The 72,089-nt window shown below is 44.3% G+C and overlaps 1 protein-coding gene across 1 annotated transcript; it reads right to left on the reverse strand.

The window, feature by feature from the left end:
* Nucleotides 1-19,352: 19,352 nt before the first annotated feature.
* Nucleotides 19,353-53,423, reverse strand: IGF2 (insulin like growth factor 2). Its single transcript, XM_073347250.1, has 4 exons — nucleotides 53,104-53,423; nucleotides 39,584-39,746; nucleotides 27,255-27,421; nucleotides 19,353-25,303 (listed from the first exon to the last, which is right to left on the reverse strand). The coding sequence occupies exons 1-4, from the start codon at nucleotides 53,200-53,202 to the stop codon at nucleotides 25,064-25,066; spliced, it is 669 nt and encodes a 222-aa protein (XP_073203351.1). The 5' UTR covers nucleotides 53,203-53,423; the 3' UTR covers nucleotides 19,353-25,063.
* Between the last annotated feature and the right edge of the window lie 18,666 nt (nucleotides 53,424-72,089).

The raw sequence follows: 72,089 nt of genomic DNA on the forward strand, positions 1-72,089 counted from the left end.
ACTTGGGCAAACATCTAATCATTGGCCATCACCTTAACCTGGTGGATAAGAAGATATACAAGCTGATTGCTGATCATGAAACTATCAAATACCATTGGCCTTATTTTTATCCCTCTTAACTCAAATGTGGAAATCACAGAAAAGGGACAAAGTTGACGAAAAGGGCTAGGCTGCTTAAATAACATAACTTCAAGAAACCTTTTAAATGGCGATTTGGAACTTGCCTACATCATTTCCCTTTGAACTTCCCAAACCACCAAGTCTTAATGCTTGTGAGGTGGAGTTCGACGCTTATTGCTTCACACATTCAATGACATTAATGAGCAAAGCGCTGGGCTCCAGGTTCCCAGTCATTCCTGGAGCTCATGAGGTTGTTTTGGTTTTGTTTTGGTGTTAGCATCAGGGTCACCAAAATGTGTGGTGGTCAGAAGTGCTAGAAACAGAACCCCACTTTTCCTCACACATCTCCTTGGTTTTATGTGAAATGGACTGAAATAGTTGAGCTTTTAGTTTTAGGCATCTTTAGTTAATACTTCATCCCTTCATGTGTGGGAGGTAAGGAGAAAGTTGTGATGAAGAGTAGTTTTACTGTAAAAGCTTAGTTACATTGTACTAGAGGAGGCTTACTTTGTACCTTTTGCATGAGCTTAGCAGTAATAATAATAATTTTAAAAATAAACGTAGCTATTGTATTTAACCTTGGACTGTACAGTCAGTGGCATTGAGCGGCATTCCAGCTATCTATGGCTTCTTTTCACCCAAGCTTCCCTTCAGGAAACAGAATAAATTAATGATACAAACAAGAAGCAGCTGTCTTTCCCTAAATAATAATTAAGGTGGGCTCCCCTTGATGTGAGGAGAGGGAAAAGACCTGGAAACCTGTCAATAGCATTTTGATTAGTCTTTACAGAGCATGCTCAGACTGGTTACACTCAAGCATTGGAGCTAGGAAGAATTATTTGTAAAAGAAATGTTTCACATTCATATCAATGTGTGATGGGAGTTGATGATGCAGAGAGGTGCGAGAGAGAGACTGACTCTTGGGTATCATTTATGCGGAAAGAAGCACCAACCACTGTCCCATGGCACTCTAATTCCAGGACTTCTGAGGAAATCATCAGTAGCTGGTCTTGTTCTCCAGCTCCTTTCATTTGACAGCACCAGGATAAAATCCCAGCAGCAGTCCTGTGATTGTTTTGTACTTATTCCTTTCTCCATAACTCAGATTTTTAACATATAATCTTGAGAAGAACAAAGTGCGGGGAATGGGAGGGGGCTAAGAGGTGTATGAACCACACCATCTTCTTCCAATTAGTTGAGGAGAATCACTTGCGAATTATGAATAGCCCATATTACTGGGGTATGTTGGGGCCCCAGTCATTCATCAGGGACCCATTGTGCTAGGCGCTGTACACACACAGAACAGAAAGATTGTTTCCTGCCTCAAATAGCTTACAATCTAATTGTTGGGTGAGAGAACAGATGGATACCGGCACAGATGGGGAAGACCAAGAAAACAATGAGGTAAGCATGTTAAGCAGCAGTCACCAAATGACCTGGGAGTTTTATCGTTAATTATAATCAGGTGAGATAATAAAGCAAAAAAATGTTCAGCTTCATTATCAGAAGTGGTGACATTCTAATTTGATGATGAAGTAAACGTTTTTCAGGGCTTTTGCATTTGTTCTCTTGAGGGTAGACAGATGACCTCTATTTCTATCACAGCTGAGTTGACATATGCCATCAGATGCATCTTTAGGGGATGTCCTGCCTGGTTGCTTCATTCAGGGCCCATGTCAATACTTAAACAGTATTTCCTTATGGCAGTGGAAATTCAAGGTATGTCTCCAGTGTAGCTAGGATAGAGCTTCTCAGCCTAGGTAGGCAGCCCACTTGACTCCCTTGGCTTGAGAGCCTGAGCTGCAGCCCAAGCTGCAACGTCAACACTGCTATTTTTCAACAGGCTAACTCAAGTCTCACTAGTGCAAGTCTGGGCTGGGAAGCTCTCTCCCAGCTGCAGTGTAGACATACCTTGAACTCCCCCCTGCCATAGGAAAATATACTATTTTTAATGTGCTAGCTCGAGCCCTGGTAGCATAAGTCTGTCTACCAGGGCTCAGAGCCTCATTCCCAGGTTCAGTGTAGACCTACCCTCAGTGTCTCCTTTTGTGGTGGCATTGGCTTATTGAGTTGCCACTTGGAGGCCTTAAAATGGCTGACAACCCAGCGTTGAAAATCTAAGCCGTTTGGCCTCTTGATTAGCCAAGTGGCACAACATCAAATGAAATGGAGGCTGGAGAAATGTGCGTGGGGATAGATTTAAAGGTTTTGAATTTTAAATCAGAGGTCAAACTAGGTTTTTAATGTTCCCCCTTCCTCAAATATATCATTTAAATATGAAGAAGTCTTTGCTCAGATCTCATTGTTCTGGCAATCATAGAACAGAATATCAAGCTTGGAAGGGACCTCAGGAGGTCAATCTAGTCCAATGCCCTGCTCAAAGCAGGACCAATCCCCAATTTTTGCCCCAGATCCCTAAATGGCCCCCTCAAGGATTGAACTCACAACCCTGGGTTTAGCAGGTCAATGCTCAAACCACTGAGCTATCCCTCCAGGAGAGTCAGGGTTTGGAGAATAATAAAGGGAAAAAGAAGAAAGTTGGTGGTGACCCTTAAAACTCCATCTGGGATTTGAAAGACTTTCATCACATACCAGGATCTCTGAAGTGTGACAGTGAACCACTCTTGAGTCTGTAAACCAAATCTAGGTACCAGTTTTGTGTTAAAAAAATTGTAGAACTGGCTTTTTTTTAAAATAGAAAGACAATGTGGCATCTAGTCACAATAGGGTGATCAGATTTCCCAATTTTATAGGGACAGTCATGATATTTGGGGCTTTTTCTCATATAGGCACTTATTATCCCCCACCCGCTGTCCCAATTTTTCATACTTGCTATCTGGTCACCCTAAGTCACAATGGGCATGGTGGTGTGTTTCTCTTCTCTGTCCCCAGAATGTTCCTACAGCCCATTCTAAATGGGCATAGAAATGCAGGGTTCCCCCCGCCTTCTGAGGGTTTGTACTAAAACCCAGGTTAGTACCCCTACTCTTCTTTGTGAATTGACTCCTGAATGTATTTAATTTTAAGTGGGCACATATACCTCATGTGGTTCAGGTCTGTCACTCTGGTAACTGATGCATCGCTTCTTCACTTGCATGGGCTCTAAAACTAATTCATACATTAGGAGTTTAAAAAGACAGAACTATTGTGTTAACAGCAGCCCAGTGGTCTGTGTCTCTCCAAGAGTCCTTCTAAGGAAGACAAAACAAAATCTAATAGTGGCCTTTCTCCCTCTACTTTCCAATGAATATAAAGGCCAAGGGAGTCCTCCCCTGTCCTCCCCTAGTCCAACTTTGCTAATTAAAGTTTTTTTCACTTGCTCCCGATGAGCCTGCAGCCAAGCAGACTGCAACAACAGAAACAAGGTATGTGTGAAACTCCAGATAATCTATGGCTGGATTTTGGCCTTATCTGCTTGAGAAAAAGCTACTGATTTAAATAAATGGGTTGAGAAATGGATTTAAATAATCCAGTATAATTCGCTTTGTGTGGACATGCCTACAAAAGGCACTCATTAACTGAAATAAGAGTGTTCAAACCAAGGAACCCATTTAGCTAAATAAGTTTCTAAACCTTAGGTAACATGCCTTAGAACAATTTCCCTGATGCAGATGAATCCTTAGAAAACAGCAATGTCTCACTTATTCTCATCCCCATTCATGAAAGCACTTAAGCAAAACACCTTGCCTTCCTGAACTGAAGTCTAGATCAGTAACATTCATAGTGCAATCCTAATCTAATGTCAAAAAGGAAAAATGCGGGCAATATGTTAATGGCACCAATGTTCCATCATCCCCATGACCTAAGGTTAATGCTAGTGTTCCGGGTTGTTCTAGTTTTAGGTTATCTAAACTATCAGCACCAGACTCAGCTAAGTGAGAAAGTTCAGTCAGGACTGTCAAAGATACTAAGCGGATTTCAGTAGATCTTTAAACATGTCATACTTGGTGGGTCACTCCTTAATATACTAATGGTCTCCTTTTCCAGATGTTCAAACCTGATTCCACACAGTCTAGGTAGCTATGATGCTTGGCTTATATGGAGTCAAAAAAGTATGAAGCATCTCAGATGAAAAATAAATTTACTTTCATACGATGAGTGTTTGCTGCTTGGTTACATCTCCCCATTTTGGTGATCCCCCTATTTCCTCTACTTGGTATATAATTCTCTCTCTCTCTCTCTCTCTGTAACTAATCTTCTCTTATTGCCAACAGTCCCCACTGCTCCAACATCCATTTGTCACTTATTCAGTTTGCTTCTGTCCTGCTGTGAGCCAGCTGTGCCAAGTAGAGCCTGAAGGCGGGTGATTATAATTCAGAAAGTCAAAACGGCCTTCAAAAATCTTGCAAATTCTGGACAAGATACAACAATGAGGGTGTTCTGCACGTATATGAGCAGATGCTTATGCAGTGTTACAGAAACACTTTCCTGGACCACTCAGAAGAGCACAATTTGAGACTCACAAGTTACAAATTTAGGCCCTGGTTTTGCATACACTTATGGACCTATACTTAACTCTACCTCTGCATGTGAAATCAATGGGATTGCTCATGGTAGTGGAGTTGAAGCATGTTTTAAGATTTTGCTGGATCAGGGACTTCCAGGTGATGCAGTAATACTAGACAATTCCTCGATCCATTTATCAAAGCACTCAGAGGTAGAGGAAACAATAATAAATATAGCGCAAACAAAATTAGTCTGTATTCTGAGTATTTGAACAAACAAAGTAAAAAGCAAAACCCATCAAAGCAAACTTCTTGACTCCTGCCAATCCACATTCGCATGTTTAGTTTGAATTAAATTAATGTATGAAGGTTCAGGAAATATAACTTCACGTCTCTGATTTTTCTTGGGCAGGCACTGAAATACCAAAAAGGGCAGCTTAGTCTTTATCACAATGTACAATTGAAGGAAAGTGAGAGGGTATTATTCATGTGGGTGTGACATGTGAGTGCTGATTCACCCTTCCACCCCCAAGCACTTCCTTAAGCCCTCCAAAATGTAGAGCTGTTTTTGGAAGGGTCCTTATTTGGCTAACAGGACTGCATGTTTTTGGCCTGCACTTTTTCCTCCCTGCTACAAGTTATTGTTGTAGTAATAACACAATAAGATTTTTTTTCCCCAAAGATTAGACTCCTTATTGCTAAGAATAGCATCTGCAGTTACGCTAACAGTAACAAAAATGACAAAGACTGTCAACAAGCTGATTGTCGCATACGGCAAGAATCCATCTCCACCCATCGCCCCAGCAATACATTTCCAAAACTTTCTGGGTGCAGCATGGTTATTTTTTAACCACATTCTAAAGAATGCATGATCAGTGTGAGAAATGGGATCGCAAAGTAAGATGGTCAGTTCTGATCCAGCAAATTCTGTGTTGCCGTGAACCTTCTAATAATCATGCACAACTGAAAACAGAGCACGTGAATTCATGCCAATTGATTAGGCTTGTTTCAACACCGAGTAGTTTGTACGTAGCTCCCAGAAATATATAGGGAGCTGCTTGAAATTCATAACTGATTGGAAATAGTTATTTTCATGGATGTTAGTCTCTAAGGTGCCACAAGTACTCCTTTTCTTTTTGCGAATACAGACTAACACGGCTGTTACTCTGAAACTCTACCCTGTTGTGAACTGGAAACAGTGTAAATTAACTCCATATGTACATTTTTCATCTCAGTTTTGTTAACGTACTCTTCAGATATCCCTACTCTTCTGGAACCTGATGGCTCAATGCAATGTTTTCCTAAGTGTGAGGTATGAGCCCCTAGGAGGGGGAGGCTCAAAGGACTGCTAGGAAGGGTGTGTGAATGGAGCACTGACAGACCTCTCAGTTCTTCTGCAGAGTCTTAGCATTCATTTTTCTGAAAAGTAAGTCTCTAGCTCTTATGATTGCAAAGAAAACCTTCAAAACATGTCCCAAGTATAAATGATGAAGTAATGTCTGCTTGAGTTTGCAGAGAGTCTGAAACAATACATCCAAGGTGTGAACTGCTCCATTAGTTTCAGTGGGAGCTAATTTAGATGCTAAAGGTGATACTTTAACTGTATCATTATTAACTATTTCACTGCTCTTCAAAGCACTGTAAATATAATTCTGAGTTAAAACGCATCCAATCAGGGAACAAAACATCATGTGAACTGTTTGTCCAATCAAAACTAACTAAAACAGTTCCAACTGTGAACTAGTAAGTACTTGCAATGAACTATTTGGGAACAGTGTATAGGCCAGGAATTGTTTATATAAATTATATGGCAAATATTGTATACTATATTCAAAACCTTAAACTGCTCGGACAATTTCAATCAGAAAAAGAGGCTTAATTTTTTTTAATGAATTATTGGCTGAGATGCACTGATCACACTAACTGGAGGCGTGGTTGGGATGTTTTGAGAGGAAAACATATATGTAATCAGAAGAATGGGGTACAGCTATCCTATCCCTGGTTCCATTGGTCAACATGAATGTACTGTTTTTGTGAAGGAATTAATCTGCACTGCGGCTGCACTCTTTTATGAGTTCCAATAAGCTTCATGATTAGTCTCATATACTCTAAGGTCAGATGGAACCATCATGATCATCTAGTTTGATCCTCCTGCACATTGCAGGTCACAGAACCTCACCCATCCACTCCTGTAATAGACCCATAACCTCTGTCTGAGTTATTAAAAACCTCCAATCATGATTTTAAGACTTCAAGCTACAGAGAATCTGCCATTTCTACTACTTGAAACCTATACTTGACCTGTGCCCCATGCTGCAGAGGAAGGTGAAAACCCCTCAGGGTCTCTACCAATCTGACCTAAGGGAAAATTCCTTCCTGACCCCAAATATGGCGATCAGTTGGTCCCTGTGAATATGGGCAAGACCCACCAGCCAGACACCTGGGAAAGGACTGTCTGTAGTAAGTCAGAGCCCTCCCCAGCTGGTGTCCCATCACCAGCCACTGAAGATGTTTGCTGCCAGCAGTCACATCATACCATCCCCTCCTTAAACTTTTCAAGTTCAATCTTGAAGCCAGTTAGATTTTTTGCCCCCACTACTCCCTGTGGAAGACTGTTCCATAACTTCAGTCCTCTGATGGTTAAAAACCTTCTAATTTCAAGCCTAAACTTGTTGATGGCCAGTTTATATCCATTTGTTCTTGTGTCCACATTGGTGCTTAACTTAAATAACTCCTCGCCCTCCCTGGTAATTATCCCTCTGATTTATTTAGAGAAAGCAATCATATCTCCCCTCGGCCTTCTTTTGGTTAGGCTAAACAAGCCAAACTCTTTATCTCCTCTTATAAGGTAAGTTTTTCATTCCTCTGATCATCCTAGTAACTCTTCTTTGCACCCGTTCCAGTTTGAATTCATCTTTCTTAAACATGGGAGACCAGAATTGCACACAGTACCATTATACAAGGCACTGGTGAGACCTCATCTGGAATACTAACACTTCCCTGTCTGTACTGGAAATATCTTGCCTGATGCATCCTATGACTGAATTAGCCTTTTTCACGGATGCATCACTTTGGCAGCATCTAGTTAGCCTGTGATCAACCAGTACACCTAGGTCTTTCTCTTCCTCTGTCACTTCTAACTGATAAGTCCCCAGCTTATAGCAAAAATTCTTGTTGTTGATCCCGAAGTGCATGACCTTCCACTTTGCACTATTAAATTTCATCCCATTTCTATTACTCCAGTTTTCAAGGTCATCCAGATCTTCTTGTATGATATTCCAGTCCTTCTCCAGATAGGCAATACCTCCCAACTTTGTTTCACCTACAAATTTAATTAACACACACCCACTTTTTGTGCCAAGGTCAGTAATAAAAATGTTAAGTAAGATTGGCCCTAGGACCAGTCCCTGAGGAACTCCACTAGTAACCTCCTTCCAGCCTGATAGTTCACCTTTCAATATGACCCACAGTAGTATCCCCTTTAACCAGTTCCTTATCTACCTTTGAATTTTCATATTAATCCCCACCTTCTCCAATTTAGCTAATAATTTATCATGTGGAACTGTATCAAATTGTTATTCTAGTACTAGAGACACCTGTTTTCCTGTTAATGGTAAAAAGTCACCATGACAGAATTTTATCCAAATAAAAAAAAAAGTATAGGAACATAGGAATTGCCATACTAGTTCAGATCAATGGTCTATTTAGTCAAATATTATGTTGCCAACAGAGGCCAATACCTGATGCTTCAAAGGAGGGTGTAAAATCTCCAATGTGAGCAACTAACATGCCTATGGAGGAAGTTTCTTCTGAAGAGTAGGCAGCTAGTGGTTGGCTTTGCTCCTGAAGCATGATAGCTTCCATCCTTTATACATGTTTCTCCTACATAATGTAATGATTAATATTCTTGTTAATCATTATGGCAGTCTGTACTTGAAGCAGCACCCTGGAATCCCCATATTCACCACTGACATATCATTATGATATGTTTTGTACAAAGTATGCCTTGTGAGGTATCATTTTGAAAGTCCTGATATGTTGAACTTTAATGTCCTGTTGGATTGTATGTGCTAGCATTTTATGTGGAGTTATGAAGTTTTGCTATGTGTGTGTTACTGAGAGATGTTGTGAGGTTGAGAACTCTCACAAACAGCCTTTCAGGTACAACAATGAAGTAGCTAGATGCGCTGATGGCCTATTGGATGGAATCCAGTCTCCCAATTACCATCTCAGAGAGAGAGCACATAGACAACAGAGAATGCTTGACCAATGGGAGAAGACTCCCACATCGTTAGCATAGATCTTTCCAGCAAGCTGGAAGAAACTATAAAAGAGGGGAAGTGACATCATGACTTGGCCTCACTTCCCCTACAATTCAACACCTGGGAACACATAAGGAGGAGAAAGACTTTGCACTGGGGAGGGTGATCCCGAGCTGGAGGAGAGTTCCAGCCTGTGTATTGAAGATCTGTGACCTGTTTGTACCATCTATCAGGGTAAGATACTACTTGATTCAAAGCCTGTTTAGTTTATAGAACTCAGATTGTGAATTTACTTTTATTTCTTAGGTCATCAACTTTGATCTCTACACTTTCTGCTTATAATCATTTAAAATATATCTTTCTCTAGTTAACAAATCTGTTTTATATTTTACCTAAAACAGTATTTTTTGGTTTAGGTGCTTAGGAAATCTCAGCTCCATTTACAAAGGCTAGCGTGTGTCCTCTCCACATCAAGGGAGGTGCGGGCTGGATGATGAATTTACACTGGTCAGGCTTCTGTCTTGGGCAAGATGATACAGTTCTGGGGTGCAAGACTGGGGAGCTGGGGGGAATTGTCGAGCCATAGGTGCTGACTTCCCCTCTTTCCTGTGGGTGTTCGACTCCCCCTCCCCCGCCGCCTCTGGCCCTGCCCCCACTCCACCCCTTCCATGAGGCCCCACCTCTTCCCACCCCTTCCCTGCTCCCATTCCAACCCCTTCCCCAAAGTTCCCACCCCAACTCCACCCCCTCCCCGCCAATATTCCAACTCCTTCCCCAAATCCCCACCCCGGCCCCACCTCTTCCCCACCTCCTCCCCTGAGCGTGCCATGTTCCTGCTCCTCCCTCCTTCCCAGAGCATGCTAATGCTGCCAAACAGGGGAATTTGGCTGTCGGTGGGTGCAGAGCACCCACTAATTTTTCCCCGTGGGTGCTCCAGCCCCGGAGCACCCATGGAGTCAGCGCCTATATCTAGAGCCTCTCTATTGTTGGTTCATGAGTGGATGGGAGAAGCATTCATATAACTCATTTGGGTGTGTCCCTGCCTGTAGATGTCTGTGTAAGTGCAGTACCTGCCAGAGGTTTGTAGCTTGCCAACAGCATCACAATGTGAGAGAGAGCCCACAGTAGTGGGACAGAAGGCTCAGTGGTCACACAGTACATGTTGCACCCTGGGACCCCATATACATGTCTAATCCTTTTCTGGATTTCCTTGCTTCACTAATACCTTGTGGCCTTGAGCAGTTTCCTCATCAGTGAATTAACCTGTTTGAAATTGAGGAGATCAGGTACTTTGTTTATTATTACCATTACTTTCTGTGCTTCATTCTTGTCTGAAACCAGGGACCCAGTTCTGCTTCATGTAGCCCTGCCTCCTGTAGAATGCTTTTCAGGTATAGCTCCACCCTCCCTGAACACTCCTGCTTGCATCAGTTTAGTGAAGGAGAAATCCTAAGGTTGATGGTTGTTCCCCTTCGTGTTGGCATGAAATTCTACTGGTTTAGATTGCAGACCACCAAAGGTAATCTGTTATACAGTGGCCAAGGTACATTTGTGAAATGGACAGTGCTAAAGTTCATGCCATACATGAGACATGACACTCAGAAACAGGGTGTAGTCCTCATTTTCAAGAATCTGCTTCTATCTTTAACTTTCATCCAGCTCCTTCATTTGTTTTCAGGAAATCACCTTTCCCCTCCAAATGAATGCATTTCCAAGGTGGCGTGATATTTCCAGACTTTGGATATTTTTTCCCCGAGAAGTTCCAGCAAATCCTAAATCTGTCAGCATGCCAGGAAATGCAGGAAGTGAAACATCTAAACTTCCCATCATATTTTCATGGAGGGGTCAAAACTGTCCTTGCCCTGGGGCATGAGCATCAATTTACCACCTCTCTTTTGCTTCTAGCACAGGAAACGTTCCAATACAAGATCCAGAACCAAAACCACTCCATATCCTTTAATGGTAATTCCATTATTAGTATGTGCCTTTAGGGGCTGGCTAACTTTGTTCTAACTAATACTAATACCAAGTATGAGGAGCTGGCATTCTGCCATTGTGCCTTCATTTTCCTCTGCTGCTGGCTCTTCCTCCCAAGATGGTTGATAAAATAGGCTCAGTCTCACATGCCATGAACGCCACATTCCAGGATTATGGCACAGTGGCACAAAGCCTGTATTGTGCAACTTTGCAGCCCTGAGACGTGATCTAATTGTCTTCCACCAAGCAACAATTTGTTGGCAGGGAGGCTTGTATAATTACATAACTATAGATGGCCTGACTCGTAAACAGATCTCTGGAACGTGTCTGTCTTCCCTTATTTTGGGTAAACAGCAAGATGGGTCTGGCCGTCACCTTGATGCTGTTTATAAGAGCAAGAAACACATTCAGGGGCACAAACAAAGTCTTGGCAACAAATGATAATTTATGGCATCACCTTTTCTTTGTGATAGAAAGGCAGAAATCAGGACTGGAATTCCTGGAAATGTGCTTTTGTAAATAACTTTAAGGTATGCAGTGCTGGATTCCTTAGTTATGCCTCAGACATAATCAGAAGGCTTTCCTCTGGGATGGCAGAGGAACTCAGTTTCTATGATCATTGAGCAGTGAATCACCCTCTTCACTTTTCCAACAATAGAAGCTCTACCTTGACTGGAAAGGCCTAGAGTGCTGCAGTGAGAGGAGGAATTTGGCTCCCATGTTCATATTAGCCTGCTTTTCTCCTCCCCTCATCCCACTGCAAGTGTTAGACCTCAACACTAACCTGAAGTAATCAGCCTCTTTGGGGAAAAAAACAAAGGGAATTGGCCTTTATTTTAATTTATTCCTGGGATTCCCAGTACTATTCCAGGATCTGAAGGGACTGCCTGTTTCTGGGTGAGAAGATTTTATATATTTATCATATTCATTCAATCTGACCCTTCAAAAATGAGTTCTGAAAGACAGGCCTTTTGTTTCATGTAGGGACCGTGGTAATGAAAATTGGGACTCTCGTCCAATACCTCACCTGAGCAAGAGGAGTTCCAGGAAGAAGAAACTTATGTCCATATTCAGTCTTGTGCAAGGAGCTGAAATGACGATCCATTCTTAATTTAATACCACGCTTCCCCATGTTCAAGCATTAGTGGGTATCCTAACCCAGGGAGGACATGTCTCCTACAGATAAGAGAGGATATTAGTCTAATTAGTTGGTTTTAACCTTTTGAGCTTCCACACACTGTGACATCGATGGTCCAAATCTCTGGCCTGGAGGAATCTCTCCAGTGAGATTAAAAGGAGAAGTCAGTCTCCAGCTTAACTAACTTCTGGGCTTCTTGTACTGCTGCCCCTGAACCCTAAAGCCAGATGGAGACTAAGGGACGTCAGAAGGAAAAAACAGTGATTAAGGTAGAATTTCTTATGACCTGTCGTTCTTTTGGGTGAAGACTGAATTAACTAGGATAAAAGCACTCTTAAAGTCTGTTCCAAAGCCTATTGAATCAATGGCCATTGACTTCTGTGGGCTTTGGATCAGGCCCTTGGGAAGGTAGCAATGAAGCTGACTTTCCCAGAGCCAGAAGCAGAGGTTTGTTGCTTACCAGTTTAGGTCACTAGCTACAAAGTAATCTTACTGCACCTTTTCTTTGGTGCTTCTGATTGCAGTCTACCAATGGCAAGCATCCCTTCTCTGTCTTGTTGCACCCGACAAGCTCTGGGCACCCTATCCCAAACATAGAAAGAGAGTAGAAGAATGTTGGGAGGCTATTGCTGTATTATAACTTGGCAGTGGCGAGTTCTGTGGATCCCTCTTCCTCCAGTCTAACCTCCCACGCTGTTAGATTCAATTTCATACATAAATACCCTGCATATTGACGTCTAGGCCTTGAGAAATTACATCCCTGCCTCTTCACTAAGCACAGATAGCATAGGGGAAAGGGAGGCAGAAAAGAAGCAACAGCATCTTGGAAGATGAAGCATTAGTATATTATTGTATTAATCACCTCACTCCCTTAGCTAGGCACCAGCTGTGAAGAAAACAAAGATTACCTTTGCCAGTGTATCCCTTCTGATTTGACGAATCAAGTATCAAAAATTCCTGCCCATGGTCAGATTTGTTACTGAGGGAGATGTGGGGAGGAACTCTGCCCTAGCAATATGTACTTGTAACCTTCGCTACTCTTAGGACTCTGTGTGCATGTGTGCACACACACACACACACATTCACACGGAAGTTGTGCAGAATCATTGATAGTAAATCTAACTGATTTCCAATTACTGATTGGTAAACCCAAAGAGCACTTCAGGTTCATGTCCATTTGAAGAACAGGGTCATGCTTGTAACTATAGACGCTGGAACTAGGGATGCTGGGGGTGCTGCCGCACCCCCCGGCTTGAAGTGGTTTCCATCATACACAGGGCTTACAGTTTGGTTCAATAGGTCTCAGCACCCCTGCTCTAAAAATTGTTCCAATGCTCCCGCTTCTAACTGTCTCTCTTTATGAAGACTGCTCCCCTCAGTCATTACCAGAGGCTGGTTGGCTGGGTCATATGCATATGATGAATCAAACACAGGCCATTCTGCCCATACCTTCTCCCCAGTTCTGATTCCCCCACACTCATTTCTCCACCTGTGTTTTGTTGTTGTTTTTCCTTAGCAAAATATTGTGTGGGTGGGGTGCTATCAGCTTTCCAGGCACTGTGAACCAGTTTGCCCTAGCTTTGTACCCAAATTTGCCTCAATCCAGCTATACTCTTCTGTGGGTTTCTTTCTAATACAACCCAATTCTAACTTGGAGGGACCATGTGAACGATGGAATTTGGTTAAGTTCTATCTTGACATGTTCTAGCCTGTTTTAACAATGAACACTCTACTTGGAACTGGAGTTACTTTGTTCTTGTGTTAGTAATTCTCCAACTTTCATTCAGTCCTAGATTCCCACTACCCAGTTCTGTAATGGACCTTCTCCCCTACTGGGGAAAATGGTAGCTTTTCTCATGCCTTGCCAGGTCATGACAGGGATTTGGACAGCTCTGTTTATGGCGACTGGGATCTCCCAGTTCCAGTGAGTGGCTCCTTTGCCATTCCCAAGATCTTTTATATTTACATCCCATGGTACACTGCTTCATCCATGGACAGAAACAGGTGTAATTTTGGAGAATGCCTATATAACCCTGAACTTTTCATCTAGCTACTGCTATTTGCTGTGCCATATACATTGCTCACAATGAATTTTTATGAAGGCTGACAAGCACAAGGGAGGTTGGACACTCTGACCCAAGAAGCTCTTAATGCCTTCTGGCAAGGGGGCACGGAGGGGACATCGGGATCTCCTGGGTCTGGCAAGTACATTCTAGTTCACCAAAGAGTGTCATGAAAGGTCTCAAATAAAAACCGGTGTCTCACTAGTCACTAATATTGCCGTGAAACGTGTATGCATGTTATGTAAGGAGTTACGTATATACACTGAAAATTATGTTCTTAAGGTCTGTGTTTAGGGATTGGTCACCAGCAAAGGTGAAAAACAGGTTTTCTGCCAGCCAAGAAATGTTATCTATCTGGCTGTTCACATGTCAGTTACGTATTATATGGTTCACAAGGGGTCTCCTCGCACCAGTCTGAACTTATTGCTAATGAAAGATTGTGAAAACTTCAAAGACAGAAGAGAAAAGTAACAATCAGTAGCAGGTGGGCAGGGGGGTGAACCCTGTCTCGAGGTGCACAACTTTGCTTGAATATATCTGGGGGACAAAGAAGACGCCCTGGCATCCTTCACTGAGGAAGTAAACAGACAATAAGTGTGCTGCATGAAAATGGGGTCTCAGCCAGGCCTGGCTGAAAATGCAGGAGAGAACTTTGGGTGAGATAAACTTCTATCGATAGGAGGGTAACTTGTTAGCAAAGTTTAGTTTCCAGAAAGCATGTTATGATTTTTTGTATGTAACCATATGTTTCCAATATTCTTACCCACTATCACTTGGAGCTCTGTTCTTTGGTAATAAACTTATTCCTACTCTCACTAGAAATATGTCTAACTGCTGTGGTTTTAAGCAAAGTGGTGATCCTGCGTGGAACCTTACAAGCTGGTGTGTTCTCAACCTCAGCCTGCTAATTATGTGAGTGTTCAGTGGACAAGGAGCTGGACACTTCACAGCATGCTCCAAAGACTCAGGGACTGGTGTGTGTCTTTCGCTAACTTGCACAGAGAGAGAGAGGCCTGCAGAGGCCTGGAAGGCAGTGCTTGTGGTGCCTGAGGCTGGTGGTTTCAGGGGCTAATCCACAGCAGACAAAACTGCCTTATGCTACAGGCAGGTGATGGTGAAGTGCCTCACAACCTGGGCTACCCCTCAGGAGTGTCACAGGCCCATGCTGCCTTATGCTATCTACTTGCAGCAATTAGTAAAGTCACAGTTATAAAAACTGACCCCCGCCTCGTGCTCTTAATACACCCCAAGTCTTTCAAAAAGGTGAGAGAGTATTGTTAGCCTGGAGCTGGTCCAAAAATGGCCGATATTTTGTGTGGAAAATTTTAAAGATTTTTTTTTTTGTTCAGTGGGCTTCTATCAGGAATGAATTTTGGTTTATTTGAAAATTTTTTGGAAAAAAATATTTGTTGTTTGGTTTTGACCCACTTTTTCTTTTTTTGCCCCTGTAAAAGGAGGAGGAAGGAAAAAACTGCAAATGTTTCACTTTCTAGTTTCCTAGGGCTTTTTTCCCCCCAGTGAAACTTTAAAAAAATACCCTCTTAATTTTTCATGAATTTCCTTTTTATAAAAGGCTATTTTTGATTCACAATTTCTGTTTGACAAATTTTGACCAGTTCTACATTATCCACATTTCACAGGTGGTTTGTGAAATGTTGCTCATGGTTTTGGAGGTGCCATCTTGGAGAAGTTGCCTTCCCATTTGCAAAAAAACTATACTGGGGAGGGATAATTAACAATAATATCAGTCACCAACATGGAGTTCTTTATGGAGAGTGGTTTTACAGAGTTTGGGCTGGGAGTTTCACATGAACCTAAGGAAGTCAAATACCTAGACAGCTCCCTTAGTCTGTTTATAAAATTTCAGCCTTCTTCTATACGGAGAAGGGGGGGTAAAACAACATAATACAAAGGAATATTCCTGCTGAGTGACTGTGGAGGGCATTTATTGCATCAGCATGAAATCTCTTCCCCCAAAGAATGATCATATCAGGACTTCTTGTCTGAGACAATCATTGCCAAGTCAGGACTTTGTTGACATAAGACTCTTTTTTTCATCCATACTTGAGCAAATGGCCTGTAAGAGCGCTTGCTTGTGCAAAGAGATTGATCCAACAGGTGGAAAAATGCCGGGCCCCCAACTCAGAAGGTCTGGTATGTTGACATGCGAGACCTCTGCTCCTAGGAATATCTATGAGAAAACTGAAGGATGCTGTGTAAGATGTGAAGAACTGCAGGGCAAGGATGTCACGTACTATGTGAAGAAAATGATGATGGACATGATGCTAGGGAGGTACTGAGGAGAGGTAACAGTCCATTACTTCTGCCTGGGGAAAGTGGGTGTGTGATGCATGCCCGCAATTCTTATGTACAATTTTGTGAATAGACATTTTATTAACATGAGTTGAAATGTGTTAGAAAATGTGCATGAAATTGTCACGGACACTTTGTTAATGTTGACCACATCTATTTAGTATCACTAAAAAATCCCAGACAGGTGCTGGGACTCTGTTATTGGCGTGACGGATAGAACTTGATCTCGCTCCTTCTTCTGTACTGGTATGTGTCAATTACCCTGCCATTAGAGCTGGCCAAAACCCAGGGCATTTTTCATGATTCTTTCCTCCTGGACTTTGTCAAAATTGAGATACATTCAACATTGTCCAACCAGCTCAACTTGCCATGCAACATTCTTCATTAGACACATCTGACCCGTATCTCACACTATTCATCCTAGAGCACTAAACTGTGGAATGAATGCTCTGGAAAGATGCAGTGAGAGCAAACTTCATAGATTTTAAGGCCAGAAGGGGACCATTATGGTCATCTGGTCTGAACTCCTGAATTCCTGTATCAAGCCTACATCATGTGGTCGAGAAAGAGCATAGCAAGTTGGAACTTTCAGCCTGCCATTCGCTGTTGGCCAAAACAAGAAGAAACAGAAGGGAGGGGCAGTGGGATAGAGGAAGCTCTCGAGAGGCTCCCTGCAAATGCTGGCATGAATTTAATGAGCAAGTACATTTCTAAGTATATGCACAGTGGGTAGCACAACAGAGAACCAGGCCAAGATTCCTAAATGGCCAATGCGTTTCCGGCAGGTTGAAGTCATGTCTGCTGCAGAGTACTCCCCACTGACACCCAGAGCCAGAGAATCCTTGGGAAAGCAAAAAGAGCAGCAGCCAGCCTGAATCCTCAAAACGCCAAGGAAGCCTTTATCCTAGGACACAGGATCCTGTTGTTTCTCTCTTGGAACTACTTGGGAGTCATTTTTTGAATTGCACATGCAACAAATATGTTTGGAGTCTCCTCTGTTAAATAGTGGAGCACTTGGAAATAGTAGTGTATACAGCAGAACCTGAAAGATATGAACACCAGAGTTACGGACTTACTGCTCAACCGGACACCCTGTGGAACCAGAAGGCCTAAATCAGGCAGCAGCAAAGACCAAAAAGCCCCCAGAAGGCCTAAATCAGGCAGCAGCAAAGACCAAAAAGCCCCCAGAACAAACAAATACTGTACTGCCTCGGGGCTTTAGCCACGGGAGGTTGGGGATGCAGCTGTCAGGGGGTGTGCACCAGGGCTCTCGGTGTAGGAGGGGGACTCAGGGCTTCAGCCCCACAGTTCTGCTCCTGGCTTCAGCCTCACAGGGGGTACTGGGCCTTGGGGCTTTAGGCACGAGGAGAGCACTGATTTCAGCCCCAGCACTCCCCCTATAGCTAAAGCCCTGAGCCCTGGTGTGCCCCGTCCCCCACTGAAGCTGGGACAGGAGACGGGGCCCGAACCCTAGCACCCCCCGCAGGGCTGAAGCCAGGGGAATGGAGCTGTGGGACTGAAGCTCCGAGCCCCAGCGCTCCTTTCAGGTCTAAAGTGCTGAGCCCCAGTGCTCCTGCAGAAGCCCCGAGCCCCACACCTGGGGCCCTGAGGGTCAGACGCCCCAACTCCCCCTCCCTCACACCCAGAGTCTTGACCCCCTCCGTGCAGCTGCAGACCCAATCCCCTGTGTGGCAGAAGTCTTCTTCGGAGTTCCAGACAACCTCCATTCTCGAGGTGTCCGTAACTCTGAGGTGCTGCTGTGTTTCCTGCATAAACAATATTAGCAATTCTCTAAAGCTTTCCATCAGAAGACTTTTCACAAGCACCTCCACATTAAATTCCTGTAAAGTGGAAATTATTCTAACGATCCCGATTTCACAGCAGAAAAAAAAATGCAGGCGGAGGGGGCCAGATGCATTCCTGTTGCTGGTGCGGGGACAGAGCGGAGGTAGGTCGTACCTCCTCTATTCAGGCTAGAGTAGCCCTCACTTCATATTGCCTGTATGGGCCATGGCAAGGGCACAGAAGTGCCAGGACACAGATCCACCCTGAATGGTCTTCCCAATCTTCTCCCTCCCTCTATCCCTCCCTTTAGCTAGCCTCCCCACCACCACTAACCCTACCAGGAATGTGCCCTGTGCCGGGGGGTCTCCCAAGCTGACACTGCTGCACATCCATCATATAATAGTCACTGCACCCCAGCAGATTTCTTCAACACCTCCACTGGCTCTGAGGGCTCCCATTTTCCCTCCTTCTCTGCAGGATCTCTGACTTCAGTGACAGCCACCATCTTGGCCAAAACACCAGAGAATGAACCGGGGGCCTCCATAGGTAAACGCATGAGCTGGTACAGCTTGAGCTAAAGGGCCAAAGCTCTGAATCTGCCAGCTGAGAGGACCCTCATGGGCTGGGAATCAGACGCACACACACAAGCATGGGGCAACAGGGGTTTGTAAAGCAAGTGAAATGGACTCAGCAGAAAATTACAGCTGCAGTCCACAAGGTCTTGTTTTGAGGGATGCTTCAAACAAATAAAAATAAGTGAGCCAGCAGAATGTGAAGTTGCGAGATGGGGTGCCCCAGCTTGGAGGTTCAACCCAGACCTGGGGGAAGAGCCTTGCCACCCAAAGGCATTACGGTCCTTCTGCTACCACCAGAAGCCATGCTTACAACCCTTTTCCTGCTCATCCTCTGCAAAAGGCAGAGAGAAACTGAGCCAGGTTTAACCCTTTCTTCACTGGGGACCAGGGTAAAGTGAGGAAGTCATTATATAGAGTGGTCCTGGAACTAAGTTGATGCACTAGTGTCTCTTATGTAAGCATAATAAGTGTTGGCTGATTGCATCGTACCTAATGGCAGGCTGTATTATGCTGACGCCACTGCGGGCTCACCCCGTGCTTGCATTGAGCACTCTTGAAGTCACTGGGGTCTCTATACTAGTGCAGAGATCTCTCGGAACGAATGTCATTGCAGAATTGGGAGTGATATTTTGTACCTCTTCATTAAAAATGAAACAGACACCAGAGGCCATAGGGGATCTTATAACTGATTGCTTTATTGATACAAATGAAAAGTACAATAGGTGCAGAATCCGGGCAGTTTGAGTCTTGCATATTAGGCTGAGTGCACACAAGTGAAATGATTCAAGATACATTAATACCCTTCCCAGCCCACCCCACCCCATCCCCCACCATATAAAACATGAGCGGACAGTAATACATACAATGACAAAACCAGTTTTTTAAACAACAAATACAATTCTTCCCTTCATTTAGTGCAGAGGCAGCTAGGTCCATCACCAAAAGACTGAGCCTTTGAGATCAGGCAGGATGAAGTGGATGAAGCTATTGTGCGATACTAAGACAATGGAACCAGTTGGGGGCCCTGCTCCATCCCTAAAGTGCTATTGCTATGCACAGAAGGTTGGAAGAACAGCTCTGGTGTTTACCAGCAAACAAGCCATAAAATAATGTATACGAAGAAAAAGTGATTTTCCCCAAATGCAGAGACACTAACTTATACGCTTTAAACACTGCAGCCAAAGAATTAGTTGTGCCACTTCCATAAATGAGTTGCACCCCCAAAATCCCAGTGTATGATGCTGAAAATGAATGCCAACAAAGATGTTTAGTGTGAAAACAGCTGGCCCTGCTTCCCCCTGCAAACCTACAGAGAAGCAATACCTAAAATCATCACCCAGAATGGCAATGGGATAGGAGGAGAGAAATGATTTTTGTGGTTATTTCTGTGGCACCAGAGGAATTCCATGAAGCCCATAGGGTGCTGGCAGTTTCAGATGCTGTGCTGAAACAAAAAGCTGTAAAATTGTCCTTCCCCTGCCCTCTGCTCTCTGAAGCACTGTCTGAACGAGCACAGTTCCACACGGAAAGTCTGTGTGAGACATGTCATCAGTGCGACAGACTTGGACCAACTGGGTTAAGTTTCTGGTCAGAGATTTTCAAACGATTAATGGGAATTGGGTGTTCAAGTCTCTTAGTCATCTAACTAGGTTGGTTCTTTCCACACAAGCAAATGTGGCCCCTTACCAGATCTATAACTGTTGTAGTTAGTTAACAGAGGAGCACAAGGACAAATTCTGATCAGTTCTACTTGTATAAATCCATTGAGTTCATTTACACCAATGTAACCTGGAGCAGACCTCAGTGCTCTGCAAGGCATAGGGATAAGGTGAATCAGATAGTGGGACTAACAAGAGAACTTCTAAATAGTGTTTGAAATCCCTCTCGTTCTCACTTGCAGGATCTTGACTCCAACCCCATCCACACTATCGATGAGAAAATATTTCTGTAGCTTAGCCCATTTGGTCCAATGCCCTAAACAGAAGCCCCCAGCAACATAATGTGTCAGAAAAGGGTAAGTCATTCATTCCTTAAAGATACCAGGCATTGCCCAGTTCCATATGGAGCTTAACCCGTTCAGTCTTTCTGGCCAAGTGAAGTGAACCAGCCAAAAGGAGAAACACCTACTGATACTTTGTTTAACTCAATGACTTTGATCAAATTACGGCTGCAGGACTCCCTTTTAGTTCCTGTGTTACGTCACAGCTCCACCCACTACATGCAATTAGCGATGGGCCAAACTTCAAAGGTTGAATTTGAATGCTTACTCAAAACCTGAACCAAACCTCTCGCATCTTCAATACAGAGCTGGAAACATCATGAGAGGGTTTTCTTTTGGTATTTCCAGCACTTCTGCTTATGCTCCCCGTGGGAACCAGGGACCGCAGATAGGAAAAGGTTTGGTTGACGTTTTAGGTTCTATCTGTATCATCTCTAGATGCCTTAGCCTTCTTTCTGAAGCAAGGAAAGCGTTAAAACTTTCCCTTATTCCCTAGAGCTACCACGGAGTAAACAGCCCATACCGTGCAGGAGAGGAGGTCTGTGCGCTACGCTAATTCTATAGTGCTACTGAGTTTCAGCACTGAAGCCTTAAAAAAGTCCCTCTAACATGGGAGGGACTGAGCCTGTGGCAGCTCACACAAGGAACAGCAACCAAGTAAGGAGTCATTGTAGTCTTTAGAAATATCTTTTGGTACAGTTAAACCAAATGTCTTGAAACTACCCCCTTTCCCTGTGCAGACAGCAAAATAAGTGTTCAGAGGGAGGCAACTATTCAGAATACTCTTGGGTGAATGTCAATGAAAACCCAGTTGAATATTCATAAAGCACAAGAGGAATACTACCTCCCAGAAAATCCACTCTTAAAGCATATTTTTTTTTAAAAAAAAATCAAATAAAAGCCTTTTCTGGTGCTTCAACTGCTGGCTTCAGTTTTGAAGTTCATGAGCCTTTCCACTTGGAGACTGAGGGCCGGATTCACCAAGACTCCTAAGCAAGTGGCTTAGTGTTAAGCATGCAAGTAGTGCCACGGAAGTCAAAGGGACTGTGCAAACACTCACTTAGGCATGTGTGTGAGTATCTTGCTGAACTGGGACCCAAGGACCTGGTGCACCATTGGCTCTTATCATCATCTGCATACACTTTATGCATGGGTAGAAACTGCAACCAAATGAGAGTGGTAGGATTTTACCTCCACTTTGCACTGGTGCAAATGCCTACACAAGGTGCAAAGCGGCAACCTGTGAACTCGGCCCACACAACTGCAGAGAGGCCCACAATATTCAAGACCCCAAATCACGTGGAAGTTCAAATCTTAGTCTGAACTTTGGTGCCTTAGGCCTATCTTTTCTTGTAAGCCAGAACTCTAGCTATTACTGGGTCCTTAGAAAGGGCCAAAACTTGTGAAGCGCTGAGCCCTAGCAAAACCTATCAAAGGGATCTAGCAAATCACATAAGCATATGATAACAATATGCGTGAGTTCAATTGACTTCAGTTGGATTCCTCATCTGCTTATAAGTGCTTTGCTACATCAGGGCCAGAGTATATGTAGTATCTTGCAGGATTGAGCCAAAAGAGAGGATATTTAAAGAATTTTCCTCTGTGCCTTTATGAATATTGTCCCTTGGCACAACTTTCTCCCCACCCCTTCCCCAAGAGCAAAAATAAATAAAAGTGAAAAGAAAAAAGGCATGCTTCATATTCCAGATGGATATTTATTTGCTTAATAGGTATTTTCCACTTTTAAGAAAAATATTTATTTTTGGTACAAAGCATCCAGGAAAGCTTTTTTTTTTTCCTCCATTTCCCCCTCTTTTTAAAAATAAAAACTATGTTTTTAAAAAGACACACAAAGAGAAAAATCAGTTCTTTGCTCTGTGCCTTCCCCACCCACTCCCAGACCACCATTTAAATTTGGACCAATTTTAGTTTTCTTTCATATATATTTAATAATAAAATAAATAAAGGATTTGCTTTTTGTTGTATATTGCAGTGCCATTTTTTTAAAAACAAAGGCTTCATGGCTCAACGTTGCAAGGTAATATTAATAAACAAAAGGATTATACATTAATATCCTCCCCCTTCTCAGCCCCTCCCACTCACTCCCCAAAACCACAAAATAGAATACAATTCAAGTAGTCTCTTTTTTAAAAAAAAATGTTTTAAATGTCTGGCTATATAAGGCAAAGCAAGTACAGGACTGGTTAACAGAGTGTCCCCATCTTATTAGCAAATGAGAGTATATCAGAGGGAAATTTAGTTGATTTCCCCCTTTTTATGGTTCCTAGAGAGATTTTATATATATTAAACCAACCTATTTTACAGCCCTCTACCCACCTCACACACCTGTTTGCTCACCCCGGTGTTGAGCCTCCGCAAGCTAATTGGCTTTCCTCTCCCTCCTAGGCATCAGCTTTGATTCTGCAGTAGGCGCAAAAAACACCTTTGCACCTCTGGAATTATGTGGCTGTCTCAGGGGTCTGCCCCATCTCCAGTGTTAATCAGAGCAGCCTAGTGCTCTACGTTACACTCAGACTTTCCATGGTCCCCTAAAGTGAAAATAACCAGAATGTAGCGAGCTTTGACTGCAGCCTCTCTATGCCATCCTCCCTAGACCAGGCTTGTTAGGAAGGATGGTACAGAATCATTTTGCCAGCTCTACCCCTTAGGCTGGAGATATTCCCTGAGGGACCATTCTGCCCACCTGTCCTGGAATGGTGTAAGAGGATCACAGTGGAGTAGAGTCTGCGCCTACCCTTTTGAAAAGGGAGGAGGCAAGGGAAGGAGTGGGATAAGGAGATGATCAGTCATGGAGCTATTGCTTCTGAGGAAACTCATGCAGGCCTTGATTCAGCAAGATACTGTGCCAAACTTCAAACATGGGAATAGTCCCACTGGATGCCTCTGGGGCCTCAGTGAGCCTTCAGAGAGAAAGTGGTAGAGGGAGACCAAAAAAGACTCCATGAATGACACACAAACCTTGATGTGAATGCTAGGGCCCCAATCTTGCAAAAGCGTATGCCTACCTTTCCACGCTATTAGTAATCCCACTGAAGTTGATGGAACTACACTCAGGTTGAAAAGTTAAGCACATGCCTAAGTTCTTGCAGAATAGGGGCCTAGAGTTGTAACTCGGATACCTTAACAACATCAGAATAGTTTATCTTTTTCAAAAAATTCCCTTTTGATCTAAACAAATGCGTATAGACGTATTTCTGCATGTGCGTGCATCTGTGTATGTGAGTGACAGCCAACTAGCTCATATGGTCATGACCAAGCTATATTTCAGAAGAGAAAAGAAACACATTTATCACACTTTTCCTAAAACGAAAAGCTACAATTTCAAGTTCAGTATTGAATATCTTGTCCTTCCCTTCCCTCCCCACCCCACCCCACCCCCTGCTATTTCTGGGTTTTCCCCCCTTCCAACTTACTTTAGCACCATAACACATTTTAAACATTACAATCCCTCTTCAGATACTACACAAAAATTGTCCCATAAAAATAGTGCTTTTTGCCAAAAAAAGTTATATATATTATATATATAAATCAACTAAATCCGTGGCAAATGTGCAATGCAGACGCCTCCTCTATTTAAAGTGAACATCAGTTCACTTCCTCTTTTTTATTTTCCCCCCTTTCCTTTACCTTTTTCTCACACTTCATCCGTGATTTTAAAAAGGTGCAAGTCGATTTGGAATCTTGTAATTAAGCACATACACACACAAATAAATTCAGATGGGTCTTCTTGGAATTTCTTCTCAGTTACTTTTTTTGTTTGTTTTTAAGTAAAGGTGCAAACAACAACAAAAAATTGCTCTTTACAAAAACAAGAAAAACACCAAACAAAAAAGTGGGGTGGGAATGAGAAAAAATTTAACCCCTCCAAATAAATGTTGCCCCATTTTTTTTCACTTTCTTGTCAAGAAAGACATGGAATGGACTCTTCTGTTTTTCAATTTCGTATTCTTTTTTCTTGCTCTTTCTTTTGCATTCTGCTGCTGGCACGTGGGATATCATGCCCTGCCCAATATTAAAACAGTTCAAGTGCCAAACGGTCCCTTTTAAGTATGGGCTTGAAAATACTGGGTAGATAGGGGAACAAAACAAAACAGAAGTTTAAAAAAAAAACACTTTAATGCTTAAAGGACAATGCCACAGAAATTATGTTGTTGCTGACAATGCTGTAATCCCATTCTCACTATGTCAGTTGTTTGGTTCTCTTTAAAATGGTGTTACAGTGCCCCCTTTTTATTGCTTCTGGGTGGAAAGGCAATATCCCTCTTGCTTCGCAGCCAAGAGGGCTAAGGGCTAGGGAAGTTAGGCCTCAAAAGTCCCCCCCAGGAGATTTAAAAAAAAAAAAATATATAGAATCCATTTCACAGTTCATTTCCGGTTCCCTGATGTTTCTGAGGAAACTTGCACTACCAGGGGCTTCTGGCTGGGCAGGGAGATGAGGGGACGATGCACCTTGGTTTCATCAGATGCTTGCAACCCTTCGGCTTGCCACCGGTACCTGCGAGCGCGGAGGATGCTGGGAACTCCCTGTTGTAGGCGCTGTGAGCTCTTTTTCTGCCACACATCGTATTTGGAGTACTTGGCATGCGAGGGTTTTTGAAAGCTATCCTGAAAGAAGTGAAAGGGGGTGGGGTGGTAAAGGAAAAACAAAATGAGGGTCACTCTGAATAGACCATTGGCTGAAAACCCCATGACACCGTGGGCTGTTGTTGCCCCAGTGAAACCCAGCTAGGCAGACCTGCCCAATCTGAGGCTCTGAAAGCAAAAAGTCTGCATTAGGAGGGAAAGGGTGACATCTCACTCCTGGCTTTGAGATATTTAACAGCTCTTGTGCATTGGTGGGTATGAAGTTACCTGTGATGGGCACTCTCTCATTGCTTTTCTTCTCTTCCCTGACAGTGTGTTACTGCTTTTGGAGAAAGGGGGATTCATTTAAAGGATTTGCTGTACTAGCAGAAGTATTTATGAAGCCACTAAAGGCAATTATGGATGGCAATTCATTTTCTTCTAGATTTGCTTTCACTCGAGGGCTCTGCTCAGATGCAAAACCTAGTTTTTAGTTAGATATTTAGATATCTCTGCAATCCAATTTAGCCCAAATGTATTCATCTTCCTGACTGTATGTGGGGCCGATGTATTTGTCCACTAGGAAATGCTAGCAACTTTGTTCCCAAAGCCCAGATGGTCCTTCTGCAAATATCAAGCAGGATGAGCGTTTTTTAAATGTTAATTTTTTCCCCACAAAAAATAGGCAGGTGTCTCTAAAATGAAGAATTTAGCCCTTGGTTCCATCTCCCTCAGACATTGCCAGTTATTGCTGCTGTTGAGAGAAAGCATAGCACAGTGGATGGGATACTGGTTTGGTTCTATTGCTGACTTTTCTGTAACCTCAGACTAGTCACTTCAGTGCTCTGGGCCTCAGTTTCCCCAATGAGGATGACACTTGTCCTCTTTTATAAAGTGCTTTGAGATCTATATAAACTTTAAGTATTACTATTATTAACAGCAAGATTTTTTCTTTAGCTAAATGAGGATAGGAAAGACTAAATGAGACAGGAGGAAGCAAGTGGCCTCAATTTGTTTCTTGGTGTGATGGTTTTACTGAACCATAAAGGAGAATCAATCATCTCCCTAATCTTGCAATTTGCATTTACAGGGTCCAATTTGGAATTTTAATGAACATCCACAATTTCAAATGGAGTTATTTGGAGCTGAGGGTGCTCAGTCCCCCGGGCAAAATCAGGCCCTTGGTGCCTTGCATCAGCAGATCAGTGCTAGAGGTGAGTTAGTTCAACAAGGCTATGTCTTCACTAGCCGCCGGACCGGTGGGTAGTGATCGATCTATCGGGGATCGATTTATCGCGTCTTGTCTAGATGCGATAAATTGACCCCCAAATCGACGGCTGTACTCCACCTCGGCAGGAGGAGTAAACGGAGTCGACGGGGGAGCCGCTGCGGTTGACTTCCTGCCGTGAGGACAGCCAGGTAAGTCGAACTAAGATACTTCAACTTCAGCTACGCAAATAGCGTAGCTGAAGTTGCATATCTTAGTTCGAACCACACCCCCAGTGTAGCCGAGGCCTTAGAACACACGAGCCAGCAAGAGAACTCTGGAGTCATATGCCCAGTCCCCCGCTTTCTCCACCAGATTACAATGCTTTCCTGTTGCTCCAGTAGCCAGTACTACTTTTCGTGACTGAGCTACTTCCACTTTGTAGCGGCCAGCACAAGTTGTCTGGATGATCTGGTGGTCCTTTCTGTTCTTATTAAACTCATTTGAGTCCTCCCTTGCCTTTCAGTTTTAATCTTTATTTACCCTACTCTCTTTATTTACTTCATCTAGTCATCTGATCTCTCACTTTATTATATGTTTGTTTTGGACAGGTTATTTTACATTATTTCCCCACTGAAGATATTCACTCTATGTTCCATGAAGGTCTCTAGGTACTGTTGTTACTGCAGAAGCAGCAGATCTTAGAGATAAGAACTTTCCTCTCCCAGTGGGATTTTTTTTTTTTTTTTAAAGAGTGGCTGATTTCTAGATACAATCTTCACTTACCTTGCTTAGTGCTGGCAGGACCACAAGAGAAGAGGACGAGAGGTCCCGCTCAGACTTAACAGACTTTGCGCAGTATGTTTCCAAAAGAGCAAGGTCGCAGCTCCGAAAACAGCACTCCTCCACTATACCACGGTTGAATCTTCTGTTATTTCGTCCCACTGGTCTACCTGAAATGGCAGACCTACCAGTTAGGTACCAGTGGTTTTGAATTAGATTGTCCTCTCTTCTTCCTAGGTCTGCACGGAACCTAGCACATTTTAGGTACTACTGCAATGTAAACAGCGCACAATTTTTGTACCAGTGTAGATATTTCAGTTAGGGGTGTCATTTTTTACTGATGTAGTTATACGTACAACTCCTAGCATGGACACAGTTAGACTGGTATGAAAGTGCCTTATAACAGTAGATCTCATTCCCCTTCCATATTGGAACAGCAATTTAGGGATAAAGCCCCTTTAGACCCATATAACATTAGTACATTTTTCATCAGGGTTACACAGAACATTCTTCAGACTAACCTACCAACTCTGCAGAGACGTACACTCTCTCATGTTGCTGAAGTACAGTAAATATGTACTATGAAAGGAAGTCCCCGGAGACCTACCAGTAGTTTAATTGCTTTTAAAACAAAACCAAAAAACACAACCGCTGTCCTATTTCATCGGACATCCCCATTTTCTGCCTTCTCCACACAGCCACATTTTAAGGTCACCAGAACAAGTAAGGCACCATAGTGAATCTGAGCTGCTATAGGGGACTTTGCTGACTCATAACATCTTTTTAAATGATTCCAGAAGCTGGGCTAGATCTATTTTCTTTTTTTTCTTTTCTGAAAACATTTCAGGCACGACCTTTAATCAGCGAGCCGTGAAGGTTAGAAGGATGGTTTTCTTCCTAGAAAAGTTCAGTGAAGGGAAAAAGACAAGCATTGTTGGGAGTTTATTTCTCTCATTAAAATGTTGGTGGCATGTGAACTCCCCGCATTTGGATTGTATTTAAAGGCACAGCCTTCTCCCCCGGCCCCATGCTTCGGACTGTGGCTCCCCATTTAATTCTAATTTCCAACCCCAGCCCTACCCTGATTGGGGTCAGCAGCAGTGGCCAGTTCCCTGTGACTGGCTGCAAGTTGCTGGAAATAAAAGGGTGCATTTTAGTGCCTTGTTATCTCTAGGGAAAGACCCCATGACTGCTGTGGGTGTGTCCATATGAGCTGCCTGGCCCATTGATGAGTCTGTGCATGTATTCCAGTTTGTAATACCCACTAATCAGCAGGTAAACAGTAAAGACAGCTGGGAGGGAGAGAGGCCTCACTTACAGATACAGTGGATGTACTCTTCTCTGTGTGTGTTTAACTCCCATCAATGTCTATGGCGGGAGTGGCCAAACCACAGCTCGTGAGCCACATGCAGCTCATTTACAGTTAAAATGCAGCTCATGGAGGAACTCATCCCCCCTCCCATTCTTCATCTACCAGACTCGGGGGCGGGCACAGGAGAAGCTCAGGGCTTCTATTCTGTGGTGGGGCTAGCGGGGAGGGGGTCTCTCAGGCAGGGCTTCCGCCCCACAGGGCATACCTGCGGGGGCTGAGGGCTTCAGCAGGAGTGGAGCTGGAGCCCCAAGCCCCGACAGGTGCTTCCTGTGAGGCTGAAGCCCCGAGACCCAGTAGCGTAGCTGGGGGGGAGCGGGGCAACGGCCACTCCCCCACCGAGCACAAGTGGCACCTTTTACATTTTTTGGTGCCTTTTTAAGTTTTACTCGCCCAGTGGTGCTCTGGGTCTTCAGCAGCAGGTCAGCCGGGTGGCGCCTTTTTTATCTCCGCTCCCCCTGTTTTCCCCACCTGGCTACGCCATTGCTGAGACCCCCTTCCCCACAGCACAGAAGACCCTAGCCCCACCACCCCATCGCAGGGCTGAAGCCCCAAAGCCCCAGCAAGCACGCCCGGCCCTCGATTATCGTATGTGGCTCAGAAGATCAGTAAGTTTGGCCACCCCTGGTCGATGGGAAATGCAGGCCTATGCAGAGAGGGAGGGAATACCTGTCTGAGTTCATACTAAGAAGGGATCCACAGCTGTCCAATCATTTATCTGCATAACTGATTGTCATAAATATAAAGGGAAGGGTAAACATCTTTAAGATCCCTCCTGGCCAGAGGAAAAACCCTTTCACCTTAAAGGGTTAAGAAGCTAGGATAACCTCGCTGGCACCTGACCAAAATGACCAATGAGGAGATAAGGTACTTTGAAAGTTGGAGCGGGGCTGGGGAGAGAAACAAAGGGTTCTCTCTGTCTGTGTGATGCTTTTGCCGGGAACACAAAAGGAATGGAGTCTTAGAACTTAGTAAGTAATCTAGCTAGATATGCGTTAGATTCTGTTTTGTTTAAATGGCTGATAAAATAAGCTGTGCTAAATGGAATGTATATTCCTGGTTTTGTGTCTTTTTGTAACTTAAGGTTTTGCCTAGAGGGATTCTCTATGTTTTGAATCTGATTACCCTGTAAGGCATTTACCATCCTGATTTTACAGAGGTGATTCTTTTACTTTTTTTCTTCAATTAAAAATCTTCTTTTAAGAACCTGATTGCTTTTTCATTGTTCTTAATATCCAAGGGTTTGGGTCTGTGTTCACCTACGCAAATTGGTGAGGATTTTTATCAAGCCTTCCCCAGGAAAGGGGGTGTAGGGTTGGGGAGGATTTTGGGGGGGAAAGACGTTTCCAAGCAGTCTCTTTCCCGGTTATATATTTGTTAGACGCTTGGTGGTGGCAGCAATAAAGTCCAAGGGCAAAAGGTAAAATAGTTTGTACCTTGGGGAAGTTTTAACCTAAGCTGGTAAAAATAAGCTTAGGGGGTTTTCATACAGGTCCCTAGAGTTCAGAGTGGGGAAGGAACCTTGACACTGATCATACTCAGATGCAGGAGAGCTAACAAGACAAATGTCCCCTTTTCTATTACAGACACGGGACCTGTTCCTATAAGCAACTGAAATCTAGTAGAATCTAAGTATTGCACTGTCCCTGCTGTCTGAAAAACTAGTAACAGCTCGAATATTTAGCATATTTATGATTCCAGGAAAAGGAGAGGGAGTGTAAAGTGAAAATCAAGAAAAAGCAGTGACCCTTTTTGATAGTACTCCATTCACATTCACACTAGTGGAAGGTTGTGTCAGCATTTCTGTCCTAAGGTGCTGAAGTGCATAGGTCTGGGGAAGGGATTATGTTTTAAAGACTTAACATTTCTTTCAAAGAGAGAAGTTAGCTATCAGTTAGGTGCTTTACCTAAGTGACTAGGAGCCTAAATTCCATTAACTTTCACTGTAACTTAGAAGCCTAAGGGTGGGATTCAAAAAGGTATTTGGGCACCTAACTCCTACTGATTTCAATGAGGACTTGGTACCTAAATCTCTTGGCAGATTCCAGCCTAAGTCACTTTTGAAAATGGGACTTAGGCACTTTTGACAATTTTAACCAATATCTACTGCACACAGTTATGTGTGGGATTCTCAGAAATACACCTCATTGGCCTAACTCTGCTCCCATTGAAGTCAATGCAGTACCAAACACTCTTGAAATTCCCACCTTTAGTTTGGCAGGTGAGTAGTCCAATATGGCCTTGTGTTTTTGCTTTTGCTAGTTCCACCTTCCATTCTTCAATCCTTTTCCCCAAACTCAACATTCCTTTCCCACCAAAAAGGAAACAAACAAAAACACTTGAAAACCCTGAGAAGTTGCTGTGTAACCGTCTGCCTGCTGTTTTCCTTGCTCACTTTGCTGCCAACTATTTTCCTATGATAGGACACATTTCCAATTACATAATTGTATGATGGCCGGGGATTTGAATCTCACCAGAAGCCAATACAACCTTTCATGAAAGATTTAGTGCTTTTAAAAACAAACAAACAAGGATATTCAGTACCAGAAACTACTTCTAGATAATGACCCAAAGGCAACAGAAGCCAGGAAATGTCTAGTAAAGGGTGATAACACTGCTGGACTAGGTTGGGGTGAGTGTTAGTTCCCTAATGTGATTTATTCATGGACTGAAGGGTGAATTTCCTGGCTTTTGGCCCATTTGTGGCCTCTTGCCTTAATGTCACTGAAACATGGAAGGAGGTTAGGTTGCTGTATTACCGCACTACTATAGGGAATCTATTCTTTGGCAGAGGTGATGGAAGAGGGATCAGCAGCCATTCACTCCCAGATTAGTGCAAGAGTTAAATGTTTACCTTTCCCCTTGTGTTCTCTATTTAACTAATGACTGTATTTTCACAAGGAGACCTGCTTCCTTTCCTGCTCCATAAATCAATCATTCCGTTAAAGCCCTATGCTTACTGAGCATGCTCCTCTGAAATCAACCCCCCGTACTGCTGATATGTACCAGGTTACCCAGAATCCCTAGCACTTTTATTATCACTTAAAAACAGGACCCTTCCTCGATCAGCCCACACCCGAGTTGGGAAGCCCCTCGGGGAAGGGGGTTGGTTTGAAGTAGGATACAGAAAGAGCAGAGTTAGCAGTAACATTAGCGCACGTGAACGCTGCTGGGGCAGTGCAAGTGCATTTCATAGCAAAGTATTATGCATCGTCTCTGGCCAGTGTTTTCAGAGGTGATGAGCACCTGCATCTCCCTGTGACTTCAGTGTGGGCTATGGAGCATCTGTGGGAAAATCAGGCCAGTGCTACTTAGATACCTAATTTTCTGCACCCATGTTTTTGAATACTTTTGGCCCTTGTGACTGCAGCAAGAAGAAGCGATTGCGCTCAGTCACCTAGCGACTGGGCTTCCGGGTGACCGCAGGCAAATCACGTCCCCTTGCCGTGCCTCAGTTTCCCCACCTGTAAAATGAAGCTAAAATTGCCCTCCTTTGTAAACCACCTTGAGAGCTACTGATGAAAAGCGAGCTAGGTAATATTATTATAGTTATGTAGGTTCTACTATCACTTTAATACTTACACCGCAGAGCAAATATCTGCAGCGTAACTGCAGGCCTCAGCTTTGTCATGCATGTAAGTAGCAAACAGGATTTTTGATAGCACTTCTTCCCTCTCCCTTAGTATGATGTGAAACAAGTGCTACTGCGGGAGGCCCATGGGTGTATGCACATGCATATCCTAGGTGACCTAGCAAGGAGCTGGAGGAAGAAGATCCAGTCCTGCTCACGTCACCTACATTCAGATCTTCCAAATCAAAGTGAGTGTGGCAGGCGTGGCTGGGCAGACGTCAGGTGGCCACCTTTCTGCTTTTCATAGGAGTGCCACATAGCAACAAGTGACACTGGGTCATGCTGCCGGTCTGGGAGCCCATTGCTGGAGAGCCGGTATCTGGAGAAAGCAGACTGACCAGAATATTACCTAATGTTCGGAGCTTGTTTTTAGAGCTCACAGAGGAGGAGAGGTGCTGGCTGATCTGTTCCTTTAATTCAAACAGCCCCAGGACGCCAGCCACAAAGTGTGGACAGGTTTGCTAGACTGGTCATCCCTGAATTTCTCTGGCTCCCCCGGCCATCAGCTTCTCAATCTAAACTGCTACTAGCAGTGACATTTGAGCGCACGTACGGGGATGTATGCATGAGGGAGACTGCGTGGGAGACAGACACCTGTCAGGGATGCTCTAGAGAATACTTAGTCCTGCCGTGAGTGCAGGGGACTGGACCAGATGACTCTCGAGGTCCCTTCCAGTTCTACGATTCTATGTGCATAGCGGTATGTGTGTGGGGTGGGGTGGGACGCACCACATGCATGTCTGTGAACGGGGTGGGGGAAACGCATGTACTTGTTCATGGCTGCGTAGGGAGGAAGCAGCGTGTACGCGCTGCGTGTTTGTGTGCCACACACAGGAGAAATTTTAGGATTCTCCGGTCTCCCCGGTTTCTCCAATCAGTCAAGCACCAAGCCAAATGGAATGAGGCTTTGGGTGTAAACAATCCCCTCTCCCCTGTCAGAGGAATGTAGAGACTAACAAGAAAGCCTTTGTCAGATGGCTGGGCAGCCACAGCCATTGTCTCAGTCCGCCCCCTCTCCCCCCCGCCTGCCCCTCCCCCCCGCCCCTCCCCCCCACCCAGCAGCAACTCCCTCCCCCCGCCCCTTCTTTTTCCGAGTGTTATTGTGAGGAATGGCAGAGAGAAAGAATGTGCCCTGTCAGCATAAGTGGCTGTTGGAAAGAGCTAAATTCTTATCAGCTGTTGGAAAGGAGGAAACAGGAGCTGTTGTTTACAGAGAAGTCAGACACCCCCCCCTTTCCCCCCTCCTCCACTGCCCCTATTCCAACAACTCCAGATCCAGGTCTTCCTTTCTATCCACCCCTCTCCCTGGTTCTGTTTTATTTTTTTGCTCATAGCAGGAGTCCCTTGCTCATGCTGAGGCCCTAACCCTGGTGTCAGACTCTTGGCCCTGCACCCCTCATTCTAATGCCTCTGAGCCTAAATCACCATCATCCTGCTCATAGTGCAGTCACTCACACTGGTGCAAAAAGCTTCCTGGTCAGAACGATAGCCTTCAATGCTGCCTTTGCATCACTGCGTTGGACTGTAGAAGGGTCTGGGTAGCAGCAAGTCGGAGCCTTTCTCAGAAACATTCACACAGAGTTTGGTGTTTTGACATCCAACTCATTTTAGAGAGCTGGTTTTCTGCCACTCTCTCCTCTCATCAGCCTCAGAGGAAAATCTTCACAAGTGCCTTGCTCAAATACAAACAGTCCAAAAGTCCTGCAAGATCACTTAACCTCTAGGACCAGATCCTCAGCTGGTATAAATTGGCAAAAGTTCCACTGATCTACACCAGCGGAGGACCTGGCTACAAAGGGAGAGGTTTATACTACGTTGTGAGAGGGTCATAGGAGTTTTCATTGCAAAATGTTTTCAGCGTGTCTCTCCCCAAATTTCCTCCTGAAATGATTTGATGGAGGGAAAAAAAATCACATATTTGGTACCAGCTGAAGGAGGATGTGCATTCTTCGCATGTCTCAGAACTGTTGTTTCCCCACTTTTCTCCGCTACTGCAAAACACCTTTGCATCCTCTTTCACTAAATACAGAAATGGAGAGGAGCTGAAGCAGAATCCCAGATCAAAATATTCCTTCAACCCTTATCGCCTGGGGGGTGCACAAGATCTAGATTTAAATATTACGGTTTTAGCTCATTTCCATGCAGAATAGAAAGAAACAACATCTCCACTGGCCCACCCCCTTAAACCAGTGGTTTTCAACCTTTTTTCATTTGCGGACCCCTAGAAAATTTTAAATGGAGGTGCAGGCCCCTTGGAAATTTTAGACATAGTTGGCAGAGTCCTCAGACCACAGGTTGAAAACCACTGGCTTAAACCAAAGAAAAACCCCCACACCCTTTAGATATAAGGCCTGGAATTAGGCGTGCGCCCAGAAGAACTGTTGCCTTTGGACTATTCCTGCAGGTCTCATTCATGTGTGAATTCCATTTAAACATCAGTGGGCTTTCTCACAGAGTTTTCTTCAGGAGTAAGGGCTACAGGATTGGGACCCTGGGGAGCAGCAAGTACATACTCTCCATTTCCGTTTATCGCTGTTGGGCGACGGTAGCATCTGGGCCCTGTTGTACTGGGTTGCTACACAGACAATGCCAATCCCTGTCCCACAGAGCTTACAAGAGAAACCATACCAGACAAAGCAAAAAAGTATTTTCAAAAGTTCAAAACTTTTTTATGGTTTCTATAAAAAGAGATGATTTCTCTCATCTATCCCGTCCCCTCAGTTGCCAGTACCAGCACTGACTCAGAGTGTCATCCTTGTGTACTAACAACCCAGCAGAAATGGTCCTCTGGTAATTAACTAGGCACCGCCATTAAAGTTAGTTTCAACACCGACAATCTCCATGATCGTTTGTATTTCTTTTAGAGCTGCGGTTCTTGGGAGTCATGATTAATATTTATTATTTGTAATGCGATGGTAGCTAGGAGCCCCCAGGCATGGACCAAGACCCATTTTGCTAGGCGCTGTGCAAATACACAACAAAGAGATGGACCCTGCCCCAAAGACCTTGCAATCTAAGTAATCTCCCCTTTCATGTCATTCATATATTTCTTGATCTTGTGCAGAAGAGCTTGAAAATGTGAGTCCTAAAGACTCCGAATCCAGAGGGCATATAAAAAAGAACCCAATGCATATTTTTAAGATAATCTCATTATTTATGAACACCTGAGGCTGGCAATTGTGATTCTCCCAAGTGAATTTAATTTTTAGTCCCCTACACTGTGTACTTCCGGTGTACTTCCCTGCTTCACCAGATAAATACATTGGCCCAGCTCTCCATTGCTTTGCACCTTGTATTGTCAATGACACCGGTCTAAAGTGGGTATAAAGTGTTGCCATTCTGATCTGATGGGATCTTGCATCCACCAGGCACTGGTGCAAATGGCAACACCACAGTGCAGAGCAATGGAGAATCAAGCCCAGGATGTTCGAGAGGTGCTCAGACACTACAGCAACCAGGGCTAATGGAGGCACCTAAATGCAACAGTGTTATGCCTCCCAGCGATGCCTGCCTAGTGCTTTAATTTTAATTGACTTTTTTAAATTATTTCCTTTCATACTGATGTATAGCAGTGGGTTCCTATGAAAATCCCAGTGCTGGAAGAGAAGCGATGCATGAAATAAGTCAAAACATTTTAATGTTTAGACCTTTCTCTGATGGATGCAGGAGGAGTTCAGCAATGTGTGTGGGGCCAGATTATCCAACAGGTTCAGCTCCCCTGTATGCATGCAAATGCTGTGCTTAATTTGTGCCAGGGCTTGCCAGAGCTCAGCCCCAGCACCTCTAGGCTTGGCAGTTTGTAGCCCCGGCGCTACTGGGCTTGCCGCATCAGTTATGGAAGTAAAAAAAAAAAATTGCTTGAACCCCGGCACCTAATTGCTTGAGCCCCGGCACCTCTTTCACTACAAATTAAGCACTGTTTAAATGGCATGCTGAGCAGCCAGCGTTCTCAATGAGAGCTGCCCGGTGCTAAGCAGTTATGAAAAATCTGGCCCCAGTTTTGAAAAGTAAAGCCAGAATTTTCCGAATACTCAGTTCAGCACAATGAGCAGGAGATAAACTAAAGAGAAAGTTCCTTAGATCATTAGGGTACATTCTAATTCAGATACCACGGAGGGCTTTTTCAGAGCTAATAAGCATGTTTCTATGCTATGCTCCTCTGTGCCCAGTGTCTCAGTATAGTGACATGTTCCCATGACTTGCAAGGTGTAATTTGATTTACATTGCAGGTCCTATGAAGCACCCCTTGTTAGGTGGTAAAGGATTAACATGGGCTTGGGCTGGTTTTATTTCCTCTCCCTGGGCACAGGGACCCTTCAGAAAAATCGAGAGAAGAAAAGAGTATTTGCCACTTGGCATGAAGCTGCTTATCTGCCTTCAAAAGTGTTTTTATTTTGGACTGGAAGAAAGGGTTACTTGAGGTGAAAGGAGATCCGTATGTCAGCAAAACAAAAGCCCCATTCCCTTTCCTCCCCAGAGAGGGGGAGGGGAGAAAGACGCCCAAAAGGAGAGAGACAGACACTCAACTATATATAGACAGAGAGGAAGAGGTGTTAGACCCAGACAGAGCTATCCTCTTCACAATTGGCTAGTACAGCAAGTCTCTGGTCCTATAGTCTCAGCAGAATTTTGGCATGTGGTCTGTTGACAGAAGGAAACGTGGAAGGCAGAAGATGAGAACAGAAAGAGTAGCTAGAACTGCAAACTCTTGCAGCTAAGCTAACCAACAGAAAGGAAGTGCTCCAAACCAGCTTCCAGAACTGTAGCCCCTGGAGCACTTGCTAGTGGTCAGCAGAAAAGTAGCTGGTGACAGTTTATGATCAGCTGCTCAATCACACCAGTACAGCTAAAAATTCTTAGTAGCATTCTTAATATTACACTGCTGTGCCACTGGGATGGCCAATCGAGGGACAGTGCACCACACTGTGTCCAGTTCTGGGTATTGTGTCCAGTTCTGGGCACCACATTTCAGGAAAGATGTGGACAAATTGGAGAAAGTCCAGAGAACAGCAACAAAAAATGATTAAAGGTCTAGAAAACATGACCTATGAGGGAAGATTGAAAAAATTGGGTTTGTTTAGTCTGGAAAAGAAAAGACTAAGAGGGGACATGATAATTTTCAAGTACATAAAAGGTGGTTACAAGGAGGAGGGAGAAGAATTGTTCTTCTTAACGTCTTGAGGATAGGACAAGAAGCAATGGGCTTAAATTGCAAAAAGAGAGGTTTAGGTTGGACATTAGGAAAAACTACCTGTCAGGGTGGTTAAACACTGGAATAAATTGCCTAGGGAGGTTGTGGAATCTCAATCAGTGGAGATTTTTAAGAGCAGGTTAGAACAAACACCTTTCAGGGATGGTCTCTAGAGAATACTTAGCCCTGCCTTGAGTGCAGGGGACTGGAGTAGACGACCTCTCGAGGTCCCTTCCAGTTCTATGACACTATGATTCTATACCACCATGAATTGTAGGTGATGGGTCCAGGAGACAATCTCAATGTGGTTTGCACTATGCAAGTTTTGGAACCTCCTTCTGCTCCTGTGAGATGAGGCAAAACAACAGAACTGATGCGACATCAGTTGTGCTGAATCAAACCTCAAAGTTCAGACCAAAACACTTTGGGGGTGGAAATTCAAAGCTGAGATTTGGGTTCTTTTCTAAATGTAGCCATTCCCCTTCCCCCTGAAAACTGAGATCTAGATATCAATAAATCCTATACAGTTGGTTACCAATTGAGATTGAGAATTGCCACTAATTAGCCTAAGTCAGATGGGTGGTAAGGGAGGGGAGAATTTATAACAGGGACTGCATTTGCTATCTACCTTTACCTCTCCTGGCCATCTTCCTACAAATTATACTTGTCTTTCAGTGTTACTCCTGTAATTAGATTAAAGCAGTTCAGTCAGCAAGCGAATAGCAAGATGGAATTATTCTTTAACTGGGGGAGGGAGAAATAGTGTCCTTGGATTGAAATGCCTCAACAAGACTCTTGCGACAAATTCAGGGTGCAGCTCTACTGAAACCAGTGGAGCTGCATCCTCACTGCAGAAATGAATTTGCCCAACGTAAGGGATGAAGTGTGACCCTGTCTACATGAGGAAAATGGCCTGGTGCTAACCACAGTATGTTCATCCTTCCTCTCCTTTCCCTCCTATACCTCACAATTGTTGAATCTTTTAGCTGCTAGTATAAACGGGACAAAACAATGTGATATTGTGACGGAAAGCGTGATGTGATTGGGTCTCTACCATATTTCCAGGAACGCCGCCGAAGACATTTTTGCCCTGTATGCCGGCAGCTAACCAATTTTTTTTTGACACCAGTGATAGAGCAACAGGTTGGGAAAGGACTGTTAACTACTATTTTCAGCAGTGGGTCATTATCCATGCTTGGGGCCTTTGAAATTCACTGGGAGTGGCTTGAAACAGACAAATGCAGACAACCAGAGCTGCACAGATAAAAAAGGAAAAATGAGCATTTCCTCTGAAATCAATTTATGTTATTATTGGCAGCTTTTGTCCGTAAGCCGCAGGTAAAACTGTAAGCAGAATGCCTAATTGGATGTGTGTGTCTGGGTGTATGTACAAGCTTTCACACGTGCAGGGCACAGACTGAGCATGCAGTAATAAGAAAATGGCTTGGGAAAATCGTTATGGCAATTGCATTCTTGCACTGGTGTGATCAACTTCCCAGCAATCTCCCTGCTCCACCTCAGATATGGGAGTTTTCCGCCCAGCGAATACTCCTAGCATAATGGGCAGCTTCCTTTTGACACTTCTGGCACAGCCACATGCATGAAAAATAAGGGCTTCCGCCGGTATGGTAGAATCTTCATCACACTTGGGGCCCGATTCCCCTGTCTCGCTCCTTGGGTAGTCGCTTATATCAGTGCAAAATGGGAGTAAGGTGACATAAAAGAGGGCATAGATTCTCTACTCTCTTGCACGTGTCTTATCACAACTGCTAGTGTATTTCCGATAGCCTTCACTTTGTGGGTAGTGCATTGAGCCAGGGTAAGTTATGTTAGATCTAATGCTGGGCACATGGGGGTGTTGATACCAGACTATGGCACCTTCGGTCAGAGAGATCTTTAGAACGAGCTCTGTCTCCCTGGAAATGAACTGAATCCTAGTAGTGTGAGCTGCCCATCAGGGACGTGGGACCAGTGCTCTTAGAAGTCACCTGTTCATCCATAGGGATGAAGAAGCATGTGTGATTGCGTCTGCGCTAATGTGTCTTTGGAGGAGAACATTTCCTGCTCCATGCCCCTCCGGCTTCCCTGATGCCCAAGTAGCCAGTCAATTCAACACAAAAAAAAATGCCAGAGCTACTTACTGAAGTAGAAGCCCCTGTCCCCACAGACAAACTGCAGTGTGTCTACTAGTTCCCCACCACAGAGCGTTTCAGCAGTGCCATATGCCGACGTGGAGTCCACCGTGTATGCCAGGAAGGTGAGCGCAAGCAGCAGTATCCGCCTAGAAGCACACATCCTCTGCACCTGAGAGACACAAATTCAAAATGTTAACTATGGTGCTGAACCCCACTTGAGTGTTCTCTAGGCACCAAGCACAACATGCATGTGTGTATGCATAGGAGGGCTTGTGACTGTTTGTGTAAGGAGAAGCACGTGCTCTTTAGCTTATTTGTGAAGCATTCGGACTCTTCTGACAGTGGTTAAAAACATGCAATTGCCAGACAACATTCATCTTGCCACTTGCATACAGCTGGCTCCCACAAAGTAACACCTCCTCTCAGTCACCCAGAGAAGATTCTGCCTCTGAGAGAAGTTCCCAGTTTTGTCACGGCCAAGGACGCACGGTTGCCTTAGTTGCTGCCATCAGATGTATCTTCTCCTTTTTGCTCAGTCAATCTCAGGGGCCAAGCTTTGAATACAATCTTTGGGAGACTAAAGGTGGGGTTACAAAGAGATCCCTTAGAACTGTCAATCTCTTCCTTATGGAAACACAACATTATTCTTTCAGACACCAAAAGTTAGGGCTAAGGCATCATAGGTAGGGCTGTTTTCTATAGCAATAATTTAAACTGTGATTCTGTGGGACTGTTATGTACTATCATTTCTCTATTCAACTCCAGCCATGAACCTCAGTACTGACGTGCTTCATCCCCTTCTATTCCAGTCCCAGGCCTCTGAGCACTGACTGCCAAATGTGTGTCTGGGAAGAGGGAGTGGGGAAGTTGGTTGTGGTGGTGGTGGTCATGCAGGCCAATAGTCTAGGATTAAACCACCAACTTATCAAGATTTGAACCCAGATCTCCAGAAGGTTTAAAGGCCAATGCCTAATGCCCTCCATCACAAAATCTGTACCTCCGATTCCCCTCCCTAGCATGCTAGGGCCTGATTTTGATTCCTCTTGGGTGTGTATGTAACTCCGTGAAGTGTTATCACACACCCTTGGATGGCCTCAGGCGAGCCCCTTTACCTCAGTGTCCCACTTTCAGCCTCTTTAAAATGGAGCTAATACCACCTCTCAGGAGCGAAGAGGCTAAAATCATGCATGACTGGAGACAGGGATACCTCAGTGACGAGCCCCTCCAGAGAAAACCCTGAAATAAAGCAGCATAGTGAATGTGGCTGCTGAAATCCAGTCAGAACTGCAGGGGGAGAGAATGGCAAGATGGCAAGTAGAATAAGGCAATTTTGAGGTCCACAGTTAGTGAGAGAAAAAATGCTGTATTATCTATGTACTTATGTGGCTCTCATCACCACAGCATCTGAACAACTCTTAATTATTAATGGATTTTATCCAACTTCATGGTTTGATCCCTGTTTTACAGATGGGGAAGAGAGGCATAGGGTAGATAAAGGAGGAGACTTGCCCAGGGTCACAGAGGAAGTCTGTGACTGAGCCAAGAATTGAATTCAAGTCTCCTTTCCAACCCAATAGCCTATCCACAAAGCCATCCTTCCTACCAACTTTCATAGTAGAGTACAGCTCAACCCACCAGTGATAGAAATAATCTGACTTTACCATGGTTACTAGTCCCTTTAGATCATGAAAAATAAAAGGCCACATGGGCCTAGCATGGCGGGGAAATATGAAGGGGAGCCAAGGACTCCTCCAGTAAGTGTCATCTTTTTTCTGTTACAATTTTAATGTTTGATTTCTTTTTAGAGATGGACCTGAACCAGAGCCTCCACTCAGAACACCCCTGACCTAGTTCTGTAATTCAGGCCTCATATCCATGCCCAACACATGATTTCACTAGCTTGTATGAAGACATGTTATGAAGAAGTAGCAAAGAGAAAGATGCACATCATATCCTCACTTGCAGGTCCAAACAGGGCATAAACTGACACGATCTGCCACTGTCCCTTGTAGTCCTGGTTTGTGTTCCCACAAGCCAGTACACTGGGTACTTGTTAGTCTTCCTAACCTGGCAACACTCCTAAAATCCTCCTATTGGAAGATGCTGCAGTTCAGGCCAGATATACAGGCTGGCATGTAAAATTAAAAAGGTTGTAGAGGAGTTTTTAAACTAAGGGCTGGGGGACAACTGACAGGTGCGGAGCAGCACAACATTCAGACAGACATCTCTTAAGGGAGGATTTATTAAAGGGGATACTCTATATCCTAGTAAGGAGGAGAGGATAGAAGTTGATAAAGTACAGGTAGGAACTGAAGAGAAACAGTCAATCATAGGAAGGCAGACAACTAAATATTGACAAATTTTATAAGTACTTGTATACAAATGCAAGAAGTCTAAATACTAAGACAGGGTGAGCTTGAGTGCCTGGTATTAAATGAGGATATTGATAACAGGCATCACAGAAACGTGGTGGAACAACAATAATCAATACAACAGAGTAATACCAGGGTACAAAATATATAGGACTGACCCAGTACATTGCACTGTTGGGGGAGTGGCACTATATGTAAGTAAGCATGGAGTTGAATATAGTAAAAATCTTAAATGAATCAAACTGTACCACAGAATCTCTCTGGATAGAAATTCCATGCTTGAGTAATAAGTGTATAGCAATAAGAATATACTGCCAACCACCTGACCATGATGGTGACAGTAATTGTGAATGGTCAGGGAGATTAGAGAGGCTACAAAAACAGAAAACCCAATAATAACGGGGGGATTTCTACTATCCCCATATTGACTGGGAACATGTCACCTCAGGCGCAATCCAGAGATAAAATTTCTAGACACTATTAATGACTGCTTCTTGGAGCAGCTAGTCCTGGACCTTACAAGGCAAGGCAATTCTTGGTTTAATCCTAAATAGTACATAGGATCTGGTCTAAGAGGTGAATACAATTGAATTGCTTGGTAATAGCACATAATTTAATTAAAGTTAACTTCCTTGTAAAGGGGAAATACCAAAGAAACCCGCCACAGTAGCATTTAACTTCAAAATAGGGGAACTACACAGAAATGAGAAGGCCAGTTAAACAGAAATTAAAAGGAACAATCACAAGAATGAAATAGTTGCAAGCTGCATGGATTTAAACCCCCACCCACCCACACCTCCATAATAGAGGCTCCAACTATATGTATGCCACAAATATATTTTAAAAAGTAAGCGGACCAAAAAATTTCCACCATGGCTAAACAGAGTAAAAGAGGCTTTTAAAAATTAGAAGTCAAATCTTACTGAGAAAAACAGAAAAGTGCATAAGCTCTAGCAAGTCTTCACATAACACAAGTACCAGGGGCCACCCAATGTAATTAATAGGCAGCAGGTTTAAAACAAATATAAGGAAGTCCTTCTTCATACAACACACAGTCAACCTGTGGAACTCCTTGCCAGGGGGTTTTGTGAAAGCCAAAAGTATGACTGGGTTCAGTAAAGAATTAGATAAGTTCAGAGAGGATAGGTCCATCAATGGCTAATAGTGAGGGTCAGGGATGCAACCCCCTGCTCTGGGTGTCCCTAAACCTCTGCCTGCCAGAAGCTAGGATTGGACATCAAAGGATAGATCACTCAATAATTGCCCTGTTCTGTTCATTTCCTCTGAAGCATCTGGGGCTGGTCATTGTCAGAGACAGGATACTGAGCTAGATGGACCATTGGTCTAATCTAGTATGGCTGTTCTTATGTTCTGATGACATTTAGAGTCTGACCCTGCACTACTGAGCTCAGTGGGGACTTCAATGGGATCAAGCTCTTAGTCACTTACTGAGGTTTTGGCTTGCACTGCACCTCCATTGAGAAACACGAGGAATATCACTGAGCCATGATTTCATTTTCATACACCCTTCCAAGCTAGAGTGTTTCCTATGAAAAGGCTTTAACCTGATTTAATGGCCTGGGCTGGGAGTCGTGACCAATGCTCCCTGGCATTACCTCGGTACTTCCTGTGCACTTCAGTCATATTCCAGATGTAGCAACTTCATGGTTGTGATCTCTAATTAGCACAATTATCCCATTTTTATGAGGCTTCTGATTGCTTAATGTCCCCTGGGGCTTAAGCTAAGCTTGCAGCTCATCACTAGGGTAGCAGGTGGTATATAGGCAGTGTCATTGCACAAGCAGCTGATATAGGGCTTAAGGACAACCAAATCGTCCCCCACTTCCAATTAACCTCCTGCTCACATGAGCACCATGGTTAACCAAGAAACTTGTCATCAGTTCCCCCTTCCCACCCCCATCCCTATCCCACCACAGTCAGTTCCTCAGAAGGGGATTGCTTAATTTTATGTTTGACCAATCTGGGCAAAAAAACAACCCTCTGCAGAAGGACTAAGATATCGGGCTTTGTCTGTCTCTGAATCTTGAAAGAACCCTGATAAAATCCTCTCCCAGACCACAAGCCTGTATACTTTTATCTGCAACATTAGCTAGGGTCACACTTTAAGAACATCTATCAGGCAAGCAAGTGACCCCCCTGCTGCGAGTCAGCACTGTGGGTCTGCTCTGAAAGCTGCCATGCACAGAGAGCTGCCTGTTTCACAACCCAGAAATAAGTCATGTCCAAAACACAAGGGGTAGCTGCTCTGGAACAAAGGTCACTTCCTCTGATCCATCCCTCTCCAAGCAAGCTAGTATCCAGCTATATATTTCCATCCCCATCCTAACCACACAAGGGAACTGATGGGATATTCTGAAGGGAGTAGTGCTAGACCCATCGGTTCCTCTCTGGTACCTCTAGTCTAAACTCATTAGAAGTCCCCTGCCCTGGCAGTGACACCCTCCACCCCAGACAGGTGTCTTGACAGAGAACAGGGAAGACAGCTCCTTTTCTACCCACCTGTGTGCACTAGCAGAGAAAATAGAGCAGCAAGTAGCCACAGACCCCAGTGGACTAAACACCTTAGGCCAAATGCTTCCATGGAGTTACGCCAGTGATGCATTAGGCCCCAAGTGACCTGTATTCGGCTCTTCCCCTCCTTCCCAGAGCCTTCACCTTAACCAAAGAAGCAGCTGTGGCCTAGTCCCAAGCAGAGCTACCCACAAATGGTTTTTCCCTTAGTCTCCCCATCCCTACCATGTACCAGGAGAGAATAAACACATACCGGGAGGGAGAGTTTTTGTCAGCAGTGTAACCTGATACACTCCAGTTCTGTGGAAAAAACTTCAGTTCCTTTGGAAAATGCCAGCACCTCCAGGCTTAAATTACCATTTAAGCTGGGCCCCCAGCCCTTCTCCCCATACAGAGTAAACGCGTGCCATCAGTTTACTCTCCACCCCAAAAATGACCCACTGACTTAGGTACAGAGCCCCTTTTAAATGCCCTGTATTAAAGGCTCTGAGGACAGAGATGGTACTGATGCTGTAATCTAACCCAATACCGATATGGTCATGTGTGATCCAATGAACTGCCTAGTCTATAACCCCTCCTCTTACTCTGAATGCTGGTTCTTTCCAGACAGACAGGTCTCAGGGTGATTTTTACCTTGCGTGTATTTTTTTCCCCTCCCTTCCACAGAACAATGTAATGAGAAACCAGACAGGCAAGCAAGCAAGCAAAAAGCATATTTACTACCTAGTGCTGCACTTTCTCCTGGTTAAAGTAGCTGCAATCCCACACAGTCCCATAGACCTTTATTTATCCATTTGCCATGTTTATTCTCTGGAATACCCAGCAGGCTTGACTGCATGACAAGTTCTGTATGGGCCTTCTGACCTCTGTGACATTGTCACTTGCAGAGAGTGCCTGGAGGACATTCAATCTGCTCTCTTTCCTCTCCAGTTACATCTCACCCCAATCTGGAAGGGGAGAGGTGTTTCGAGGTCACTTCCACAAGTGTACAAAGCCTATTTTTTTCTGGTTACAAAATCACTTTGCAGGAGGAAGCCTCCTAAATTCCAGTTGGGATACGCTGCCTGTTGTTGTCAGAGAGATCTAGGTTCAGTTCCTAGCTCTGCCACAACCTTGCTGCATGACCTTGGGCGAGTCTCTTAATCTGCCCTTGCCTTAGTTCCCCACTGGGGAAATAGGGATGATACTGCCTTTCTTCCACCCTTTGGCTATCTTATCTATTTTGACAGTACGCTTTTCAGGGCTGGGACAGTCTCTTACTGTGTGTATAGGATCTAGCACAATGAGGTCTTAGGCACTAATATAATACAAATAGATTAGGGCTGAAAATGGCTGGCAATATTCAACTTACTCAGGAAGTTTTTCTGGCTAAGATGTGAGGTACACAGCACCATGGCGGGTGGGGGGGGTCTTCACTATGAAAAAAAAAATCAACCCGTTGCACTCTTGTGAAATCAGGTTGGCTCAGCTGTGTGTATAATGCTGTTTCTTCTTGCCTGCACGGACATGAAGTCAAACAGTCCTTAGCAGGGTTAAATTATCCAATAACGTCATTATAATATGATTTTCTCGACACACAGACAAGTAAAACTCCACCAGGTTTAGAAAGCTTGTTGGGCCACAAGCATGTTTTATATGAGTTTAAATATGGTTATTTTTTTGTAGCGTAGTGTCCCTAGAGTGGCTAGTTTTACTGTAACATTTGTCTTTGGCTCCTCGTTCTCTCCTCAGCTCATTGTAATTTCTCTGCTCATTCAGCGACACCGGCTCCTGCACAATGTTTCCACACTGTTCAGCAGAGGAGCTGTTCCTCTAGTGTGAATCAGTGCCCCAAATGAAATTGCCGGTGAGGGGGAGAGAGAGAGAGAGAGAGAGAGACTGAATATCCCTCTCCCCTCCAGAGAAAGTCGTCCCTCTAAGTCAGGGTCTACCGGAGAAGCAGAGTGGGGAGAAGCCCCTGTACTGAAAAAAAAAAAAAAAACAACACAAAAGCTGCCTCTTCCAGGCCCACTGCAAGTGGGAGGATGCAAGTTATTTCTCTCAGTTACCCAGGCTGATTGGTCCCTCACCGGTCAAGTAAATCAAACTTAGGATTCCCTTAGATGATAAAAGGCTTCTACCATCTGCTTCCCCAGCACTGCTAGTGAACAAGTGAGGAGCTGAAACAAGACAAGAGCATGAATCCTATTCACCTGCAGCATACCATCTGCCCCACACTGACTCAGGTACAGGGTGACCAAATAGCAAGTGTGAAAAATCAGCACAGTGGTGGGGGGTAACAGACACCTATGTAAGAAAAAGCCCCAAATATAGGGACTGTCCCTATAAAATCAGGACATCTGGTTACCCTACTCAGGTGTGTCTATTTACCCTCCACCACATTTCAGAGTGGCTATCTAAAAAGGCTTGTCTGTTTCAGGGATTTTTGCACTGATATAAGCTACACTCATGCAAAGCCCCAGCACAGATGCATTTGCACTGGGGCAAAGTGGGGCTGAAACTGGGGCAAGTTTATATAGTAATCTCTTCAGAGAAAGAGGCTGTTTTCACAATGGCTTGCACAGTGGGGCCCTGATCCCTAATTTGGGGCCTCTAAGTGCCACTAAAGTTATCCCGGTGAAGCTTGTCCATACAGGGTTTTCATCTCTAATTATAGCTACATTGGTACAGCTATACCAGTACAAAAAATAATAATAATTAGGGCTGTCAATTAATCGCAGTTAACTCAAGTGATTAACTCAAAACAAATTACCTTGATTAAAAAAGTTATTTGTGATTAATCACAGTTTTAATTTCACTGTTAAACAATTTCAATTTATTATAAATATTTTTGAATGTTTTTCTACATTTTTAAATATATTGATTTCAATTACTACACAATGTGAAGTGCATAGTGCTTACTGTTATTATTTTGATTGCGAATATTTTCACTGTAATAAAGATAAAGAAATAGTATTTTTCAATTCACCTCGTACAAGTACTGTAGTGCGATCTCCTTATCGTGAAAGTGCAATAAACAAATGTATATTTGTTACATAACTGCATTCAAAAATAAAACAAGGTAAAACTTTAGCGCCTACAAGTCCACTCAGTCCTACTTCTTGTTCAGTCAATTGCTAAGACAAGTTTGTTTATATCTACAGGGTCCTACCTGTAATTCCCCACCCTGTAATGCACTTTCATGATAAAGAGATCGCACTACAGTACTTGCATGAGGCGAACTGAAAAATACTATTTCTTTGGTTTATCTTTTTTACAGTGCAAATATCTGTAATCAGAAATAATAACAAAGTAAGCACTGTGTCCTTTGTGTTGTGTAGTAATTGAAACCAATGTATTTGAAAATATAGAAAACATCCAAAACTATTTAAATAAATGGCATTCTATTATTGTTTAACAGTGCAATTAAACCTATGACTAATTGCAATTGTTTTAATCATTTGACAACCCTAATAATAATTAGACAAGCCCTGAGCTGTACTCCGATATGCTGAAATAGCAGTCACACCTGTGCTGTGGTATGCCAGCAATAGGTGAGTGTCCACGGGAGGTTATGCAGAATACCTGCACTCTGCTGTGTCGTGAGCTGAAGCTTGTGGAAGAGCCTCCCTTATTGCTGTTATAGATTTTTTTTTAGCTACGTACAGCACAGTCAGCTGGGTACGTCAGCTCCACTCAAGTGCTGGAGAATAAGAGGCCAACCGAAGGCGCTGTACCAGAGCTGAGCTGAGAATGCAGAAGTGCCTTGTGTGCGGGTCGGTGCTTAGGCTACTAGACCCCTGTGATGCCTCTCTCCTGTGTGAGCTCCCGGCCAGGCAAATCACCAAACTTCCTGACTGATCCAGTTCCTCCTTTGGTTTGGCCCACTTTAGAGTTTCATTCTACCAGAAGGATCAAATTAGAGAGATGGCCCGATCTACAAGATTGGAGTCAGAGATAGTGGGTCCAATTCTTCCCCTGAGGAAGTCGCTTACACTACAGAATGGGTTTGTAAAGCTGCAATTCCCATTTGATAGCATTTCACACCCACTTTGCACTGGTGTAAGTAATTACGCATGTAACAGGGCAAGGGAGAATTAAGCCTAAGTTAACAGACATAATGAGTGATGTATTCAACGATATTAGGCAGGAGATTGCCTGGCAGTTACACAGGGACTTCCTGAATCTCAATTACACTATCTCAGGTACTTATGTGCCTTCCCTATTACCATCCTGCTGGGGTGCCTCACAGTCTTTAATTACTTTATCCCCAATGCACCCCTCAGAGATAGGGCAGTTAAACATGGGGAACCAAAGCTCAGTGAGAGTGAGTGATCTGCCCAAAGTCGCACCGGATGTCTGTGGCAAAGCCAGTCTCCCAGATCCCAGGCTGATGCCCAAACCATTGGGAAACGCGTCCTCTCTAAGGGCCCCTTGATACCACTCTGGCAGCATAAACAAGAATGTGGACCCTGATTTTCAGAAATGCTGAGTATCCAGAACTCCAGCTGAAGTCAATGGGAGAATGCAGACACTCAGCACCGTTGAAAGTCAGGCCTTGACTTAATGCACACCCAGGACAGAGGTGCTGTTACCACTCCAGAGACCTGGGAGTGTCTGGAAGTTATAAGAGTGCAGGGGAAGGTGTTTCATCTTAATATTTAGAATGTCACAAGTGTGGGTCTGTTGCGCAAGACCTGCATCCGATGTTACTGTGACTTCTTTGCCATTCTAACACACAAAAAGCCTTCCCTGTATAGGAAGGGGGAGGAACTCAGAGCCCAGTGCCATGTCGGATGGCACAGTGGTATTATGAAGGAGGCCTATGCTATGCATTACTCTGGAAGTGAGTTGCTAGGGAGTGGCTTCAGGGTAACATCAGTAGTTTTCTGAGGACTAATCTTTGTACAACGTGCCAGTGTGTCTCCTAGGAACATGCTTAGTGAGCCCCAGAGCTGCCAGTTCTCATGATATTCGGTGTTTCCTTAAAGCTCTAGGTACTGGAATCATCTGATTGTATGAAACTCTTAGCTTTTATTGTAAAAAAAATGAAGTTTCTAGCCCTCATGGTTGAGATGAAAGGTCAGCTCTCAAACACTGGAAGGCAGATAACATGAACCCCAAGTTTGCTAGTTTTAAAAATCACATGATTTAAGCAAATCTCATGATTTGTTGGCACCTGACTCTTGATTGTTATATGCCTGAGGCTGGCAACACTATGTTAGCTCTTACTTTCTTGTGTCTTAAATGGGAAATGTGCTCCCTCCGTGCCCCACTCTGGGAGGGGGGTTCCCTCCATACCCTCAGCTCCCTCTGTCCCACACTGGGAGATTGAGGGGATCTCTCTCTGTACAGTAGGTGTTAGCTACAATAGTCTTTGCTGGGGAAACTATGTGGGGGGCCGGGGGGGAATCAAACTAGAAAAAGGTGAAACGGGTACTCAGTATTATTTACTCGGGAGTGTATTGCACAAACTTTGGTATGCAGCCCAGAAATATTTGATTTATTGCATTAAAAAGGGAAATGCAATCTTGCTTAACTCTTCTAAAGACAGCTGGCAGAATCTGGAGAAGGGATTTCAAAGTCAGTGTTAGTAGCCTCATTTAACTTTTTTCTGATTTACTCCAGGTTTTGGAAGCAAATACAGCAAAGCAAGTGGAACGATAAAGAGAGAAGAGTTAAGCCGTTTAATCAGAAATTGTGGTGGTTGGAGTTTTCTGGCAAGTGATATTCCCACAACACATTGAACTGGCTTTAGGTCTTGGCAGAGCACGGTTAACCCTTTCCGTTCTATCTCATACAAGTGATCAATGTGTGTATTTTATCCCACTCCCACTGAAGCTAGTAAACCACACCCACACCCACCCCGCCCCAGCCTGTCTCTAGATATAGAAGCTTTTAAAGCAAAGACAAACCAAAGTAGGATTTGCGAGCTCAGTCCCAGGATATGGACTGGGAGTGGACAGGAGAGGGTGCACCACCTGCATGGCACCTATGTGATATCCTGGAAAAGCACCAGATTCTCTGTCTCTCTAAAAAGAAGACCTGTGTTTGCTTTATTTTAGAAACTAGAGCAATTCCTTCTTACAATGCTCTGTTATGCAGCTGGGGCCTGATCCAAAACCCATGGTCATTGATGGAAAGACTCGCAGTGACTTCACTGGGCTTTGGAGGAAGACTCTGTGTAGTAATTTGGTCCAGCCAGTGATCCTCCCACACAGGTTATAGTAAAGGATAGTCAGTAGAAAGCGCACACACACACACACAGATTTTGGCTTTGAAATTTTGCTGGGAAGGGGAAAAAGCCCAACAAGTTGTTTTTTTTTGGGGGGGGGGGGGCAGGAAAAGTGGATTTGTTTATCCCTTTATGAATTTTCACAGAAAGCCCCTTTGACAGGTTAAGTGAACATGTGCCTGTCAACAAATCAGAGCGGGTTTTGCATCTGTGACCCATTCTCCCCACCACCAAACTTGTCAGTTTTGGTCCAGAGAAGCCCAAACCAGAAATGTCATCTGGTTTTACTGCCCCAGATTATGGGGTTTCATTGTTTCCTTAATATGCAACCAGAGTCAAACAAACCCAGGGGAAAAAATAAAAGCCTAACAACCTGTTATGTCAAAAAAACAAAACCTACTTCTGCAAACCTTGGGCTCTACAGCCTGTCCTGGTGTTAGGAAGAAAACTATATACTCTGTATAGGGAAGTTCCAATCTAAGGGTTTAAAACAGAGGCTCTCCCAAAGTGTCTATTTAAAACCACCCACACAAGTCTTATTTTTACACTTGATTGCTCAGTGTTGCCTGAGCAAGACCTAGTGTATCAGAAACCCTGTTAACGTACCACTGGTTGAAAGCAAGGCAGCCACATCTGCTGGTACAGTTATGTTAAATCAAAGTTTCCTCATGTGCCCCAATTCCCTACCGCTGAACAGAGTGCTAAAACCTTTCCAAGTTGCTCTCTTAAAACAATTACTGTAGGGAAAAGCAATTGGGAAGGAAGGAAGGGAAAAAAAAAAAAAAGACTCCACACAAAGTAGAAGGCTCCATGCCAACCATTAACTCTCACTCCATTTTGGCTTCATTTTCTTGTTTTTCCTCTCCGAATTTTCATTCCTCTGAGACCGAACATGCTGCAGTGTTTCTCAGAATAGCGTTTAATACTCTCTTAAGGCTCTGAAGCTAAAGAACTGTCTGTCCCTTCCACACAATGCACAATCTTAATATTCCCCCCTGCCAAACGACTTAAGAAAAGCATGCAATATTTTGTTAGAAGAGGTCTATTTCAAGTTCTGTCCAATAGCCCATAGGTGACCTTGCATGACCTCGTATACTAGAAATGAGATCTAAACACCATAATTTGAGTGCAGATCAGAATGTTGTGACTTGAGCCCTCTAATATAAACACACACACACACACACACTTAAGGTGATCTTAGTATTTGCCTATGAAATAAACATTCCTAGTGAGTTCCATATATCATTCTCCCATGATCACCTGCTATTCAGTTTCCGATACTGGCTGTGGTGCTGGTATACAAGGGCAATGCTTCTAATTTACTTTTGAGCTTTAAATGAACGTATGCACACATGCACAAGGAGCAGAAAATCCATTAAAAAAAAAAAACTGCTCCACTCCAACTCCAGTCTGGGAATCCCGGCATGATGCCAGTATCTCCATTCATACAAGGACTCAGGAGTCCAGAGCGAGCATACGAGTTCCCTGCAGTCCCCCAGTGACAGATCTCAACTCCCCTCCCCTTAGTCAAGAGCAGTGTCCCACCAGGTGCAGTGTGCAGACATACACCAGTTTTCTAAGGGTGAGCCACCCCCTTGCAGGGGCACAGCTCTCCTCTCAGTCCTCTGTAGCTGTGCATATACACCCAGCCCCCAGAGGAGTCCCTACAGCGCAATGCTGTTACAGCCTAGCCAGCAACTTGTGTCACCCTTCCCTTTTTTAACCTGTTAGGCTCCCACTGGGAGAAGTCCTCTAATTTAAAGTGAAGCGGCTCAGCCGTCATTTGAGGTCCCTCTAGCGACCCTAAAGGGGAACTGCAGCCAGGCGGGAACTCTTGCTTTTCTGTTTCCAAAGCCCAAGCTCCACACGCAACCAAGGGAGAAAGGGGGGGGGGGTGAGGGGGAAGCAGCTCATAAATACTCTCGCCCTCCTACACCGGTCACTTTTGCAAATATCCCATTGCACCCTCTTGCAAGGACTTCACCATCACTCACTTACACAGGAAATGCCGGGATGCAGCAACAAGAAATACAAATTGCCAGCCAAACGCGGCTCCTGGTTGTAATCACGTTGTTTGCATGAGTCCAAAGCGACACAACCCAAACCCTCCTGCCTTGCTTAAAAAAAAGAAAGCGCCAAGCCCGGCCCCCAGCTCCTGCAGGCGAGAGATCTCTCGCAGCGAGCTGGGCAGCTTTTTCAGCTCATTTCCAACCCCGCGTCCTTCTGTGAACTGGGGACACGCGCGCTGAGCAGAAGGAAGAGTCAGAGAGGAGGCTCTGGATCTGCTGGGCTGACCATCAAAAAGCCTGATGGGGCTGATCTTAGCTCAGCGAGCCCCCTGGCTGCCCCCTCTGCCTGCTGCGGCACTAGAGACAAGTCCAGCATGGGTTGTTTAATGTTGCCCTTACCTTTAAACTTCCACTGCTACTTTCAACTTCTTGTGTGCAGACCTGGAGTAAGGCTGGGTGGCTGGAGCATTCATCCATGTATCTCTCTGCTCCTGACATGCTTCTGTCCTGCTTGGTTTGTTGTTTAGTTTAATTTTGGGGGGGGGAGGTTTTTGGTGTGTCAAGTCCCTGTTTTACGAGGATGTTGCTGGTTTTGCTTTGCTGTCTCTTGGCTTGTTCTTGCTTTTCCAAGAGTCTGAGCTGGTGGGGCTTGGTTCTCCCAGCTGCAGCTATAGTCTCAATTAGCTGCTCCACAACTGAGGAGACAGGCTGAGAGCACTCACTGCCCCTTCTTTTATACACCATCCAATGGGCATGCTCCAACTTCTACTGTAACAACGATCAAGGCAACTCAGCCAATAACCTTGCAGAAGTTATCTAACCCCTCTTTCCCCCTCCCTCCCTCCCTCCCTCTCTCTCTCTCTCTCTCGTGTAACCCTCGGAGTCTCACACTAGGAAAAAGTTTCAGTAACATGGTTTCATAGAATGTTCCTCTCAGGGGGTTGAATGCAGCTACTGCTCCATGCAGAAAAAAATCCCTGTCCTTTGGGTGAGGGCAGAAGGAGGGTGTCTGCTTTCATTGCATGCTGCTTTTCACATGCAGGTAAAGTGAGCAATAAGCATGTGAACAGATGAATGCAGTTTTTATTTTTCAAAAAAGAGCAGCTCATTCTGGGGTGGCCAAATGCCCTACTAGGGCTACCATGTTCCAGACTAACGCGACCAAATGTTTAGGAATGTTTGCCTTTGAGTTCATCGGTGTTTCATTTAATTTCACCAGGATCCCTATGGGGAAAACAATCCAATATCAGCTGAGTCGTAATTCATAAGCCAATGGGTACCAAGCAGTGAGTCTACATAGTTCTTTTCCATGGGGAGAACTACCCATTTTCCACACTGAAACCTCTTCATCCAAGTCAGTGTACTTTTCTTAAAAGATGCCTGTTTCATCTTGAATCTGATCTTTCCTCCTTTCACACAACATCCGCTGAGCTCCTTAACTGAGTCAAAATTCCTCACTTTCCAAGAAATAAAATTTAGATGGTTACTCTAATATTTGATCTTTATTTTCAATAGTTGCTTTTTCACCATTGGTCCTGCACATTACCTTCAAAATAACTCCTGGGGTAACGACATGTTTCAGTGATTAGCGAAGGTGATTTTCAGTCAGTGAAGAAGTTGGTATGGGAGGCAGGCCTTAATTTACAGTCACCTACCGACTGAAGTGACTTTGACACATGCAGGATTTCAGAAGCAAAGAGGTAGGCATGGGAGGGGGTTGTTCACTGTGATTGGTAAGCAGTTAATCATTCATAACTTCATTAACATCCTTGCTATCCCAAAGTAAACATGGAGACTTTGCCTATCTAGGGCAGACAGATACAGTGTGTTCTGCACCTATTGCTGTATTCTGGCTCTCATGCTCACTTTTAGTTGTCCACCAACCTAATTAAAGCCCCATTCTGCAAAGATTTATGCATATGAATAATCCCATTTAAGATAATGGGAATTCTCCCATACTTACAGTTAATTGTGCATATAAAGCTGTGCAGAGTAAAATGTAAAATGAATTATTATTGCTATTGATTACTGTAGTGCCAAGAGACCTGCACTACGATAGGGACCCCACTGTGCTAGGCGCTGCAGATATGTATAAGTAAGATAACAGTGCCCTGTTCCAAAGAGCTTACAATCTAAATGGACAAGACAAAGAGTAGGAGGGAAAAAAAGAGGTGAACTGACTTGTCCAAGGTCATGCAGCAGGTCAGTGTCAGAGATGGGAATAGAACCCAGGTCTCCTGAACTGCCAAGTCCCAGTCAGTGCTCAAATAGTTAATGAAATTCAGTGATTACATTATTACAACATGCCAACGCACACTTAAACAATAGAAAATAATGCTTTATTTTTATAATTGATTTTTTTCTCGCTGAGGTTGGGAATCGACTGAAGGATTTCTCCAAACAAGTGGAATTTAGAAGATTTCTCCCAAAGACAAACCAAAGAGGGAGAAGGGCTGGTACTTTCTCTATAGGCTTTTGACCTCCTAAAGGACACATCACCCTCTCAAGAATCTGTTCATTCATCAGGTTGTTCTTTGGATCACATCATTCGACCCTAATTTTCTTTCCATGTCTGGATTGTATCATTGCATTTCAGACCCACCAAACAACCCAATGCCAGTGCAATGTCCTTAAACTAAAGATGTCATCAGAACAGGGAGGAGGGCATGGTGCTGATAAAACATACATACATACAGGAAAGATTTTCAACCTAAAGTTAAAAGAAAAGGAGGACTTGTGGCACCTTAGAGACTAACCAATTTATTTGAGCATAAGCTTTCGTGAGCTACAGCTCACTTCATCGGAGAAGTGAGCTGTAGCTCACGAAAGCTTATGCTCAAATAAATTGGTTAGTCTCTAAGGTGCCACAAGTCCTCCTTTTCTTTTTGCAAATACAGACTAACACGGCTGTTACTCTGAAACCTAAAGTTAGTCACCTAAATCCATATATAGGCACTTAAATAAGTGGTTTGGTTTTCCATACCTCAATGGAAATTAGCTGCTAAGTGCTCAGCACTTTTGAAAACCTGGCCACTTCTTTAGGTGCCTAATTATGGATTTATGAGGCTAACTTTAGACACCCTGGTTTGGAAATCTTGGCCATATACCTTTACACCTCATCCAATGTAAAACTTTCAATAGATGAGAAAGAAAGTTGTATTCTTTTTCACAACGATCCTTCCCCATTTGTTTAAAAACAAAACCATATCCAAGGTGGTCAAATGGGGCTGTTAGCAGCCCAGAGAGAAGAATTGACTTCCCTTCCCCCAACTTGCCACCAGCACCTCCTTTGAGTAGACAAAAGAAACCTAGAGAGGGCGAGAGGGCTAATCTCTCTGAGAAAAAAACAAGTGATTTTCCAGTAAACAACTGCAACAGCAAACAAAGAGGGTGAACAATAATGATAATCAAAAACTATATTGTAAGGACAAGATGACCCCATCATGCGAGGTATCTCACCAGCTCAGTGAAAACAGCCAGCATGTTGGGTGAGCCTTCATCATCAACAACATCACCACAGACAACAAAATAAACCCCACAAGTTGCCATTGGATCCACTTGTGTTTGTGCCTTTGATCTTTTAATTGCTTCTTAGTTATCCTTCAGTGCAAATAAATAGTGCATTGTGTCAAGAAAGAGAGAGAGGGGAGGATAAGAAAGAAAGAAAGACACAAAAGAAAGAGCTGTTGACCGAAAGAGAAAAAAGGCAGGTTATTTTCCCTTCTTTAAAGGAGTGTGTCTGTATTTGAGGGGGAAACTGGGGGGGGGGGGGGGTTTGGAAATCAAAGCAAAATAAAGAAAAACACATTAAGCCTCAGGCAAATATCATCCTTACGTCAGTAGGAAGAAATGGGGGAGAGGGCAAAACCCAGGATTAACCTCGTTTGAGTTTATTCCCTGAGAGGTGAATTGATCCAAAGAAGGTATGATGTAGCAGCAGAAGGAAGATAAATAGCTCTGAGGCTGTATTGACAGCTAACCATATCACCATTTTCTTTCTTTCTTTCTTTCTTTCTTTCTTTCTTTCTTTCTTTCTTTCTAGCATTTCTATGGAAATACTTACTGGAATGTCATGGGGAGGAAAGTCCAAACTCCTTTAAGCACAAATGTGAAACTCTGACAGGCACAATCAGCCCTTCCAAATAACAAGGGACAAAGTTGGCCTTTATAGCATTGTGCAAATACATAGAATTATGACTTTCTGTGTAGGGCTATGGGATAATCTTTACGTTAAAAGAGCTTGCCAGTGATGCCTGAGAAATACGGTGCAGGAGGGCAGATGAGAAACTTTATAGATTGGAATCCTGTTGGGATAGGAAGGGACTGTGTCTCACTGTACGTCTGTGCAGCACCTAACAGGCTAGGGCTCTGATATCAGCTGGGGCCCGTAGGCTTTACACAGTAACAAACAGCAATATTCTTCTGTCCCCCGCTGGATGGCTTTGTGGAACAGCAGCAACACAAAGGCAGTGTTTCATGCTACAACACCTGCCTTCTGTCAGTAGCAAATCCCTACAATCTAAAGCCTGGCTGAAACACAACATTGCACAGTTTGACTACAGGTATGGTTTTAAGCTGTTGTAGATAAACTGATGCAAACCCGTGTGGACATGCTTAAATCTATTTTAATCTGTTTTATATTGGTTTCATTTGCTGCAATAAATTTACAGGCACATGCTAAACAAAAATATTCCGTTTTAAAGACATATAAGTGGGTCCATATAGGGGTTCAAATAAATTTTGGTTAAATTTTGGTTTGGTGCAACTTATATGTGTGGACATGGTCCAAGATCCCCCCTGCTCCTGATGTATTCTACAGCTGCCTTCAGGTTGACTCTACTTCTGTCTATGGGTCTCTCTCTCTTCATAGAAAATCCACAAGATCTTCAAATATAATAGGCATACTTGGTCCTGCCTTAGGCAGGAAATATCACAAATGGGTAATAGTTTAAATGGGTCTGATACATCTTGTTACAATTAATGTACACATGACACATTTTATGAACTATATACTAGATCTTGATTTGCCATAGAGATTCTAAGCAGGGTGGAATGGCGGAGATACGTCTGTTGAGTAATTAATTGCTTTAAAACAGCACCGTATGTTGGCTAAGACAAAATACCTCTGAGGAATTCTGGAATCCCAGCTATGTATCTTTCAGGCATGTCTTTTGACTGTTTTTTCTCTTGCTGCTGCACTTCAGTCAGTGGGTCCTTGTGTCTAGTCCTCATTGTCTTCAGGATGATCTTTGGATGTGATTCTTAAGTGTTCTCCAGAAGCCACTTCCCACCTTATCAGAGACCCTCACCTTTGCTGTCTTTCATTACTCAGCCCCGCCACGCCCTCTCTGAAGCTCCAGGAGCATTTAAAATGAGCTGGACTCTTAGATCCAACAAACGGCGTTGGGAATTCTGACCTGAATTTTGCAGCCTCAGCGCAGCAAAAACCTGAGGAGAGAAGAAACAGGGCATTTTATTGTCTGTTTCTACCTCCTCTTCTGACTCACTTTTTGGACTGCTAGTCCTTTGGCTTTCCACAACAGAGTAGTTCTTTGGTTAGGCTCTTTCAAGAGAAAGACAATGGTGCTGGGTGAAGGTACTGGGCTAGAACTCAAAAGAGCTGGGGTCAGCTTCTGGTTTTCCTGTGCAACCTGGGTCAAATTATCTAATCTCTCTGTGCCTCAGTACCCCATCCGTAAAATGGAGGTAATAATGCTTCCTTTCTCCATCTTTGGCTGCTGGATTATTGTAATTGGGCTGGTCCCAGGATAGGAGAGAGACAAGGTAGGTAAAGTAATACCTTTTACTGGACCAACTACTGTTCATGGAAAGCTTGTACCTTCCACCAATCAAGGATATTACCTCTCCTACCTTTTCTCTCTCTCTCCATCTTGTCCGTTTAAATGGTAAGCTCTTCAGGTCAGAGACTGCCCCTTGTGGTCTGTACATAAGCACCGAACTGCACTGAGGTCTCTAGGTGCTACTGTACTATCAACGATGATGTTGCTCTTGGAGTCAGTGCACACTGGGATGGGTTCGATCAGGAAGCTCTGCTACGAAATTGGTGGTGAACTGCCAATGTTATAAATGAGGAGGTCCTTACAAAAACGTTCCCCTTCTGCCTGGGATAGGCCCGCTGTACCAGGGAGGTGTGCGCTCACAGAACGGAGGGGGAGAGATGAATGATTTGTTTTATCATTTAAACAAAACACATTCTCATAAGCATAACCAAGGAAGGGAGGCACCAGCACTTGGCAAACGAATGTACACTAAGTGCACTTCTCTGGAAATGTTTATACTCTGCTGCTGAGAAATCCGCTGAGCACATTGACAGGACAGCATGGTGCTCCGCTTGTGTAATTTGTAATGGGGTGAGGTGAGGACCTTGCAGGGGGCCCTGAGGACATTCTCCTCCCCCACAGGAGCACGATTTCTAAAATACCTGCCACTTGCTGCACCCTGGTCCATTCCCAAGGCCCAAAATGCGCTCTGCAGCAGCCTTTATGTGAGGCAGCAGCAGCAGGGATGGCTTGGCAGCATCAAGGAGGAGGGGGTGAACATGCCTCTCTTTAGTTGGGTGTGAGACGACTCTGCTGAGGGGAGCCCCTGACAGCACACCACCGCCAGGGGTTATTACTTGCAGAACTGCTGTGTACATAAGAAAGAGGAAGGATGACTGTGTGATTAATGCGCTAGCCTGGGATTCAGGAGATCTGGGCTCAGTTCCCAGCTCTGCCACAGACTTCCTGTGCGACCTTGGCCAGGTTTCCAGAAGAGCTTAGCATCTAGCACAGGGGTTCTCAAACTGGAGGTTGCGCCCCCTCGGAGGGTTGCAAGGTGGTTTTGTGAGAGTCACAAGCTGTCAGCCCCCGGGCAGCAGGGCTGGGGCTGTCAATCCCGCATATGGCTGACAGCCCCAGCCCCAGCCACCTGGGAGTGGGGGCTGGATGGTTGCACTCAGAGGCTTGCTGTGTGAAAGGAGTTGCCAATACAAAAAGTTTGAGAACTACTATCTAGCAGCTTTCATGGGGAGGCGCTGGGGACTGTGCATACCTGAAAGCCTGGCCTTTAGTAGCTCTGTGCCTCAGTTTCCCATCTGTACAATGGAAATAATAACACTCTCTTTGTCTGTCTTGTCTGCATAGACTATAAACTCTTAAGGGCAGGGACTGTCTTTTACTAGGAGTATGTTCAGCCCCTGGCACAATGCGGCCCCAAATCTCAGCAGGGATCTCAAAGCACTCTCATAATGCAAATAATCAGGTTTCTTTAATTGTGATACTGACAACTTTTATGTTAAGGTCCTCGTACTGCCCCTACACTGAGGAATGAAATGGGGAAGCTCAGGCAATGGATCTCTTACGTTCCCTGGCATCTCTGCAATTGAAGGCCACCTGGCAGAGATGCCAGGAGGGCTGGGACCCTCTGAACTGCTAACATGCTAGAAAACAAACCAAAATCACTTTTCTGGATCCTCAAAAAATGCAAGTAGCCCTTTAAAACCATGAGCGCACATTTGGAATATTGTCACGCGAGCGTGTGTTTTTGTGCTTGGGTGGGGGCGAGCATTGTTTAGTGGTCAGAGCAAGGGGACAGGTGATCTAGATGCTATGTCCGATTCTTCCATCGATTAGCTCTGAAACTTTAGGCCTCTCAAGTAATCTCTCTGCCGCCTCAGTTTCCATATCAGTCAGACCTACACTGAGTGGTTGTTGTATGTTATAATGCTAATGCACTGGTGATCTGAAGAGGAAAGATAATATAGAGGTGGTGAGTACTAATGCTATCATGATGCTTGGGGTATGGCAGATGAGCAATCTCCGTGCTACACACAGGAGACGGGTTATGTCATCTAGTCCTTTCCCCTGCCAGCCAGGGCAGAATCTGCCCAATCTAGGAACTACAGAACAGATTTAATAATTTTATTAAGATAATGTTGAAGTAAAAAGAAAATGGTACAGAGTTTAAGCACAGAAGGTTCTGGTTATCAGGGAATAAGGTACAGATTATCAAGGGGTGCGAAATTCGGTTTAGGAACGGGTGGCGTAAGGAATACATAATCTGCAATCTCCCCGATTGGGGGTAAAAGTTTAACCATTACACTTTGACCCTAAGGAGCATCGTCAAAAAATAACCAATGTCAGGTCATGCTAGGACCGGCCAATGGCTGGTGGTTGGAGCTGGTGCCACTTGGTTGAAAGACTTGTGAAGAAAGCTGTTACCTATATTTCAGTGGACAGCAAACATCCTATTGATAGACTTATGAAGAATAGCTTCCCCCACCCAGCCTCCGACTGCCAGTCAGAGGAAAATACTGGAGAGCTGTGGAGGGAGGAACCACTTTTTAATGACACCATTTAACAGCCTTTTGAAAATGTACAACAATATCATTAACAAGCCTGTTAGAGGACCAACTCCCTCCCCTATGGTGACGAGGGAGCACAGTAAGGGAGGAAGAGGGGAGGGAGCAGGGAGGACTGGGGCCCACCCTTTAAGAGGCTGCTAATGTGGTTAATCCCTCAACTTCATTTAGCAGCTCAACCTCCCATCTCTTCTCTTCTGTCCCCTCCCCGCCCCACATATCTCCACCGCCTTGACTTTCTTTTCATTAATTTCTGCCTCAGCAGTTTAACAGATTAGAAGCCACTGATGTATATCATCGTGGCTTCATTAAAGTCATTCTTATACATCAGGTGAAGACCTGATCTTTCGCATTTAGGAATTGCCATGCTGTGTCATACCAGCTGACCCTAAAGGCCTGGCCTAGGCTAGAGTGCCACCTTCTTTGTAATTCTATACATCGTTTTGCCCTGCTTATTGCACAAGTAGATCAGTGTGAAGATTCCAGATGTGACTAATGGTGCTTAATCTGCTTGAAGTTCTGCCCACCATCCACACTAGGGCTCCACTCAGTTCAGCTGCAGTGCCTTCTGGGTAAATATCCCAGAGTTCCCATCAGCTCCAAGCAGCTGTGTATTCTGGGAGATACTGCAAGGCTTTGTGGAATATTTTGTGTGTTCCCACAGGAATGTTTGAGAGGCGGGATCAAGCACCCATAACTCCGTGGGAAAATCTCCTGATTCCCTGGCGATGTATCCCATAAAGCTCCTGGAGAAGGCACTATTTCCAAGCAACATGGAGGTCTGGCCAAATGCCCATCACGTGCTCCTACATCAGCAGCAAAATTTTGTTATGGAATAACCTGTCCATAGAAGTTCCTTCCTAAATCAACAGTTAGTGAGAAGCTTATGCCCCAAAGGCTGAGAATTTCTATCCCTTATATGTTTTTATCCTTTATAACATAACTGCATTGACCCAGGATTACAAACAGATGGCCTGTTTCCACAGACCCAGTTCCTGCCCCTTGATTTATAGGCACCAACTCTAAATGTTAGTGACAGGGAGATTTCTGTGCCTGGATTTAAAGTGTTGCTTCCATCCCACATGCCACTGGTGAGACATTTTTAAGTGCCATGGCAAACAAAGCACATATGTGGCTAAAACATTCCAGGCGACGCCCACGTGTGCTTTTATAAAGTTCTCTCCAAGCTCTGTGATTGGTTGCATTGATAGTAAGAGGGTTAAATGGATTCCCAAGGCAGGTGGGGCAGTGGTGGGGCCGACGAGGTAACATCGTCAACATGTTATTTGAAAAGCTAAGAATTTTGGGATTCCTCACCTAATCCAATATCCCAACAGTTTAAATAAAAGTGAAATGCAATATAAAATATACCACTAAATCAAAGTACGAAGAAGACTGAATTAAGAAACCCCACAAACCTCTCCATATGTAACCTGCATGCACTACGATCTGCCTCCCATAATGCTCATTTTCTAATTTTTCGTGTCTTTTCTGTTGGTAAAATTTGCTGCATCAACACCTGTGGGGAATGGGGAGTCCTCACTAGCCACAGGACAGGTACAGCACAGGTGGCAGCTGCTTCACCTTTCCCCTTTACACCGTCGAAGATCCAGTCCAGAAAATTTTTGCGAGGGGCATGAAAACCGTTTTTGGATTGAAAAGCTGCCCTCTAAAAGAACCCCCTCAAAATACTGGTAACAGCTGTCAACTCTTAAAGAAATGTTTTGTTTCCCACAACATTTTCTATCAACATTGTAACGGATATCAAAAAGTTGTGTTTAGAGCAAAGCTAGGTTTTGGCAAACAAAAGATTTCAATCATGTTTTTGATAAAAAAAAATAATGGGGAAAATTATTTTTAAAAAGAACCTTGGGAAGTGTTTAGAAACCCATGAAATGGAAACCACTTCAGTCGGTGGAAATGTTTTACAACATCTCGTTACTTTCCTTGATCAGCTTTACCCATCCCTGTGCCTCAACCCTGACATGGACTGGGTGGCTGCCTCTGTGGGTCTGGGTTGGCCACTCACTCCTTCGATCTTACGGTGAGGCTGCAAACATGCCCAATGTAGTGTTGCATGCAGAGGGGAAGTGGTGGTTGTTGATGTGAACAATCGATCACTGGGGTTGTGATCCAAAGCCTGTAGACTCCAATGGGCTTTAGACCAGGTCCTAGGAAGCAATCCACTAACACTCCCAGTAGTAACAGCGTGGTACAAGCAAACAAAAGTTGCATTGTTGTGATACTGGAGAATCCTAGGAGTCAGGAGAGAATGGGGAGTTCCATTGGACACAGCATCAATGCATCATGGAGGGGGAAGAGGGGTTCTAGAAAAATAAACTGCAAGGATCTCAAGGCTGAGGTTTAGCCCCAACGTTAAATCAAAACAAAAGAAGGTACAATGGAGAGGCGCTAACAACAACTACTTATTGTAATCTCTTTGGGGCAGGGCCTGCCTGGTACAGTGAGATCCTGACCTGTGAATGGGTCCAAAGCACTGCCACAATACAAATAATAATAGAAATAAAGACTCGTTGAAACAGACCAGCAGGAGAGATATTGTTCTGCCCAGTCTGGGCCACACTTGTCTCAAAACGCTGTGAATTACTGAGGAATTTATCTTCCTGGGGCCGGGGCATTCATCCAGTTCATAGAAGAGTCACCCCCTTCCCTTCCCCCGCACACTCACACACTCCAACCTATGAAAGATTTCCAGATGGCTTGAGGAGTTCATGGAAAAGGTGTGCAAGGTGTTGTCATTACTAGGGCATTCAAGTGCAGAGCCTCTCAACAGAGAAGGTGGCTCAGTGTATTGAGAGCCGTACAAGAACAACAATGGAAGAAAACAGGCAGACCCTGCACTGAGTGGCTGGCATTATGCAAGGGGGCTTTTTAAAACAGTGGTTTTCAACCTTTTTTCACTTGAGGACCCCTAAAAAAATTTCAAATGGAGGTGCCAACCCCTTTGGAAATCTTAGACATTGTCTGTGGACCCCCAGGGGCCACGGACCATAGGTTGAAAACCACTGCTTTAAAAGAAACAAATGCATCCACAGTGCAATTTTAGATATCCAATGCACAAGATGAGGACGCTTTGGATATGAAGGTGGGTGCTACCAGGCATCCTCAAAATACCATTTCAGTTGCCGTAATGATGACAGTACCTTCCATCCAGAAGGATCCCAAAGAACTGAATGCATCATGTACACCACTGAAATGCAGTCACCTCTGAAGTGGAGAGCAGCAACCCCAGAGCACACATGTGGATGAAGGGAAAGTTTGTCCAAGGAAACTGGGCCAGTGCCCCTTGCCCTACTCTTTTTTTTACAAAATGTTCCATGGAATCTTAGCTGTCCATGTAGAGAAGCCAGGACCTAGGTTTTATTGTCTCATCAGAAAAATACACACCGTAAAGTGCAAGGAACTCAATTTATCTAACTGAGAAGGATGAAGAAATGAGTTGACTCTGGAACTGGCTCCAGAGTGTCTGAGTATTTCATACCTTAGGCTTAGGTAATTAAGCCATCCCCTCTGCATAACTTTAATGTACTTCTCAGACATTACTCTGAAGCTGACCTCACACTGTCAACTAATCAACATTTCCCAAGATACTATGTCCTCTTTTTAACATGCCACCTCTGGTGGAAGTATGGTGTATTGCAAGAGGGTGATAGTTTGGGGAACAATCTGGACAGCATTGTTGTGCTCTATGTAGGAAAATAATAACCGAGGTAACCATCCTTGGTTGAATGAGTTGGGCCATTGCTAATCATGGATGGAGTATTACAATTCAAGCAATTTAAAAAAATGCACAGTCTAACATCTCCAACTTAAACAATTCAGAGCTGAAGGTCATGCCACATATCATCAGAAAGTGAGTTTCCTCTAGATTTGGAATCTATCTGTGGTACCCATTGACCTACTACCTGATCGCCTCACAATCCTTATTGTATTTGTTCTCACAATACCCGGGTGAGGTAAGGAAGTGCTAGTCCCATTTTACAGATGGGGATCTGAGACAAGGAAATTAACTGACTTGTTCAGGTTCACACAGGAAGCCTGTGCCAGAACAATGATTTGAACGGGACCATTCTTCCTCTCACAAGACTATGGTCTGAGTTGTCCTGTGAACTTAATGTAACAACGTCATAGTAGTTGTAAATTTGTTCATTTACCTGTGTAAATTAATACAATCCCATCAGAAGAACTGATTTCCTTCTAAAATGTAATTTGTGCAGAAACAAAATCATAGCATAAGGCCAAGACGAGGTCAGAGGGTACGTGCTGGAAATGAAGGTCCAGTGAACAAAACTGGCAGACTGCAGGTCAGGGATGAGATGCTGCATGACACCACAAAGGGACAAGGTTTGCCAGAACCCCGGTGGAAAGGCCACTTCATTAGCCAGGCAAGGCTCTGACTACCCCCTTCATAACTTGGACTGTGCTTTGAAACCTTCAATCTGATAGCAGCCTATTTGTTCCCCCTAGGAACGATGCCGTAGGTGAGGCCTGCCTGGCCCACATAGGAAAAGATGGATTTGATTGATTGATTGATTGATTTTAATTCCCTAACCCCACTGAGGGTATGTCTACACTGCAATTAAAAACCCGCAGCTGGCCCATGCCAGCTGACTCAGACGCGGGCTAAGCAGCTGTTTAATTGTGGTGTAGACATTCCGGCTCAGGACGGAGCCCGGAATCTAGGACTCTGTGAGGTGGGAGGGTCCCAGAACTCAGGCTTCAGCCCAAGCCGGAATGCCTACACCGCAGCTGAACAGCTCAACAACCCGAGCCCAAGTCAGACAGGCCACAGTATCTACTTGCAATGTAGACATACCCTTATCGGCTCTCACTCCCTTACAGAATCAAAGCCCCTGTCTTTGCCATGCCCTGCTCCTTGTTACAAGAGCCGCACTCATCCAATCAGGGAAAGGAAACAATACCTTGTGGCTTAAGTGACCAATCACAGCTAACCAATGCCTATTGAAATTTGAATATCAAACACTCAAGGGGAGGGCTTGTGCTCCCCACTTTGGTATGCAGGGGTTGTAAACAGCCTGCAGGCAGGACCTGGGATGTCATAGTCAGGGCTACATGGTTTGCAGCGCTGGGGTGGAGCCAGTGGCAGGAATGTGCAGGGCCATAATGCAAAATAGTAAAGGGATCCTGAGCTGTTTCCAATTGTAGAGCAACCCATAGGCAGAGTAGCCCAGAATCTTGAGCATGCAACAGTGGCTTACCGATGTCTTTGCACTCTCCTTCTCCTGGCCTTAGACGGTCCAGGAGGGGCAGCAGAGAAGCCCAGCCTTTGTAAACCCTACATCGCTCTAAAACCACAAAAACCTACACCTGTGATTGAGAGAGGGAATCTGAAATCTGCTCAGAGACATTCCTCAAACAGAAGCTAAATTCACCTGGTAAAGTATTCACTGCAAATTATTCGCTCAGCTGCAAAATTAACCCACCTTGCAAATGACGGCTTGCCTTCTTGGATGGGAATTTTTCTTTTTGGAGTATAAAACATCATTATTTACTTATCAGTCATCATGGGGAGGGCAAATTTTTGTGCTTAGACTGGTAAATTCTCCTGTAAGCTTTGCAAAGCTGCATGGATCTACGCTGATGTTAATTGCCCCATTTTCCTCCCCTTTAAGAGCCTAATTCCTCCCTTTTAAGAGCCTGATCCAAGGCCCACTGAAGTAGATGGCAAGAATCCTCTTGACTTCTGTAGACTCCGAATGAGGCCCTAAATGATGTGAAGTCTTCAGGGTAGAACAGTTCCATCTATGAAAGGTTAACACACTGAGCCTCTGTAGCTATGCAAATACATGAATGTGATTAATGATTAACAGGCATGTAATTATAGCAATGGAAATTGTATCAGTCTGTCAAATCTGCCCCCCCCACTCCTTTTTTTCCTCCGAATTGGTTTATTACTCAGCCATAAAAACCCACCAGGTGAAACTTTGGTTCACAAGATCTTAGGCTGAGAGTAAATCATTTAGGGTTGGTTTTGATATGATTAAAAAAAAATAAAATAAAATAAAATATATTCCTTCTGGTCTGACCCATTCGAAACAATACAAGTGCAATAAACTGAAGACAAACCAGTTCAGATTTTTTTCCCGCAAGTCTGACTCAAAAGAGGGGTATGATTTCTAAAAAATTAACCCTTATTACACTGACAGATTAGTTTATATGTAGAGGGGAAAAAATGGTAAAATATGGGCAGAGAGACTGGATTTTTACAAATCCCCTGGTAGACATCCTCAGCACTCACTTCTCAAAGAACTCTCATCACTAAAGTGAGTTGAAAAATTTTAAAGTCTGACATTTCCCAGCAAAAGACAGGGCCAGAGTTTTTGTGAAAATGTTCACAATTTCCCCGCATACTTTGACCAGCTCTAGCCGTAAATGGTGGGATTTTCAAAGGCTTTCCCACTGTGGAGCTCAAAGGAGATCGGTCTTATTACTCCCATTTTACAGATGGGGAAACTGAGGGACAGACAGAGGAAATGACTTGCTCAAGGTCACTCAGCAGGAGAGTGGCAGAGTGGGAATACAATCTGGGTCTCCTGAGCCCCGTCCAGTGCTCTATGCACTGGGACACGAAGGCCCAGATCCTTTGAGGATTTTGGCCTAAGTGATCTAGGAGCACAAATCCCATTGGATATGCTCCTAAATCACTCCAGTGCTTTAAAAGCCCCCAACCAACCTTCTTTCATTGGACCCTAAATTCCTACTGAGGCTCCACTTCAGCAAGTTGGTAGACCCCAAATGGGGCCCCACTGACTTTGGAGCAGCTTGCAGGATCAGGGTATTACTCACTAGGGGCTTGCCAGGAAGGTTCCCCTTGTCAACAGAAACATAATCAGGAGGCCCACAGCCCCTTCGGTGAATGATACATGTTTTACAGCCTACTTTCTCCCACCCGCCTCCACCCTTCTGGTACCACGGGGACTGGCAGTGAAGCTGTACTAGCCCAGTCAGGGAATGCAGGGTAAAGGCTGACTCATTGCAGCACTTCCAGGACGCTATTCTGGTCACAGCACCAGGACGGGGAGGAACACCAGGGTTAACTCTGAGTTTCCTGGATTTTGTCTGTTTACAAGGCGACCTCGAGGGTTTGGGGCGGGGGGACACAAGGGGAAGATGGTGGAATTTATTATAAGAAGAAGAATGATTTTAAAAACCTTGGTTTAGTGAAAACAAATGGACTGGGATGTTGGGAAGACGGTAAATCTAATGCATATTGCTGGGCCTGATTCTGCCAGCCTTTGGCCTGAGCTACACTTAAAACGTAAGGCGGACGCAGCTGTGTGAGAAAGCCACACCGCAGCGTGGTACAGCTATGCCAGCCTAACCCCCCCAACCCCAATGGAAGAATAGGGGTTGGTGCTATGCCACCAGAAACACCCCTGCCTTTGCTGTAGGTGGCCTCTGCACTATGGGGTTATGCTGACATAGCTGTATCGAAGTAGCTATGCCAGTCTAATCCCTGCAGTGCAGACACAGCATGACACGGAACGGAGTATGGTGGGCTAGTTAGTATGAGTAAGAGTGGCAGCAGCTAGTCCATGGTGATCTGACTGAGAAAGCAAGAAATGACCCACAGTGAATGCAGTAGGCACGGGGAGAGAGTGGATCATCCCAGTACAGAAGGGATGTGGACAAACTGGAGAGAGTCCAGCAGAGGGCAACGAAAATGATCAGGGGGGCTGGGGCACATGACTTACGAGGAGAGCCTGAGGGAACTGGGCTTGTTTAGTCTGCAGAAGAGAAGAGTGAGGGGGGATTTGATAGCAGCCTTCAACTACCTGAAGTGGGGCTCCAAAAAGGATGGAGCTCGGCTGTTCTCAGTGGTGGCAGATGACGGAACAAGGAGCAATGGTCTACAGTTGCAGTGGGGGAGGTCTACGTTGGATAATCGGAAACACTATTTCACTAGGAGGGTGGTGAAGCACTGGAATGGGTTACTGAGGGAGGTGATGGAATCTCCATCCTTAGAGGTTTTTAAGGCCCGGTTTGACAAACCCCTGGCTGGGATGATTTAATTGGTGTTGGTCCTGCTTTGAGCAGGGGGTTAGACTAGATCTTCTATGATCCTGAGTTCATCTAAGGTAATTACATGGCCACCGGCACTGTAGCATCTGAGCACCTCACAAACTTTAATGTGGTTATCCTCACAACACCTCTGGGAGGTGGGACAGGGGTATTATCCCTCTTGTACGGACAAGGTACTGACACACAGAGAGGCTAAGGGTGAGATGAGCACACTGACTTCAATGGGAGTTAGGTTCCTAAAAACCTTTATGATTCCCACCCCACATGACTTGCTCCAGGTCACACAGGAAGTCAGTGGCAGAGTGTGGAATTGCATGCAGGTCTCCCAAGACCCAGGCTTGCACCTTAGCTATTGGACCATCCTTCTTGTCATCATTAACACCCACCCCGCTCTGACTGTCAGCCAAACAGGGATGCCTCTTACAATACCTGTTATGAACTTCAGTGGTACCCACCCATTTTTGTTGCCATGGCATCACACTGGTAAGTTGTGCTTTCAGAAGACGGTCTTCGTATCTGAGAATCAGTGTGGATAATGACACGTGTAGTTTAAATTACACAAGAAGGTATTGTTCACTCACAGGTACAGGGAAAACACAAAGCCAAGGGCCCTGGGTCATTTATTCTTGTAGTCCCTGCTACCATGGATGACACTGATCCTTTGTATTACAGTAATGCCTGGAGGTCTCCATCTGAGTCATTGTATTAGGTGCTGTGCATACACATGGTAAGAGACAGTCCCTTCCTGTGTGTGAGTTTACAGGATAAATAGACAAGATGGAGAACAGGTGGGAGAAAAGGACGATTATTATTCCCATTTTATAGATGGGTAACTGAGGCCCCGGGAGAGTTTAGATGCCTCCCTCAGGACTGCCCTACTTTTCAAGATCTCACATTGCTACTATAAGCATAGTCAGATGTCACACAATGGGTCACAAGGTCCAAACACTTCTTTCTGTTTCACCAGGTCTCAGCCCAATAGGCCCTGGTTTTAGACTCCGAGTTTAGAATGCAAGATTTCTCTTTGAAATGCAAGCAATAGTCACACATTTACCCAGAGTGCCTGGGTTTGGTAACAGCTTCCTAACCTGCCTGTTGTCTGGGTTTATTACTAGAGGAAGCTCTGCAGAATGAGCTTTCTCATCCAAAAGTATGTGCTGCTTCTTGCCTTAAAGTCAAGCCAACTCGCCACACAGCGCCTCCTCACAAGGACGGCTTCTCGGCTCTGCTAGCCCCCATCCCCGTAGTCTGCCGAACTTTGTCGAGCAGCAAAATCAAAAATAGGCAAGTTAGCATTGTATACGGAGAGAAAAAAAATGGTCTTAAAGTTACATCACAAGAGCCGGAGCCTGGCTAATACTGTCGCCGCGGCATAGTCCCGCTGTGATCTTGGCCAAGTCACCTAACTGCTCTGTGCCTCGGTTTCTCCATATGCATAATAAATGATACCTACTTCACAAGTTGTACAGAGGATAAACTCACTCATGCGTGTGAAGCGCTTTGAGATATTTGGCTGGCAGATGCTGTAAAGGTGACAACAATTATCTGCTTGTATGTCGTTATAGAACCATACAACTCTATTGGAATATGAAGTCTTACCTTTGCCCTCTCTGACTATCTCGTGACCAGGCAGACCGAACTCTTCCTAAGCCTGATCATCCAGAAGGAGTTCAGATTCAGCAGGTGAAGAGTGAAGTGAATTTTACAGAGCTGTGCAGGAGCCTGGAGGTCCTTCCAGGCCTAGAAAGGAGACAGTGGCAGCTTCATTGTGCTACCTGTAACTACAGCTATCTGCATCTCACTTTTAAAAGCCCCAACATTAGACTCATTGTCATATTTTAACTTTATAGTTCCTTGGTTTTTGTTCCATCCGCTTCCATTCTAATGATTATAATTAACTGTTGCCCATTTTTAAAAGGCCAGTAGCCCAGCTTTGGCATGAGAACAGGCTGCATGATTTGAATGGACAGTCTATCTTAGGAGTTAAACATTTACTAACTGGGTGGAAAAAGAAGATTTCCAAAGAGCTCAGGGCCAGATTTTCATGGGCTCAGCACCCAGAATTGGAGCCAGATTTTCAGAAAATCTCAGGACCCAGCATGGGAACTGGGGATGTTTAGTCTTCAGAAGAGAAAAATGAGGGGGGATTTGATAGCTGCTTTCAGCTACCTGAAAGGGGGTTCCAGAGAGGATGGCTCTAGACTGTTCTCAGTGGTAGCAAATGACAGAACAAGGAGTAATGGTCTCAAGTTGCAGGGGGAGATTTAGGTTGGATATTAGGAAAACTTTTTCACTAGGAGGGTGGTGAAACACTGGAATGCGTTACCTAGGGAGGTGGTGGAATCTCCTTCCCTAGAAGTTTTTAAGGTCAGGCTTGACAAAGCCCTGGCTGGGATGATTTAGTCGGGGATCGGTCCTGCTTTGAGCAGGGGGTTGGACTAGATGACCTCCTGAGGTCCCTTCCAACCCTGATATTCTATGATTCTATGTTAAGCTCTTCTGCAAATCTGGCCCCTTATTTTGGTACCTCAATCGATCTTATGGCCAGAAGGGACCATTATGAACATCTAGTCTGACCCTCCTGCATAACTTAGGGGTCAGAGAATTTCACTCAGGGGTTCTTGACTCAAAATCATCATTTCTGGCTGAGCTACTGCATAATGTTCCGAAAGAGCCAATCTTGATTTGAAGACGGCAAGAGATAGAACATTGTATTTAGGGATGGGTGGGTAGTCTAATGGTTAGTTACCCTCACAGTTTCTGATCTGCATAGAAATACATTTGAAAGTTGCCCATTTGTTCATGGAAAGCATTCATTTAAAAACCTGGGGACCAGAAGTCATTAAGAGTCTCCACAAATGATTAAGATAATTAAGTAATTGAGAATTTAAGCCATTAAGATTCTCTACACTTATATCATTGTGTCTGAGAACAGACGCCAACCCGCCTAGCGAGACTT

The sequence above is a fragment of the Lepidochelys kempii genome, chromosome 6 (genome assembly GCF_965140265.1).
Source record: "Lepidochelys kempii isolate rLepKem1 chromosome 6, rLepKem1.hap2, whole genome shotgun sequence".
In the NCBI taxonomy this organism is placed as follows: domain Eukaryota; kingdom Metazoa; phylum Chordata; order Testudines; family Cheloniidae; genus Lepidochelys; species Lepidochelys kempii.

What these genes read in the sequence shown, in the direction of transcription:
- IGF2 (XM_073347250.1), bottom strand. Translation starts at nt 53,202, where the DNA reads ATGTCAGGAGCAGAGAGATACATGGATGAATGCTCCAGCCACCCAGCC. An exon ending in GGACAGGGGCTTCTACTTCA is followed by an intron (nt 27,422 to 39,583) that starts GTAAGTAGCTCT and finishes CTGCCATTTCAG; the next exon opens with GTAGACCAGTGGGACGAAAT. An exon ending in TCCTGCCAGCACTAAGCAAG is followed by an intron (nt 25,304 to 27,254) that starts GTAAGTGAAGAT and finishes CACTTCTTTCAG; the next exon opens with GATAGCTTTCAAAAACCCTC.